We start from the raw sequence: 60,948 nt of genomic DNA, 5'->3' as shown, positions 1-60,948 counted from the left end.
GTTTCACTTTTTAAATGAGGGTCTGGAAGGGGCTCCGGTAAAGTCCCGTGTGTGGTCGGGCTTCTCTGAAACAGTATTCTCCCTCCTCATCCCCTGCCAGCACACCAGGGTCTGTCCCTTGTGCCTTCGCTTTCCTCCCTTCAGCCTCAGCAGCATCTTCAGATAGTTTTCATGTCTACGAGCTGGACCACAGGTGCTGCATCCCAAACAGGCAGCGTGTGCCTGGCTCACACCCCAGCTTTGCTCATCCTTCTCCCTGCTGCCACAGAACTGACCGGTGACATCCCAGCTGTACCAGCAGACCTTGGCCGAAGTCCTGTGTCTGCACCTCCGTAATACTCACCTTGTACCAGGTATACCTGCCAAACTGTGCTATTGTTCCAGATCAGCTGAAAAAAAACCCAAAATAAAATGTGAAATCTTTAAAAATCTTCTTAACCTCAGTCCAGGTGTCTCCAAGGCCTGAGGCCCCTGCTCCAAGAGAAAGCTGCTCTCTGTGTAAAATACACCCAGGAGATGTTTTTTGCCTCAGTCTTCATTGGCAACCTCTCTCCTCACCCCTCCCGAGTCGATGAATGGCATGAAGACCAGAAGGGTAAAATCCCTCCAGCTGTAAGTGAAGACCAGGTTCGGGACCTCCTGAAGAACCTAAATGTACACAAGTCCATGGGACCTGATGAGATGCATCCCAGAGTCCTGAGGGAACTGGCTGATGTAGTTGCCAAGCCACTCTCCATGATATTTGAAAAGTCGTGGCAGTCAGGGGAAGTCCTCAGTGACTGGAAAAAGGGAAACATTGTGCCCCTTTTCAAAAAGGGTAGAAAGGAAGACCCTGGGAACTACCGACCTGTCAGTCTCACCTCTGTGCCTGGGAAGATCATGGAACAGATCTTCCTAGAAGATATGCTAAGGCACATGGAGGCCAGGGAGGTGATTCGAGACACCCAGCATGGCTTCACCAAGGGCAAGTCCCACCTGACCAACCTAGTGGCTTTCTATGATGGTGTAACAACAAGAGTGGACGAGGGAAAACCAATGGACGTCATCTATCTGGATTTTTGTAAAGCCTTTGACACGGTCCCCCACAACATCCTTCTCTCTAAATTGGAGAGCTATGGATTTGATGGGTGGACCGTTCGGTGGATAGGAATTGGTTGGATGGTCGCAGCCAAAGGGTAGTGGTCAACGGCTCAGTGTCCAGATGGAGACCAGTGACGAGTGGAGTCCCTCAGGGGTCCGTACTGGGACCGGTGCTGTTCAATATATTTATCAATGACATGGACAGCGACATCGAGTGTACCCTCAGCAAGTTTGCAGATGACACCAAGCTGAGTGGTACGGTTGAGACACCAGAAGGACAGGATGCCACCCAGAGGGACCTGGACAAGCTGGAGAGGTGGGCCTGTGTGAACCTCATGAGGTTCAACAAGGCCAAGTGCAAGGTCCTGCACCTGGGTCGGGGTAATCCCCACTATCAATACAGGCTGGGGGATGAAAGGATCGAGAGCAGCCCTGCTGAGAGGGACTTGGGGGTACTGATAGATGAAAGGCTGGACATGAGCCGGCAATGTGCGCTGGCCGCCCAGAGGGCCAACCGTGTCCTGGGCTGCATCAGGAGAAGCGTGGCCAGCAGGTTGAGAGAGGTGATTCTGCCCCTCTACTCTGCTCTGGTGAGATCTCACCTGGAGTACTGCGTTCAGCTCTGGAGCCCTCAGCACAGGAAGGACATGGAACTGTTGGAGCGGGTCCAAAGGAGGGCTACAAAAATGATCCGAGGGCTGGAGCACCTCTCCTATGAGGACAGGCTGAGAGAGTTGGGCTTGTTCAGCCTGGAGAAGAGAAGGCTGCGGGGAGACCTGATTGCAGCCTTTCAGTACTTAAAGGGAGCCTACAGGAAAGATGGGGACAATCTTTTTAATAGAGACGGCAGTGACAGGACGAGGGGTAATGGTTTTAAACTAAAACAGGGTAGGTTTAGGCTGGATATAAGGAAGAAATTCTTTACAATGAGGGTGGTGAAACACTGGAATGGGTTGCCCAGAGAGGTAGTGGAGGCCCCATCCCTGGAAACATTCGAGACCAGGTTGGACAGGGCTCTGAACAACCTGATCTAGTTAGTGGTGTCCCTGCTCGCTGCGGGGCGGTGGACTAGATGACCTCTAGGGGTCCCTTCCAACCCAAAACTTTCTATGATTCTGTGATTCTATGTTAGCTGATGGATCTGTGCAGCATGGCACAGCAGGTAGGAGACAGAGGTCTGTGCTAATTCAACAGGAGGGAAATTCCTTCTCAGCCACAAATCCAAACACCAGGAAACTAGTAGTGAGGAACAAGGAGCAGCCCAGGCAGAACGTGAAAGATGAGACCATGGTTTCTACATTTTGTGAAATCCCCGTAGTTTTAATGGATCCTTGCAGGGGACTTCATCATGTGAAAGACTGGATTACATCAGCGAGAAGCAAGGGAAAGTACAGAGGCCATGTTCAGAAAGACCCTTCCTCTCTGATTAAATGTGTAACTGCTACAGGGACTTTGAGAAAACACTCACACTGAGTCACCATACCACCACCATCCCCACTGGCCAGCACATCAGCCAGCACTGACGGTATAAAATTCTTACACTCTTGGCCAGTAGCACGCTTGATTTTGCCTAATTTTCCCTCTGTTCCTGTTTTCTTCTAACTCTCATTTCCTTTCTGGTATTTCAGGTTAATGCCCTTTTCATCCACTTCTCACTTCTGCCATGCCTTGTGTCTGGTTTCCCTGTCCCTTGGAAGCCCTAAACCCTTTTGCTTTGTCACTCCCTCTCCCTCCTGTTTCAAATCCCTTTCCGGTCTTACTGATTGAACGCCTTCCTTTTTCATTTTATCAAACATCCCCTCTGCTCTTTTACTCCAGGGCTACTGCCCCGCAATCTGTGGGACACAAACGGGTGTGACCCTGAACAGCCCAGGAAATTTGCCCTGGGATACAGCTGTTATTTCACCCAGAGAGTCAAAGCCTTACCTCAACAAAGCAAAGATGTAACTTCTGTCTTCTGTACACGTGCCCAGACGAGGCTGGGTACCACCAGAGGTGTAGCTGTAGCAGCACGAAATTCAGCACGAACCAACTGCTTGAACGTCCACCGGTTGCTGGGATGACTTTTGAAGCCCGCTCTAAACCCCTTGCTACTGGCACCGCGCTGTTATTGGCACTGGGCCCACGTTAAAGTGAGCTCTGCTTTGCAGACTTGTACAGCTGTGACAGTAGGTCATCACCACCAGGGCGTATTTCCATGGAAATTATTTTGTGCTGTCAAAAGTTGACTTAGCGCGTGCTAAGTTTAAAATAGGGTGTAGCTGAACAAGACATAGTAAAAACAGGAGCACAGAACTCTGGATTTAACAAAAGTATCTTAACGCGCTTACAGAAAATACAAGTGTCACGGGGATCACTGACATCTAAACACTTGAGGCGGAACTTCCACATGAACACCGGTTGGATTTTGTGCACAACCCACTGCCTGGGAAGTCAAATCTCCCTTCCGAAGGTTCCTCTGTACCACATCTGCATGCAAGAAAGGGTCACTGCTGTTGTTCACCTCTCGAGGCCACACTGCATCAGGCAAACAGCTTTCATCCAAGAGATTTATCAGGCAAAAGGCCTGTGTTTGCACTGTGAGATTAAAGAACAGAAATCAAAAGAAAGGCTGCGTTCACACTTGATGCCCGGAAGAGCGTCCGATGTCGACTTTGTACCGGCGTCCAAGAGAACGGTGCTTCCGTATATCTTCTACAAGTCGTCTTATGGAACAATTTTACTTGAAATCACTGATGTCTGTGTGAACGGGAAACTAACCTCCAGGGCTTTAAAATCTATTCCTGCTCAGAAAATAGCAGCCCTAACAGCAACAGACACAAATGACCCATGTTCTGATTCTGTTTGCTCGGAAATTCCGCGATTTCTGTGTCGCCGTATTGAGATAAACTGCATGCAGGATCGCTTTGTCGGCAGTTTTCCAGTAGCGCTAAGAACCTGCTGGTATGGATTTGATTTCTGAGGGAAGCTGTGCTAAGGAAACTGATGAGGTATCAGGTTTTCTGTCCAATGTCATGGCCTCTTCTCAGAGAGGAAAAAAATTGTCCGTTCATCACCTCAACATAGCAATGTTACTCAACACTGTGTGTCCTTCTCCAAACTGGAGATGTAGCACTCCACTGAAATACCTACTACCAAATTTACAGACATTTATTTATTGGATGGCATTCTTTCCTCAACTAATGATCTTTGATCTTTTTCAGAGATCTCAGAAATACCATTTTACACTTTGAAAACCTTGAGTCACTGGGACATTTGAGGAAAAAATAGCTTGTACTATATTTGCATGTGGTGTGGGCCCCAGTGATGCATGACTGATATTCTGTGTAGCGTAAGTTCAGTTCTTGTCTCACTCTACAAGTGAGATGAAAATCAACAGCTAAAGATCTCACCTAGGACAACCTGAATTTTTGAGGTAGGGGAAAATGTAAGGTTTTGCTTAATAAAAGATTAAAGACAGATTGCTAAAGGAAACCCCAGGTGAAGTACCCTCCTCAATACAGACTCCGTTCCCATGAGATCCACTGGAGGGTTTTATTTTTTAGAACAAGCTTAACATTTAGTCCAGAGGAAAGAAACCTGATTAAAGAAAGTTTGGCAAGTGTTAAATTTGCCAGATAGGAATTCTTGTGGAGGAAAATGTGCAGAGGGACTTTTATGAAAGTGTAGCCATGTAATTGTGTGTTTCAGCTTAACACAGTGTTCAAGGGCCATAAATGGAGTCAATTGCTGTTCTCAGTGCGTTTCTTTCCCACATCCCCCACGATGCCTTCACTGCAATAGCCCAAGCTTCCCGCACATCCTTTGTACCCCCTGTAACACAGTATCCCCGATACCTCCAAATCCACACAACGCTTACAGACCCTCTGCGTATCCCGATTTGCTCCTAGCGTCTTCGCACATACCTTTGGCCACCTCTTCTCTCCCGTCCCCCATCCCACGAGACCACCACCACCGTAAGAGTTTCAGGTCTCACCGCTTACCTGTCTCTGTTGGTCTGTAGGATGAGTGAGAATGTGATTTGTTGTGTGTGCTGGGACTTTAGCTACACGGTGTTTAAATCTGCGGTATGTGTGTGGACTGAGAAGCTGGATAACGCGAATACACTCTCGGCTGGGTCAGACGAATGAGAGATACTAACAGAAACTTGCCATCTCTGAGACGGATGCTGCTTTGACAGATTTGATTACAGTCAGGAAGTAGCATCTGCATTTGACAATTACTCAACATTATAAAACCCAATTAAAACTATCAGTAGGTGTGACTGATACCATTAGAAAATGGGTCACACAAGTTTTTACTGGACAACTACTCATACATCTTTTAATTCTGGATTGTCAACATCCTTCACTATTTACAGATGGAAGGAATTTAATTCATTCTCCCTCAGATCCAATTTCTGACGGTCTGAGCGGAGGTTATTTTTTTCTTGCAAAAACATTTGCAACATTTCTCTTTGATTAATTTATTAGATTTTTAAACAGAAGACTTTCCCCTTTCTGGTTCTTTTAACAGAAGTAGCACCTCACCACAAAAGAAGATGCATTTTGCTTTTTTCTTGAAGAGCTTTTTCAGTGCTTGACAGCAGATTCCTCTTGGGCGCAACTTCATGAGGTCTGGGTGGAACGTTCCAGCTCCCGACGGGCACGTCAGCAGACTTCCCTGGGGGTACGCAGCAGGGCAGTGCCGCAAGCACCCCTTCTGCTTTTCTTGCCATTGTCAGTGAAATGGCTTTGATATTTTGATGAAATAATTTTAAATAATTGTTCCGGTTTTGCGGGTAGAGGCAGTTACGCTGGGAAGTTTTGCACGGAGAAACGACGTTAAATTATGGCAATATGAACTTTGGTTAATCCACGCGGTGATCTAATTTGTACTGCAGGTAAAAATACCTTTGATTTTGAGGATTTTTTCAAGTATTAAGAACACTTGCTAGTAACAGACGAGCACTTTCAGCCCTCTGCACGTGGGCATGCACCCTTGGAAGGGGTGCTGTTTGCACGGGTAGCGTTCGACACAAAAAGCCCTTCTGGGATCCGACTTGAGGAACACCTTTCTCCTTCCTGAGCTGCTGGGGCTTTGCAAGCAGGCACTTTAACGCCTGGTTTCTGAGATGGGGAGGACTCCCGCCGAGCCCCGCCGCAGGTACGCGCCAAACACGGCTCCTTCCGAGGGAGCCCAACTCCCAGCTCCCGCCGAGCGCCAGCAATGCGACCGCTGCGATGCCCGCGGCCCGCGAACCCCCCCGCAGCTCCCGGCCACCCGGCACCGGGCGCGCTCCCGCTAACGGCAGGGCCCGGCGGAGCCCCGGCACCCGGCCACCGGCACCCCGGGCGCGCTGAGCCGCCGGCACCGCCCGAGATCTCCTGATAAAGCCACCCCTCCCGAGTTTGCTCTGAAATCCCAACGCAAACACGCCGATAAGGCCTGCCGGCCCGCACGGCCCGCTACTCCCGGCCCCGCCGGGCAGCTGCCATGGCGGGGGGGGACGCAATGACCGCCGCCGCCGCGGGGTCGCTCTGCCCCTCCGGCGGGGGTCTCTGCGGCGGGAGGCGGCCGCTCTGCCCCCGCCCTCTATGGTCGGCGGCGGTGCCGGGGCCGGCAGGTAAAGGCCGCCCGCGGCCCATAACCCCTTTCCCCGTTCCCTCCGGGAGGGAGGAGGGAAGGCCCCGCCGCCGCCGCCGCCGCCGCCGCCGCCGCCGCCGCCTCTCCTCCCTCCCGCCCCTCGCCCCCGGCCGCCGCGGTGCCCCGCCCCCGTCCCGCGGCGCTGGGCGGTGAGGGGAGGGGGCGCGCGCGCGGCAGGGCGCGTGCGCGCGGGGGCGGCGGGAGCGGGCCGGGGTCCCCCCGCGGCGGCGGGAGAGGCGTCCGGGCCTTTCCGGGGTGTCGGGTAAGGAGCGGGGGGGCCGCCTGCCCGCCTGCCCGCCCCGAGGGCCAGCCTGCCCCCGGCCGCGGCGGCGGGGGCGGGAGCGGGGTGCGGGGGCTGGGTCCGGCGGTGGAGGGAGGGGTGGGGAGGTGGAAGCGGGCGGCGGGGGGAGGTTGGGGGGCCGGGGGGTGTCACCGGTTTCCGGACGGCGCCGGGGGTTTGAACCCTCCGCGCAGGAGCGCAGCGGGGGCGTCTCGTCGAGCCTCCCGCTGCTGAGCGTCCGGTGCGCGGAGGAGGCGGCTTCGGCGCGGCCGCCGCCGCTCGTCGCTTCCCGGCAGTGCCCGGTCCGTGGGGGTCCCCCCGCGGGGGTCCCTCACGGGTGTCAGGGGCAGGGCCTGGGGACGTGGGGTCCCGCCGGTGAGTCCGCCGGGACGGGGGCTCCTTCCGCCGCGGTGTTACTGATGCGCTGGGAACGGTTACAGACCGAAACGTTGCCTGCCGGGTGGGAGGGCGTACTGTGCCGGGCTCGGAGGCCCCGAGTCGGGAGGACAGATGCAGGGCGCTGGTGTTTTCATTTTAAATGAGGCTTTGGAACGGTTTGGTGCTGGAGTCAAGCCCGAGCTTGGTATTTTCTCCCTTTCACACATGGAGAAGCCGGAGCACAGGCATGCGATGCTCTTCACTAAGATTTTCGCACTGGCGAGACATAAACTTCACTCGTTGCTCAAGATGTTATTTTTGGAGGGATCAGAGGGCTTGAGAGGAGGCCTGCGGACGCTCGTGGGAGCCCTCGTTTGATGGAAATGCCCCAGGTGATGATGGAAACGTGTTTGCAGGTCTTGAGTGGAGCAGAAGTAGGGCTACTAGTGAGAGCATTTGGGAAGGTTTGGTTTCTGAGTCATAATACAAACATTTGTAAAGTAAAGCTCTGATATGATTAGAAACCTTGTAGACTTAAGATTTTCACAGCACTATGGTAGTAATAGTTGAAAAGGAGAACACATATATTCAATTTCATCCTGATACCTGCTTGTCTCAAAGAAGTTATCGATGAAGATCTCTTGTGCATTTAACATTCTTTCCACCCTTTCACTTAGCTGCTGAGGGAGCTCCCGAGGGACAGCCGAGTCAGTTTAGAAGAGCTCAGAGGGAGCTTAGAGAGGATTAGAGAAAGGGAGATAAAAGTTTGATGTCATTGAGATAGCTCACATTAAAAAAGCCCAAATAAATAAACTTTAGGATCAGTGCACATTCTTTAACGTTAAATATGTAGACTTTTTAACAGTAAGATTGGTAGTTATGAGAGATGCTCATTCTCTGAAAGATTTTTTTTCTCTGCAACTCAGTCATGATTCTGCGAGTCTTTGTTAGTTACAAATGCTCTGGATTAAATTTAGAATACTTAAAAACAGAGCTTCGGGGTTTCGTATTATTCTATGTCACTATTCAACTTAGATAATGTTTTGTGAACCTTTCTTGAATGCTGTGAATTACATCACCTTTCATCCAAGATACTGTTACAGTAAATGAGTTTTCTTGATAAACGCTTTCTTTAAGTATGATCGATCTTGGTTTTGATTTATGTAGGTATTACCTTGTCGTTTTTGTAACAGCTGTATTTCACTTTCACAAATACTTTTTAGTTAGAAGTACGAAATTTGTTACTTCAGTTTCAAAAGGCGTGGGTTTTTCTTTTTCTCTGTGGGTGGAGTTGCCACATTCTTCTCTCTTAAATAATACGTAGGAAAAAATAGAAGTTGAGGGGTGCTTGTTTTCTACCTTTTATTATATAGGCCTAAATCTAAGTAATATGTCTTACAGCTATGATTGCATCATCTTGGTATCCTTAAATATTTTTTTAGCATATATGTAGTGCTGCTGCTGAGAGCAACAACTGGGTCATATTTATTTGTCAGGCAGTGGATTGTGGGATAAAGTTATCATGCGTTATAATTCAGACAGTCCTTTAAAACTGATATCATGATGATTCTAAATGTATGTAATTAAAAAAGCATGATTTTGGGATCTGATGTTGCTGGGGCATCTGTAGCACTAATCTTGTGTCCCCCCTCAGTCTTCAGTCCTGTAGTTGACTTCTGAACTCTTGCAGCTGCCTTTATTCATCAGTGAGATGGGGAGGGGTAATCCCTGCGCAGAAATGAGAAGTGAAGGCTTGGAAAGGAGCCACTTTCCCCTACCCTGCTGCTGAGTTAAGGATCGCTCCCCTCGACCTTCTGTCTCGTTCCTGGAAAGAGCTGGAGCCTGGCTGCTGCTTGGGTGAGGAGGAGGGTTGTAGAGTGACAGGAGCTCTTTAACCCCAAGGGAGTAGGAGCCCACATCATATCTCACCTTTAGTTCTCCAGACTCCCCAGCAGGATCTGGTGAGATGGGGGGAAAAAAGATTAGTAACTGAGTGGGAGGAAGAGTGTCTCCCACTGCCTGAAATCTTACTGAGCTGCTTGTGCAGAAGGTTTAGTAGTATCCTGATTGTAGGGGGGGTGGTGTTTTTAGAATTACTTCCACAGGCATTTGATTAAAATTGCTTGTTGCTAGGTTGAACTAGAGTTGTTGGAACAGTTTTGAATTCTGTTAAATGCTGTTCTAGGCCATAATGCTTCCGAAGGATTTGAGTTGGAGCTCTTAAATTGTGTGTTTGAAACTTTTCTCCTGCATAAAAATCCATATGCAGATTGGTTGAAAATCTGCATAGATGTAAATTGTGTTCTAACATGGAAAAGGCCTTGTACAAATTGTGCTATCTACACAGTGTCTTGATAGCTGTCTTTGCAGTGGGCACTCACATTTTGTAATACTGAGACACGAGTGCAAAAATAAAAAATAATAGTAAAGTCTGTGCATGCCTAAGGAAGCTTCAACTGGAATGTCTTTGGTGTAGTTCTCATGCTGAAGTACCTCCATGAGAAATAATAGGATTCTGTTCTTAGTTATGTGTTCAAAATACATGTACAACTTTATTAGTTTTCATTTTTTTTACAACTTAGTTTTCAGTTTACAAGTATCTATAAACAAAAAATGCGTTAAGTAGCCATAGGTCTATACTCTTGCCTCAACTTCTGTCCTGTATTGCCTTAGCTATCTGTGGTTGACACTCTGGTTTAGAAAATTTATTGTGAAGTACTTAAAGCTAAAATAAGAATGTGCGCTCTTTTAATATAGTATTTTTATCAGATACTGGTTTTTTTGTGCAGGAGAGAGGCGAGTGAGGAATTTGGCTAGAAATGTGTTGAGGTTTTGTTTTTTTCTTTGGTTGGTTTTTTTTGTGAAGTGGCAAGTTCTCTGACATCTGGCATCCATTCCAGCAAGGCAGCAGCTGCCAGAAAAGGATAGGGTATTGCTGAGTTGAATCATGACCTTAGCTTTCCATTATACATGAGATTCCTGTGTTCACAGAAACCTGTTTTACCATGTACTTTTTCAGGATACTCCACTGACCTTGAGGGGGAAGATGTTAAATCGTGCAGTGTTTTGTTTTTTTTTTTTTTAAAGATACTTCTGTGGTAAGCAGTTAGGTAGTGACAGGGTGTGCCAGTGCTGCCTGCTGTATGCCTTGCCCCATCTCTTTGACTGCACTCAGTCTGACAGTGCTCTGTGCCTTTTACAGTGAGGTCAGTGACTCAGCTGTAGTTGTGTAACAAGAGAGGCCATTCATAAATGTGTTTCTTGGCCTGGAGATGTTAGATTGCATTTCCTAGCATAAAATGAGAGTTCATTACATCTTAGGAGAAGTGAAAACTGTACTGGAGCATTGGAGTAGCGTCCGCTCAGTTGGCCCGTGCTTGATAATGATGTTGAGTCACTTGCAGCAAAAGCTCTGTACTTGCTTAGTAAAGGAAGCATAAGCTTTAACTTTGGTAATCTCAGACACCTTAATGTGATGTTTTAGGTGCCAAGTGTTTGCCGAGAGTTGGGCTTCTGTTTCATAAGTGAAATGTGACTGCAGAAAAATGTCTGCTGTTTGCTCACCAAATTGTCTGGAAATGTTATAAGTAGCTGTATATCCGCTATCTAATGTTTGAGATAGATGTAAAGCACTGGAATGAGAATAATGCTAAAGCCAAATTTCCCCTAGGGCCCTGTATGAAGTGAAAACGTCAGCTGAAATTTCTTCTGCACTGGGGAAGTTGTTGCCTCAGGTTTGTGTACCTGAAGATTGATTTGCATAGCTGTGGCAGGATAGTTGTGCCATGTAGCAGTGACTGTCTAGATGAACGGTCAGAAGGTGTCGGTTGGTTAATCTGAGGCGGTACAAGTGAGTAGTTACTATTCTGGACATCAGTAGAGGACAATGCAGCTCACAGGTGTAGCTGACAGGTGCGTGCTGTGCCTGGAGGTACAGGGTGGAGAGGACTCTATCACCTGGGTGTACCAGTAGTCAGAAAATGGCATGTTCTGAGTAATAGGTATGAGTTATCATTAAGAAGCCCTACGTCTCAGGCAATGCTCTGGATCTTTTAAACCACTTTTAAGTCGGTATTTCACTTTGGCTAATGAAATGCTATATCGGGTGTAGGTGGCAAGGTGTTAGCAGCAGGGGTGGTGGTGCAGGGGTGGCCTCTTGTGCAAAGAGGCCGGGGCTGCACCTGTGCTGAACACAGCCTGTTCTAGCCAGTCCCAAAAAGCACCCACTGCTGGCCAAGGGTCAGCCCACCAGCTGAGCTGGTGGTGCCTTGGGGTTAATGGATTTGAAAAAGGGCAAAATGCTGTGCAGCAGCTCTCAGAGAGGAGTGAGGAGAGAGAGAGAGAAAAAAGAAGAAGAAAAGAAAAAAAAAAAAAAAGAAAGAAAAAAGTGAGAAACAGCTCTGTGAACAGCAAGGTCCAGAGAAGGAGGAGGATATATTCACCCTGTAGCCTGCAGAGAGGACCACGCTGGAGCAGACACCCACCCTGTGGCCGGTGAAGAACCCCATGCCAAAGCAGGTGGGCGTACCCTGGAGGAAGCTGTAGCCCGTGGAGAGCCTGTGCTGGAGCAGGCTCCTGGCAGGGACTGCAGCCCGTGGACAGGAGCAGGCTTTCTGGCAGGAGCTGTGGCCCATGGAAGGGACCCATGCAGTTTGTGAAGGATTGTACCCCGTGGGAAGGTCCCACACTGGAGCAGGGGAAAAATGTGAGGAGCAAGGAGTGGCAGGGAGGAGCTGTTATGGACTGACCTCTGTTCCCCATCTCCCTGCACTGTTGTGGGGTGAGGTTGGAGGAGGTGGGAATGAAAGAAAGAAGTTGAGCCTGGGAAGAGGGAACGGAGGGAAGGTGGTGTAGTTTTTGTCTCTTGCCATCCTATTCTATTTTTAATTGGCAATGAATTTTTCCCTGAGTCAAGTCTGTCTTGCCTGTGACAGTAATTGATAAGTGATCTCCCTGTTTTATCTCAGCCCATGAGCTTTTTCATCTTATTGTCTCCCCCTGCTGTCCTGTTGGGGAGGGGGGAAGTGAGAGAGTGGTGGGGTGGGCGTCTGGCAACCAGAAAATCAGTGACACATGTTCAAAGGGCAATGGCCTTCATGCGTACCAGCGCTCAGGGACGGCTTCTTTCGTCCAGTGCATTCACTGTGGAGCAAGTTGTTCAGCTCTTTGATCATAAACCAAAGCAGGGTGGAACACAGGAACAGCACTCCTCGTTTGGGGTAATGCTGGGTGGAAGAACAATAGCGTCCCTGTTAGGGATAGGCGAGATACTGAGAACCTTCTATTTTCTCTGTCCTGCACGTCAGAGTTGAAATATGGAGAGTCCTCTTTCAGTGCTTTTCTACTATGATGTTCCTTTTGTATAAAATAGATTTATTGTATTTGCCTGCCAGGCCTTTCCTCATTTACATCTGTTGCAATCTCTTCTTCCTTGATGCCCACACACATGGAGACAATAAGTTATGTAAGCTAGATATCTAAGTTATTTCCTGGTGTGTTGTGTATTCTTTATCTTTTTTTAGTTTGTAATTCAGGGAGTTGGAGCTGCCAGTACTTTTGGTCTTTTACATTGAGTATCAAGTAGTTATCAAGTAATAAATATCGAGAAAAAGAGCGTGGAGCCAGCACAGCTGTTTGTATTTTTGACACAACTGGAATGTTTTAGCTGGCAGTGGCTGTTATTCTAATCAGGCCCAGCAAATGCACCTTGGTCTATTTCTTTCTAACTCATACATTTCCTCTTTAAAATTTTCTTGTTCAAGGCAGTTTGTAGAATGTTAGCAGTTACTGCCTGGAAATGTATATCACCATCCTCCTAAAATAACCTTTCTTATTCATTGGAAGGCTGAGCTACTGTTTATCTGCTGGTAGTTGTACCAGGTCTTCTGACATTCTTCAGTGAGATGGGTTGACAGAGGATCACAGAAGGTTGCTAGAAACACTGCTTGCCTCCTGATCCAGCTAACCCCGTGTTTGCGTGAGAGCCGGTGCCGGTGGGCACTGGAGTGGAGAGGAAGGTGAGATGGTGACAGTCAAGACGCAGACTGGTCTGACTGTATATGGCTGACCAGTTGAAATGTACAGTAGTCCTCGTGGTTTTTTCTACACTACTAAGTGTCTGGAACAAGGAAGCTTTCCCCCAAAACTCTTGTGCAGCCCTGGTAATAAAAAAAGACCTTTGTGGCATAGAGGAGGCTTGCTGGGGAAGCTTTGGAATATCTACCTGCTTAGAATGTATGTATTGCACAAAAAGTTCAAGCAGGTTTGAGTTGCAGGAAATTTACACTTGTTGTGAGGCTGTACCTGTCCTTTCTCTCCCCACCTCTAATACAATCCATCTGAGCTGTGCACCCTGTGTGTACTCGGGTCTCATTCTTTCTGTGTGTTTTATCTGTATGTTTATCGGTATCTGTATGTCATTATCGGTATGTTGACTGAAAGCAGGAGATAATCCTGCCTCTTACCTGACATATGTGTGCTCATAAATTCCTCTAATGTAGGTGCAGCTCTGCCAAAGGAAGTGTATTTGACAGCTTAAAATGTAGCAGCTAGGAAGGAGGCTTAGGTAGGTTGGCAGCAAAACTCTTGCTGGCAGCTGTGTGCCGGACCGGAGCTCGGCCGGCATGGCTAGCGCTGCGGTGCTGCTGCCCTGGCAGCCTGGGGGAGCCCCTGGTGGGCAAGGTGGCAGAGACACCTCCGTTGTTTCCATCCTGCTGGTTCTGCAAGGTTGCTAGAGGAGTGCTATGGGGCAAAGCGGTGGAAAAGGCACCAGTGAGGGACAAGCTTGTAGTAAAAAGTTACCTTTTGTGAAAAGACTGATCAGTAAGCCAGGCTGGTTCAAATACCCTTGTGTAAAGTACACGCTTCTGTCCGTGGTGGCACCGTCCTCAGCAGATACGTCCAGGCGATAACGGAGAGGAGCGCAGTGGGAGCACCTGGACTTCGCCACAGCTCTGGACAAGAGGGTGGGCAGTTTGGTCTACGTGAGAAAAATGGCACCTCTAATGTTAAAAATCTCCAAATGAAGCAAACGCCAAAAAGGCTCCAGCAGAAATTGTGGTTTGCTTTTAGGAGCAAAGGCTTGAGCCTTTGTTTCTGACTGGGTGGTTTGTTATAATAATTATTTGTATGCAGTATTGCTTCTGGCACAGCGCTCTGCAGCGCTCTGTCAAGATACGCCTGAGTGCCCCCATGCTGGTTCTGCTGTGCTAGAGGAGAGGAGAGGGGCTGTCTGCCATCCCGGGCTGGGACCTGAGCCGAAGGAGGGGGGTGTGGGGCAGCACTGGGGAGCTGCTTAGGGCTGGGGAAAAGTGGGATGTGGTGGGTTTGGTGTTGTTTTTTTTTTTTCCAGTCATCCTGCGAGTTCTGAGCTGGCTCTTCCCTGCAGCACGTGAGAGGTAACAGAGATCTCTTTATGGTGTAGGGTTTCCTGGATGAAGAGTGCCTGCTGTTCGCGTGGTGCTCCCCATACTTCTCGGGGTGACTGCTCTACAGAAAGGAGGGATGTGGCAGCAGCAGTGAGTGGTTTAATGCGCTTGCTTCATTTGGCTTGAAATCCTGAGAAGTGGAGGGTGGGGTGGAAAGGGTGTTTGTCTGAGGATTGGGTTTCTTTTATTTGTTTCTTTGTTTTTTTTTTTTAGGTAGCCTGTGACTTCACCATTTCTCAGTGCAGTTGGTGTTTCTTTTTAATAGGAAGAGATAATAGGATTATAGAAGTGTTGTATAAAAGAGGTGTTAAAAACTATTGCCTTAATGCCCTATTACAAATCTAATCTGCTGAAAAGAAGGAAATGCCTGTGAAAGGAGCAGGTTTAGACTCTTGTAAAACTTGAGGACTTGAGCTGTCTTCCATAAAAAGCTGATGTTGTACCGTGACCTTGTGAATTGTAATGAATTTAATTCTTTCTTGGAGGGTTTAATGAAGAAGATTGCTGTACTGCTTCATGATAGTCCCAGAGCTAACCTATTGCTACTTTTCACTTTGACCTAGATAAAATACTGAGTAATAGTCTGCATAGTACAGAGCTGATAAATGCAGTCCCAAGGAACTCTTTCGTGCTTGATTTCCTGCTTGAACTTGTGAGGGTTTTTATAGTCAGATTGAAGTGAATCCTTTTTGCTGCTGAACCTGTTCTGCTGTCTGTGCACTTGTGCGTGAGCTTGAGGAGGTTGCAGGGGCTGCTGGAACATCCTGCGTGATGGGAAACTTATCTTTACTGGGCAGCGTGAAACAGGTAGAGTCAGAAAGTTAGTCTAAATTAAAAATTAACTTTTAATGAAATGAAACTATATCTCTGGAGCAGTTCTGCAGGTGTTCCACACAGGGTGAATTATTTTAAATCCGAACACATGAAAGATAAAATTTAGGCAGAAAGTATGTTCTTACTGATTATTTATAGTGTTAAATGTAACTTTTTTGATCAGTAATCATATGACTCTAGGCTTCAGCATAGTTATCGTGACAATTTTTATCTGAAAACTGACCAGGAAAACAATAAGTGTTTGGAAAATAGTGAGTTTTTATTGACTTCAGTGACATAACAAATTTTGTTTAGAAGATTACTCTCCTTCACCAATATGTAGATCAGGGCTACCAGTAATCGATCTTCCTTCTGATACTGTCTTTGTCTACCTAGGAGTTTTGCCTAGATGACAAAGAATGGCCTTTAGTCTAGAATTTCTGGGTATCTCTGAGCTTGTTATTGCTAGTGGCTTCAGTCAGGCTGCTGGGCAAATGCCCACTGCATGTGGGTAGATTGCCCCTGCAGCCCTTGCGTGGGGAACCAGCTTGTGTAGATGTTGCTCACGTTCTGTGTGCTTGCACAGCCTGGTGGACTCCAGTGCTTGTGTATTTCTGCTGGGGAAAACCCTGAATGAAAAGGGATAGCTCTGGTTGTTGTGGTTTGCTTAGGAAGAAGTCTTGTCCATGCTGGAACCTTGTTTACTCTTTTGGGCTGCCTGGGTGTAGAACAAGTTAGGGCTTCATGATCATGGCAAGAGGCTCAAGGTTCGGAACTGAACCTCCGTGTTTGTGGGTGAGTCGTACAGCGCTGCATTTCTGATCGGTTCCTACAGGTAGCCTGTTCTGAATAGTGCTAGGAACCTTAGAGCAAGCAAGTAGGGTTTGGCATGCATTTCAAAAGATGTAGCAGGCTGCAGGACTGGAGTTGGCAGACTAGCTGCAGAGCACAGGGGCAGTTGTCAGTACAGATATGATGTTGGGGAGCACAGGTCATGTGCCTCAATATGATGATGGATGTTTTGGAAGTGTGTTTGAAGTGTCTGTCTAGATACGAGTATGTCTACATGTAGGTGGGGACCTTTCTCATTTTTCATTGATTTTGGAATTCTGGTTGATGTCATATTTGGATAGCCATGTTTTTTTCTGTTTAATTTTTTTCATGGATTTTGAAATGGGTACTGTGGTGTTTTTGACCTTGTGGCCTGAAGTGCTGTGCCCTTGTAGTCAGCTGTAACTTTCTAAACTGCATTTGGTTATGCTTCACTGCGAATTTGTTTCACAAGAAGAGTTGCGCTTTATGTTCCTGTGAAAGTTTCTTGGTACCTTTGATGAAGGTCAGATCTAGCTAGAGATAGGTTTGAGAGCTATGAGAAGAGTTTAGTTGCAACACAAACCTTTTCCCACCCATATTTGAGGGGTAGTCACCCTGAGTTACAAAGTGTAGAAGTAAGAACCACATTTCCAGCATCTTAGGGATTATTGTTTATAGCAAGAATTGTTTAGTATTGAATTTTTGATTGGATTATTGTTTGTACATGTTTTAATGTCTGACTGGGTGGTCTTTTTTCACCCCCCAACCAGTATATTAGCCATGATATAGGGATATCGAAGGCTTAGGTACATAGGTAGCAAAAGGAAGGCAAGGGAAAATGCGGGCCTGTTGCTCAATATGATGGGGGACCTGGTTACACAGGACATGAAAAAGGCCGTCCCTTCCAACCTCAACCGTCCTGTGATTGTGATTTGCATGTCCTCAACCTGTTCTTTGTTGGTAAGAGTTTCATTTTATCTGATTGGAAGTTACAAAGTGCAAAGCATCTACTCCATTATTTCAAGGGAATTGCGGAATTACTGTTGGGTTTGTTAAAGTTGGAGGAGATTTTGCATGACTGTTCCAGTCAGTATTTTATTAAGGCTATTCCATTAATAATGATTTTATGGATGTGTTACAACTCTGGCTTGTATACTGCTTCTCCAAATGTGGCTTTTTAACAGCAGGCCCTAGGCCTAACTGTTTTGTTGGCTTTTTTTTTGTTGTTTTTTTTAGTTTAACAAGGCCCAAACTCTGGTGTTCTTAGAATCATAGAATCATAGGAAGTTTTGGGTCGGAAGGGACCCCTAGAGGTCATCTAGTCCAACCCCCCCGCAGCGAGCAGGGACACCACTAACTAGATCAGGTTGCTCAGAGCCCTGTCCAGCCTGGTCTTGAATGTTTCCAGGGATGGGGATTTGTGACTCTGGGTTAGCTGCCTGACCTAGCAACCCAGGTATTTTAGGCTTGTTGGTGAAAAATCACTTTGTCAGATTAAGAGTCCTTGGCATGAAATAGTAAAGCAGCATCCTCCAGGGGGACAATGATCAAGTTTTCCTTTCGTTTCTCTGACAGGCAAGTTTTTATTGCAGCTTAACCTGTTGCTTGGCCCTTTCCAGTTACTGTCCTTTCAAGTTCACGAGTTTTCCATATTTGGTGGGAATCCTGAAAGCTCCAGCTCTTCACTGTGTTTCTCAGTCACCTTCATTCATAAGGGCATAATTCTTTATCTTTTGTTAGCAGAATCAGACATGCCTTTCTGTGCACATGTGATTCTTGTGTCTCAGGGGGGAAAAAACCCATACATTTTAACCTACGAGGTAACAACGTAAGGTGAATTGGTGGCTGAATTGATTCATGTATGTTTTTCCATTTAAAATACTCAAAATATCTCCATGCTTTCCACATTTTGAAATCCATATTATATTCTCCATCGAAAACATCAAAATACCAAGCTGCAAGTTTATCAAACATGAATTATGCCCTTCTGTGTGTGTTGTGATGAGTTGAAAGTGACTAATTGTTGTGATCATGCATGCATATTTATACTGCTCTGTTGAAGTGCTCAAGTGTATTTTAAGCTAGAGCAACATTCTGTCGCTGCCATAAGAAGTTGGTGAAGATGTAGTTTTAGTTATGTGAAATAATTCACGCTGACAGTAGTACAGTCTGAATATTTGTCAGAGGCAAGTACTGTGAACTTTTAGTAACATCTGCTTGGAAAGGAATCTCACCAAGCTGGCAAAGGAAGTTGCTGTGCGTGTGATTTCAGCTAACTGAACAGGAGGAGAGGAGGGTAGAGATAAGGTTGGTGCAGTAAGTTCAGAGTTTATGTTCATAATGTAACATCCTTGTACCTTAGCAATTTTACACCTGTGTTCTCGTCTTGATATTTAAAAAAAAGAAAAGTAATTGGCAAGCTTGTTCTTCTGACTAATACTGCCAGTTGTTTCCTGGTGTTTCATCATGTCTTTTTCCATGGATAATTAATTTTCAATTTTTTAATATAATTTGTGGAAGAAAAAAATTTCTCGAGGGGACAGCTCATTTGCACTAGTCTGTGCATTAGAGATAAGCAAAGATCTTAACTTTATCAGAAGTGGACTGCATTCTTAAAAAAAAGTGGGAGGCTATGAATTTAATAAATTGATTTTTAGCAAGCACCTGTCGATAGTCATTCCCTGCACCTGAAGTTTAGTATCTTAACTTTGTTATCCTTTTCAGCCCAGGTTAATCTGTAACATGTTTGGGTTGGGTGGTAGAGAAGGAAATCCCCTCCTCATTCAGGCACTTTGTGTGGCGACCACCTTGATTTATTGTGGAGAGGTTACCCCCTTGGGGGAGGTGCTTCACCTGCTGAATGCTGTGCAGTAACTGAGAGGTTACGAAAGGCAGCAATTTGGATTATTCCATAGGAACTTGCAAGTAGAGTTCAGATGAGCAAATTATAGGGTCTTTGATTTAATAATTACAGGCTAATATTACCCATGGGGTCCACAGTGTTTACTGTTCGTTCATATAGCTTATCACTGATTTCCTGTATGCAACTATGTCAGAGTACAAACTGGCAGGGGGTGGTGGACATTTTCTCTTTTATTTGCATCCCTGTTGTTTCGGTGATGATACACAGTGGGATAACAGGGTAAAGCGCTCATTTCCTCAGTTGCTGCAGTTGTGAATCGGAGTCCTAAGCAACTGAGCTGAAATCTGAACAAAGCTGCGGTTCAGAATCATTCTGTCTTATAGAAGTCTCTCCCTGGTAGGACAGCGAACTAGGTGGTAATGCTGGGCTGAAAGGCACACACTGATGTTTCAGCTGGCAATAGTCAGAAACAAATGTGATCCTGTTTACTGCTCGTTAGTTGAGCTAAAAACTGGAACTATTTGACTCAAAGTGTATTAGTGTGGTATCTGTGCTGTCACCTCTTAGGGCATCATGTCTGCTAATTTACGTTATTACGGCATGTCTGCCAGCAAGACTTACCAAAATGTAAAATTCACTACTGAAGCAAAATATATTCATTAAAAATATCAGCATTTTTGTCTTCCCTTCTATTCGTGTAGTTTTCCCATTTAATTGCCTTCTACTTTCTTTTATTTTCCTGTTTAGTTAGGGGGCTTTTCCTCTACACCTATTGTTGGAGACTGAGTGAATTGAGACTTTAGAAACATGAGGAGATTTTAAACTGGCTTTAATCCATTTTCTGCTTGAGCCCTCTTCAAACTTTTTTATTAATTTCTCTTGAGTGTAAAACAGTGATCACTCATCTGTTTTCCTGGGCAAACTGGAGTGTCCCGTTTGCTGGAAAGGAAATCCCCCTGACCATGTGTTATTTCTCTGTCTCTCCTTAGTTGGTATTTTCCTCTTCCCTCTTTTCCTGTTGCTTTTTCACATCTTAGTTCCCTTGCCCGTATCTGCCTGCATTCCCAGTAGTGTGTGTTGCAATACTTCAGCTATAGCCTGCAGCTGTTACGAGGAAAAGCAGAATAAAGACTGTCAGAATAAATAGTATTGGTTACTGACAGCACCTACAGGAGTACTTTAAAAAAAAAAAAGTGGTTAAAACAAACTAGTATTTGGGGCTTACAGAGATTCTGATCTTGCAGGACCCTACAGATAATGATTGTTGGTAGGTGATCTTTCCATTAGTATGGAAAACAGTTTTGTGAGGGGTCCATTTCAACCTCTGCTTTTAAAATACGCAGGACCACCACGTTTTTAAAAAGGCGATGAAGCTTTTGTAGAACGGATCTGTCAGATCTCCCCCTTGAGGGTTGTAGAAGCTGGAGAATTCCCCTCCATTGCTGCCATCTCCCTCAACTTTCTGGATTAATGAATTCTGTTCTGAATACCACCGAGTCTGTGTTAGGATAGTTGTTCACAAAACCCAGAGGCAGTAGGAGCATTACAAGGTCAAAAGAAGGTTTGTGTGTTTAACATGGCTGTTTTGGAGGCGGAGGGAGGGGGGGGATAAGGGGGACAAATCCTTGCTATTCTTGCATTGATCTCCAGACTTTGGAATACATATGTGACTGTATTAATCACCATTAATGTCTCCATCTGGTTGCATTCCAGTTCAGATTTGTTTGTAATACTCAGGATAAAGTTGCTGAGAGCAGAAGGATCGGAGACGTGAGAACTGGTTTCGCAGTGGTAGTGGTACCCTCTCCAGCATTCAGCCAGCTTGTGTTGCACCCTGTGCTGTAAGCAACAAAGGTACCTGTGTGACAGGTACCAGAAAGAGAGTTAGGCTGCCAGGTGAGCTGGTGCAGATAGGCTTGTAGGCACGCTGCTCAGTTAGCATTATCTGGCGGATCATCAGAAAGCATGCCCCAAAATACTTGGGGTGGGCTTCCTTTGGGGCATGTGTGGTGGTTCTTAGACATTGCTATTTTGTATGTGTATTTTTAATATGAAACTGTATTGTGCCTGCCAGAGAGGTGGTTGTACGTACCATGATGTTGAGGCTGAGTGTTACTTGTCCCAGGGTCGTGGTGAAAGGGGTATTGAGTGTTTGCGGAAACATGGCTTGTTGGGGTAGCTGTCAGCAGTGAACACGGTGCTCTTCTAGGGGTATGCGAGACCTCTGACAGCTATTTCTGTAGTAAGAATTCATTGAACAACTCTGATGATGCAGAAGGAAAAAAAGTTTCTAGTTCACTCTTCTGTTGTCAGTGTTGACTTTACAGGAGAGAGATGTGGTAGTGTGGTTTTATCATGGCATGTAAGTAAATACGCCAAGGAGGCGTGCTAAGTGAGTGTGAAGATTTTTATGACTGAGGCCTGAGATGTGTTTGCATTTGGGTCTAAAGTCTGTATTTGTTATGTTGGATAGCGCAGAAGCCAGATAGTGTTCTGCTCCTCTTGGCATTATAAAACTAGTTATCTTCAGAAACAAGTAGTCGAGCTTACTGTATCTGTGAAATGTGCTACTGACTGCCCTGTGAAGTTGCTTTCCAGTTGTTTATTACAAGCTGACAATAGAAGGTAGCGTGCTGTTAGCATGTGGCTTAGATTTGCTGGTCCTCTTTATTTTTTTCTTTTTTCTTTTTTTTTTTTTTTTTTTTTTTTTAGATGTATATAGCTGTCCTGAACTGTGTAGATTTCCTTATTCTGTAGGTCAGTTGGATTTAGGTGTTGCTGTGTGGCTGGTGTGTTTTTTCCTGTTCTGACAACAGAGCTAATGGGCATCAACAGAAGGAAAATTAGTTGTGTTCATTCTCATATTCCCTTTGGAGAGTAGTAGAGACCTATGCTGTCAATACCTTGCAGGCTATTCTGATTATTTCCCATGTGGAAAATCAGGGGAAAGGATGTAAATGTGAGCACTGAGCTAATTTTTCTGTGTGTTTTAAAACAGTGAGACAGAGACCTCGGTGGTCTCCAGTGTAATTTACCTAGGAACAGAAAGAATTCATTGGAAAATGTGATCTTGAGGGTCAGGAGACAAGGAGGGGAGGACCAAGAGGAACTCAGGCTTCACTTCTTGTTTGTTTCGGTGGTTCTGTACTTGTGTTCTTGAAGACCAGAGGGGAAAAAAAACCACCCCTGAACACCACCCCTATGACCCCCCCTAAAAAAACACTGTGGTTATTAGCATGACTGCATGGCGCTCTTCATTTTCTTGAGAACCTCTCCCTCTCCTCTATTTTTTTGTCTTTTTCTCTGTTATCTCCTTTACTTGTAAGTAATATTCGCTTCCTCAGCTCAGCCTCTCTTCTTTTTTTTGCTCCCTTCTCTGTTTGTGGTTGAAGTGGGTGCGGAGATCTTTCACTGTTGTCGGTAAGGTCATTGCAAACTCTTCTGTCCTGCTCTCGCTTCCTCAGAGCGGCACTGTGCGGTGGTGTCGATGGAGAGAGCAGGTCAGCCGCTCCGCGTCGTGCCTGCGGGTAGGGACAGTGGCGGAGCGCTCCCAGCCAACCCCGAGAAGCTCGGGCAGCACACCGAGTAGTCCATCTTGTCAGTCCTAAGTCTGGCACCCACATACATCCCCGTGAATCAGCAAACTTTTCCAGAAGACACCTGCGCTAAACTAGTGGGAATGTAGAGTTACTGTATTCCTTCTGCCCGCGATATCTCTCCAGGGTCTCATGTAGATTGTGAAAGCTGGTATAAAATAACCTTCCATGTTTTTGTGTTTCTTCTCTGATCCAGCCTGCTTCGTGTGCATTGTCTTTAATCACTGCCTTCGCTTCACTTAGCCTCAGTCCTTGTTCTTCTCACAGGTAGCAGTTTTCTGGTGTGTTTTCCATATCAAAGCTCTCTTTTGTTAAAATTTAATTCTTTCTTTCTCTGCTATTTGATGATAATAACAGACATAAGTATTAACATGGTAACTTTATAGTATGGTGGCAGTGAAAGGCCGTATGAAAATGGAGCTCTTGAAAGAGGGCAGGAAACAGAACAAAGGATTAGATCCCCACAGACCTAACACGGAAATAGTGAACCTTTCCCCTGAAAAGCAGGACGGCTTGCCTCCCGCAGCCCCATGTGAGAGGGGAATGCTGGGCAAAGGCCCACGAGGTGGTACTGGCGGGCAGCACATACGGAGGAATGATTTCCAATGCCAGTCAAGTATTGCGGGGTTCACACTGCGTTGTGCAGAGAAGCATAGAATCAAGAATACTCTCTTTCAGAAGAAAACAGTTTAATTCTGCAGAGACTTGTGTGGGTTTCATTTTGGTGGGGGGAGTTGACTTCTCTTATCACCAGCAGAATTGCTTGACTTGCAGCTGTTGTTAATTCTGGTAGGAACAGAAGCTGCAAAGCCTATGTATTGCCAGGCACTGTACACAGACAGAACTTGGGGCAGTGGTTGCACTTTCTGATCTGGAAAAGAAAAGAAAAAAAAAAAAAGCCTGGAAGTGGAGAACAAAGCAGGAAAGTGATTTACCTAAAATCATGCAGCTGGGAGCAAAGGTCGGTGTCATTGTGTCTGACCAGTAGTTTGCACTTGCTATTTCTTTCATGTTTTGTCATAAATTCTTTTTATGGAAGTCTGTGAAGGTACAGCAGTGGAGGGTGGTAGAAACTAACTCTCCTTCCTTTTTTATTTGTCCAGGTTAAGTCGTATTTTCTGACGTTTGAAGAGCAAGCAGCACCATGGCTCTATGACTTGCAAAACCGCAGGAAGTGCAGCAGCCCTCCCTACCTCCAGCTTTCCTTCCTTACTGTGACTTTCTTCTCGGGACCTTTGGTTTCATCCCTGCTGGGTGCGCAGTGCCCTGCCTTGGCGTCAGAGCAGAGGAAGCAGCTTACGGATCAGGGAGAGCCATGGCCTTGAGCTTGAATGTCTTTCACCTCTTCTATAAGTTCAAAGTGTTGGTGCTTGTCACTTTGTGTTTGGTGATGCTGTGGGCCACATTCAGTTACTTTGTGGACTCCAGACAGGAAATTTCTAAAGCTAAGAGCATGGTGGAGGTTTTCAGAAAGGTAACTAGCTTGGAGGACAGTCAAAAGGAAGAGAAGATGGAATCAACTGCGAAAGTTCCCACCGTGAAGGCATTTCAGGGTCACTGCCCAGCTCTGTCTCCGTACCTGCGTAAGTGATAGTGCTTTCCTCTCTAACAAGTCACATCTGCTTTGGTACTGCTGACTTGGTTTTCTTCCTAGCCGTTTTACAGTTAGACACTTTTCCTGTGAAACAATTACAACACAGCCGTTGCAGTAAGCACTTCTGGGTGAGGAAGCAGCTTGTGGCACAGAGCGTCTGTGCTGGTCTGGCTGGGATAGCAGCCCGTATGGTGCTGTGCTTTGCATTAGTGGCTGGTCAGCTTTGGGAACGCACAAGTGACTTGGCTGCTGCTGAACAGTGTTCGCATGTTGTGAAGGCTTTGTCTGTCTCTTCCCTGGCACCCTAAAATCTGGTAGACTGGGCGTGGGCAAGAGGCTGGGAGTGGACGCAGCCAGGACAGCTGACCACAACTGACCAAGGGGATATTCTGTACTATATGACCATACCATTTATCATGATCAGCAATAAAAGCTTAGGGAAAGGAGGAAGGGGGGGTGTTTGTGGTTGTGATGTTTGCCTTCTGAATAACAGCTATACGTGCTGAAGCCCTGCTTCCCAGGACACGGCCGGACATCTGCCTGCCGATGAGAAGTAGTGAATGAGTTTCTCTTTTTGCTTTGCTTGCATGCACAGCTTTTTTTTTTTTTATTAAACTATCCTTATCGCAACCACAAGTCTTTTTTTCAGCTTTCCTCATTTTTTTGCCTTTTCATTATTAGATGTACTTTTGTCTGTCTTGATGACTGAAGGACTTCACAGCTGTGTTGGGGTTTGCACTACTTATGGTAAAGGTTCAAACAGGTGACCGTTTCCTTGGTTTGGCCATTTTTGTTAGGCCACTTTTTTGTCTTGGTATTGCTAGCAGAACCAGGCTTCTGCTTTGCAGTATCATGTCATTGCCTTCTTCCTCTTCCTTTTTGTGGACCTGATTAGGGATTTGTTTGGGAAGCGGGATTCTTGCCTCCTCCCCAGTGAAGTTCAAACAGCTGCTGTCTAGTTGCATACCCCCACCTTTACCCCCGGGAGCTATTTGCTTAAGTAAATGCACTGCAGCTGTAGCTGTCACGGTTGCCTGCCTTGTTCTCTTTCATGAGTTTGCTGAGTCCGGAGGGCCTGGAATGATAGCTCAGTGCAAGAGAAGTGATGGCAATTTAATTTGGCTACAGAGAGCCGTGGTACATTTTATCTTAACAAATTTTTAGCCTTAAGCCTGTGATGCTTTTGTTCATACTTTAAGCAGAGATGACTTCTCACAGCCACAGTCCTTTGTCTCTTTCTAGTTTGTTGTTCTCTGCTTTGCCCTTGCAGCCGTTTCTGGCCAATCCTCCTGCAGTAGGGTGGAACTTGTCTTGATTTTTTTTTTAATATATTTTTTATCATCATCACTCTATAATCAGTTTAAGCAACTGAACACTTGATACCCTCTATTGTCACTGCCCATGTGATGTCCTTGTAGTACTACTTTTCTCTTAGAAAGGCAGGGAAACCAATTGGGACTTGAACCTGTGTTACTTGTGCTGGTTACAGAGTGCCTCATTAGGTGACTGGGCTAGCCACAACCAGAAACGACTCAGGAAAGCTTCTTGCGCTTCTCCTACAGGAGGTGCCAGCAAACTCACCTTCAAAGCATCTCTCACACTAGAAGAAGTGCAAAAGGAGAACCCTCAGGTAGCCAAGGGCCGGTATCACCCTACGGAATGCTCAGCATTGCAGCGTGTGGCCATCCTCATCCCACACCGCAATCGAGAGAAGCATCTGCTGTACCTCCTGGAGCACCTCCACCCCTTCCTGCAGAGGCAGCAGCTGGACTATGGCATCTACGTTATTCACCAGGTGAGGCAACTGTGCAGAGGGGTGTTTGGGTGGGGATGATGCCAGTGCTCTGCAGTCCAGGGAGAGGCATGCTGCTGCCTCTGCTGTCTAGCATCAGTCCTCCAAGACTGCTTTGAATGCTTCTACTTGTTGAGGGATGCAATGGTGCATGTGGCCATTGCTGATAGCACTACAGGATCTCGGCTGCTGGTAGCAAAGCTGGGAAGTATTTACAAACAGTGTATTTAATTGGTGTCCATTTCTCAGTCTAAGTAGCTTGCTGTTTCTGAGTTAGCATTCAAGGTAAGCATCTTTTTGCCTTACTAGTGCAATTCTCTTGCAGTATACACATATGTAACTAGGCTGACATGTTTTCTGTCTTTAAATTTGGAATTGTTTGGATCGAAGGCCTCAGTTTGTATCTAGCTCTTCTCTCCCATCTGGTTCCTGGCTGTTGTGTAAGCTGTGTGTATCATGTGATTGTAGTTTCTTCTGCTGTCTCAAACTAAATGTGCCAGCTACTGCTTGTTGGTGGTTCACTTGTCCAGCAAGGGCTGTGGGAAGAAATAGTTGTGGCAAAGCATTTGGTTCTTGAAAAATTTAGTAATTTCTTTATTTGCATTCTTTCTAGCTCTGCTGAGTCAGTGGCTAAAATTTGAGCATACAGGCTTGTGCCATATTGTCTTTCAGCGAAGGTGTTTATATTCTGGTCACATGAGCTAAAAGCAGTATAGATTTCTGTTTAGTAATATGTTGTCTTTTTCTTGAGCTTTTGTAGTATTTACTTTCTTTTACTATCGTTTACTTATGTGTTCTGCTTTGACTCTGAACAGATTTTTCAGATGGGGGTGGGGAAAGGTGATAAATTAATAGAGTTTCTCTTCCCTGCTATTTAAAGAGGCTAGAGTCAAATCAGTAAGCAGCAGTGCGCTGTATGTGTAAGTTTACACTTTTGGTCAATAGCGCAACAAAAGTCATGGCAGGATATATACCTTAAGTTGGAATAGACTGTTCTTTCAATGTTTAGAGTCGTCAGGTGGCCCGTAGAGTGGAAAAAATGAGGCCTTTTTTCTGCATTAGTATGCATTGTAATTGTATGTATAATGGCTCACTTCAGCTAGCAAGCAATGGTTAGCAATAAATCATTGGAAGAATGGGCATATGTTCTTTATTGAAATATGTGGGGCGGAGAACGGCTGTTGTCATGTTAGCAAAAGTAATACGGGAGTCTGGAAGTTTTATCTGAGGTTAGCAGCAATGTCGAGTCTGGGCTTGTTCTGTCAGAGCTTTTACTTGGAAGGCTGGAAACTTTTGCTTAGCCTTTCTGAGTAGATAGACATACCGCAACACTCGAAAGTGGGTCTCACTAAAACTCTTTAATGGCACATCCATTTTCAGTCTTCATTTGTGATGTCATTAGTTGCTATAAGTATCTTTTGAGGAAAGAAATAGTTAAGAGCAGGATTTAACTATTAAAATACACAGTTTACTTTGGAGGAAGATTAAGAAATGGGCCTTTTATATTTTTCTCTGTAAGCCACTGAAGGGTGTACTTGAGATCACTTCTTTATGGACTGCTTGTAACATCTTGAAAATTGCGTTTCTCTGCACAAATGTGTGCATATCTGAGTGCAGTGCTGAAAAAATAGGAGTTTGTAATCCCTAAAGGGTGAATAATTTCTTTCCAAACATAAGTTTGTCTTGTGGTCAGTGTTCTGCTTCCATTTGTAAAGGAGGACAACTCTCTCCTCAGTGAAAGATGAGAGTAAACATTGCTGTTTGTACAGCATGTGGTCTAACATTGAAAACTGCCCTTCCTGGAAAGCAATTTTAGCTGTCATTTGGCTACCTGTTGTGCAGGAAGTGGGCTGTGGTGCCTGACTATACTGATGGTAGGTGGTAGGTGCTGCTGCTGAGCTAGGCTGGGTTTGATAACCGATACAAAAGAAGTTCTCTGCGTGTTCTTTACCAGTTGTCTGAATCGTTCTGTTCACTCAATAACCTATGTTTTCATCATCGGGAGAAGATTTTGACTGATATTTTCATATACAGGACACTTAAAAAACAAAACAAACCCCCCCCCCCCCACATGTACGCACCCCTCAGAAATTTGACATTGTAGATTTTGGGTGAATTGTATCTTAAATGTTTCTTAGAAAATTAATTCCCTGATGGAGAATGGATGTAACTGATTATCCCTGTCTTAATTTCTCAGAGTGGGCACTGGGTTGTATTTCCCTAACTGCAGGTAAGGAGCCATAAATCTTCTTTGTTCAGGAGCAGATGGCTGTTAGTGATAGTGAAAAAATTGCTGCTTCAGAGGCAATCATTACTTTTCAGAACAATAAAACATGCTTTGTGTACAACTGCGTTTCCCTACAGCTAACCTTGTCTCAGTCTGGGGAGGCCAGCTGCTTTCTCACCTTCCATGGAGCCTCTTTCAGTCCAAGCAGCTTCCAGCAAATGACCCCTTTCTCTTGAAAATTGCTCTTTTATTTTTTTCAAGTAGATCAGGTTCCTAGCTCTGGAAAACAACTGTCCTGACAGTTTCTGCGAGCACAGGGCCCTCTGACTCCCAGGGGGGAACTTCAGGCAACTCACCACCTTGTCCTCAGAGCAGAAAGCCTTCTATAGGCTTCCTACAGGCACGTGTGTACAGCCCAGTAAAAAACCGAATCGCAAGAGAAGTGCACCTGTTGCTCCAGAGTGAACAGTGTCATGGTAAGCTTACAAAACTGCTAGGATTGTGTGTGTACATATATATACACCTGAAAGGTGAAAAATGGTATTTTTGAAAAGCAAAGATGCACTGACTTACAGCAAAAACAAACAACGAAGAGTAGTAAAAGTCAAGTGAAGCTCTGTGCTAAGCAGGAGTCCCGGTACAGCAAAATAATTAGTTATAGATAGCAGTTAAAAATGAAGAGACCTGCTTTTTATTTCCCACTCTGCCACCTACTGTGTGACCTAAGGAAATACAGTGAACTGTTTAAGCATTACTGTCTTCTAAACTGAGTGAACAAGCATAAATCATCTGGCAGATGCTCTGACATCTATAAACCCATCAATGTGGGAGTAAGGTTTTGTTTCATGTGGTTGTTTTGTGGGTTTTTTTTTTAAAAAAAACTTCCATAAGCCTTACTGACACAGTTGTAGGGAATGTCAGTTTGTAAACTGTTTGCTGATACCTCTTTTGTTACTTAGCCTGGTGGAAACTCCAGGAGGGGAGCAGCAATAGCAGCGGAATGGCATCATGCCGCATGCATACTTCTGCTGCCCGGATAACCACAGGCTCTCCTGGCCCTGGCTGCGTTTGTTCAGGACAAGTAGAGACTGAAGTAACACTTTGCATCATTGGCCACTCTGCTGCTGCATTTAATGTGACGGGGCAGCTCCTGGTGTAGTTACCGCTGTGAAGGCTGTGACGCACGAGTGCGGTTGCGAACTACGCGATGAGAACATGCCTGGGAGCAGTTCTGGTTCAAAAGGGTTGACACCTGCTTCAGAGGTTTTTTCCATTCTCTTCCACAGGCTGGCAGCACCAAATTTAATCGAGCTAAACTGCTGAATGTAGGATACCTAGAGGCCCTAAAAGAAGCAAACTGGGACTGTTTCATTTTCCATGATGTGGATCTGGTGCCAGAAAATGACTTTAACATTTACATGTGTGACAGACAACCAAAGCACCTTGTAGTTGGCAGGAACAGTACTGGATACAGGTAGGACACCAGGAGTATGAAAAGAATACCAACTGGGAAATGGCAAGTTACTGATAATGATCCTCTTCTGGTGGAGCTGTATGCTGTTATCTACCCTTCCTTCTGACACCAGATTTCTGGTGGTAACGCTCCGTCTGTCTGGAGCGCCTTCTGACAAAAGACATCTGTATGGACTTGTTTGAAGTCAGCTCCATGGTCACCTGCACAAATGATCGTTGTCATCATTCTGGTTTCTGGGTTGAGTTAAAGGGTGTTTTGAGAGGAAAGCAACGTGGCAGAGGTGGTGTGAAGACCTTCTGTCAAAGCTAGAAATACATTTGCGTTCTTCTGGTCCTGTCATTTGATAGTGTGATCTTACTATTGTGCTAATAAAACTTGCCACTTAGCTTTTGCTGTTGAAGAGGTAACTTCTGATATTGAGAGCGCAGGTGTGAGAATTTGCCAAGGGATAGGGTTGTCCTTTAATTATTTGGCTGTATTAACATCTAATACAGGATCATTCTTATTTTTGAATGGGGTCCCCTAAGTGATAGTGTGATATAAATAATTTAAAGTGAAAAGTCAGGTTCAGTCCCTCTCGGAGAAAAAGGGTTCCTGTGCTTGGTGAATTTAATGACTAGAGTGGTTTCAGTGAATGTATTTCTTTCAAGAGTCACCTCTTATGTCACTCCAAATATTAATTAGAAGTGGGCTGATCTCGGAGTACTTTGAAGTAAAGCTCTGCTTCACTTCTGGGTTTCCTTTTTTGAATATATGAAAAAGAGGTGGGATGTGTGGATTCTTATACAGAATAATCTACACTTTCCAGTTATTCAGTGAAAATGGGATCAAGCACAAATGAACTAGGCTCATGATAAGTTTTTGGAGCACTGCGCCTTGCAGAGAGAATGCTGAGGGCTACAGGACGGTCATGCACCAAAGCAACAGAAACATTGCTTTGGTTAATTGACAGGCATGTCAAATCCAGGCTAATAATGTGGCACAAAGCTTGAGGTGCTTTACATGACCTCCTGTGCCTTAGTTAGCTTAGCTAAGCATGCAGATGCTTTTTTTTTTTTTCTTTTATTGAGGGGTGGTCTTACTATTAATTTCCTTAGGTTTCTACTGTTTGTGGAAAGGAGCTGTTAGTTATGGGTCAGCTTTAAAGAGTCTTACACTGACAAAATGTTTTTGTTGTGAATACCCTGCACCACTATTCGCTAGGATGCTGGTGGTTTGAATTATATTTGTACTTTCTTTGCTGTGTCACTGCCTTGGGTTACGCATCTGTGAAGTGGGGATAATAATGCTCTGCTTTCAAGGGAGTTCCTGGGTACCTCTGAAGGAATTCAGATCCTGAGCTCAAAAATGATACCTGCACTGAGTTGAGACTGCAGGTTGAAATCCCAGTTGGGTGACCTCAGTGTTTTGCTTAGGCTGAGGTGAGCATAGTAAGACATGTCGCTCAGGTGGGGTTGAGAACACTGAAGTCATACATGGTCTGCACTAACACAAAACATCCTGGGCAGGAATGTGGGGTTTCTGGGGGTTATTTGCTTGTTTTTGTTCCAGGGTGATATCTGCTATGCTAATCGTAGCTGATGTTCTCCTCTGGAAAGCAAGTACCCTGTGTCTGATTACATAAAGTACAACTTGGGTTTAGATTATTTAGGAGAAGGTTTATATATTCAAACTTTGAAGGTAAGGATGGGAAAAATTTCCCTAACGTAGCTAAGCTATTTCCTTGAGATCAGCACAGCGTCCTTTCCTAATGACCACTTCTGTGGTATGGTGTTTTCAGCCCAATTTTAAAAATCCCAATGGAGCTGATACTCTCTTGTCCTCCGGGAAGAGGTGGTTGAACACTGTTAGAGTTGCATTCTTGCAGATGATGTCACCTAGGAGCAAGATATGCCTGGGCCCTGCCAGTTTTGCTCTGCCTGCGGAGGGTTGAGTGGGCAGCACTGTCCTGTGTACAGCTCTGGCTCCTTCGGTGTCTGCCTCTCCAGCGGTGTAGGGGAATTACGGAGTGTGTAAGCGAGCAGTGGGTGCATATATGGGATTGTGGGTGACTGGCAAGTGCAGCCTGGAAGCATGGTGGGGAGGGCTCTTCCCTGCTGGTGCTGTTTATGGGACCTCCTTGCTGTCCGTTCCACCTGTTCACTGCATTTCTCTAGAGTACCAATAGCAGAAGTCTCAAGGTGGTGGTTCATAACTAAAACTTGATAGGGCCTCTGCTACCTTGTGGTTGGTCTCCTCTAGGAGAGGAGATAAAGGAGAGAGAGCAAGAAAGAGTGAAAATTCCCAGAGGTAGAAAAAAATACAGGTAAAGCACATGAGACTGCATCTGCCTAGAACAATCCTTTTTTATATGTTCATATAGATAACATCTAGATAAACAGTGTATTTGGGAAGTATATTACAGTCCCAGCCAATGACAGTTGAAGCTTTTTTCAAGCAACTGGAAGAAGTCTCGCGTGTACAGGCCCTTGTCCTCGTGGAAGACTTTAATCATCCTGGTGTCTGCTGGAAGGACAACGCAACAGGGCACAAGCGATCCAGGAGATTTCTGAAGTGAATTGATGATAACTTCCTGACACAGATGATCAGAGCTGATGAAGGGAGGTCTTCTGCTGAACTTATACTTACAAATAAGGAAGAACTGGTCAGGGATGTGAAGGTCAGAAACGAGGAGGGAATGAGGCAAACAGCAGGTTCGCAACCCTGGAACTCCTGTTCAGGGATCTGCTTGGAAGAATCACTTGGGAGATGACCCTGGAGACAAGAGGGGTTTAGGAAGCTGGTAGATCTTTGGGGGTTGCCTCCTCCACGCTCAAGGATGGCCCATTCCTACATGCAGGAAGGCAGGCAACGGTGGACGGAGGCCTGCATGGATGAACAAGGAGCTCCTGAGAAGACTTGAAACAGAAAAAGGAAGCATGAAAGAGGTGGAAGCAGAGTCAGGTGACTTGTAAGGATACACAAGATGCTGTCTAAGAATGCAGGGATTGGATTGAGAAAACCAAAGCCCCTCTGGAATTGAACCTTGCAAGCAATGTGAAGACTAATGTGAAGGACTTCTACAGGTACATCAGCTGCTGGGAAAAGTAGGGAAAATGTGTACTTCTCTGCCTTGGTCCTTACTGGCAAGATGTGCCTTCACGATTCCCAGGCTTCTGATACCAGTGGAAAAGTCTGGATGTACAGAGACTTACCCTTGGTGGAGGAGGATCTAGTTAAGGAATACTCGAACAAGCTGGACATACACCATAAAACCATGTGACCTGATGTGTTGTATCCTAAAGGAACCAGTTGCTGTCATTGTGAGGCCATTCTGTTATGTTTGAAAGGCCATGATGATTGGGGGAGGTTCATGAAGACCGGAAGAAAACAGACGTCACTTCTATCTTCAGGACAGGCAAGAAGGAGGATTAGAGGAACTACAGGCTGGTCAACCTCACCTTTTAACCCCTGGAAAGGTGATGAAGGAAACCTGTTCAGAAGTCATGCCTGACCAACCTTGATAGTCTTCTGGGATTCGACTAGCTTGGTGGACAAGGGAGGAGTTAGTGGATAATGTTTATCTTGACTTAAGAAGGCTTTCAACAGTGTCAATGGGGATGTGAATAGGGATGTCAGTGGGGATGTGAAAATGACAGGCCAGTCAGTCTCACCTCTGTGCCTATCCAGATCATGGAGCAGATCCTCCTGGAAACTGTGCTGAGGCATGTGGAAAATAACGAAGTAACTGGTGACAGCCAACGTGGCTTCACTAGAACAAATCGTGCCTGACAAATTTAGTGGCCTTCTGTGATAGGTTTGCTGCATTAGAGGATAAGGGAAGAGCAACTAATGTCATATACCTGGACTTGAGCAAAGCATTTGACGCTGTCCCACACAACATCCTTGCCTCTAAATTGGAGAGACATGGATTTGATGGGTGGACCACTCGGTGGATAAGGAATTGGCTGGATGGTCGCACTCAGAGAGTTGCAATCAATGGCTCAGTCTCCAAGTGGAGACCAGTGATGAGTGGTATTCTTCAGGGGTCAGTACGGGGACCAGCGCTGTTTAACGTCTTTGTCGGTGACATGGACAGCGGGACTGAGTGCACCCTCAACAAGTTTGCCAATGACACCAACCTGTGTGGTGCAGTCAACAAGCTGGAGGGAAGGAGTGCCGTCCGAAGGGATCTGGATGGGCTTGAGAGGTGGGCTTGTGCGAACCTCATGAAGTTCAGTAAAGCCAAGTGCAAGGTCCTGCACATGGGTCAGGGCAACCCCAAGCACAAATACAGGCTGGGCAGAGAATGGATTGAGACCAGACCTGAGGAGAAGGACTTGAGGATGCTGGTTGATGAGAAGCCCAACGTTGACCCAACAATGTGCACTTGCAGCACAGAAGGCCACAACTGCATCCTGGGCTGCATCAAAAGAAGCGTGTCCAGCAGGTCGAGGGAGGTGATCCTGCCTCTCTACTCCACTCTGGTGAGACCCCACCTGGAGTCCTGCGTCCAGCTCTTCAGCACAGGAAAGACATGGAGCTGTTGGAGTGGGTCCAGAGGAGGGCCATGAAGGTGATCCGAGGGCTGGAGCACCTCTCCTATGAGGAAAGGCTGAGAGAGCTGGGGCTGTTCAGCCTGGAGAAGAGAAGGCTGCGGGGAGACCTTACAGCAGCCTTCCAGTACCTGAAGGGGCCTACAGAAAAGCTGGAAAGGAACTTTTTACAAGGGCATGTAGTGATAGGAAAAGGGATAGTGGCTTTAAACTAAAAGAGGGCAGATTTAGATTAGATATAAGGAAGAAGTTCTTTACTATGAGGGTGGTGAGGCACTGGAACAGGTTGCCCAGAGAAGCTGTGGCTGCCCCCTCCCTGGCAGTGTTCAAGGCCAGGTTGGATGGGGCTTTGAGCAACCCAGTCTAATGGAAGGTGTCCCTGCCCATGGCAGGGGGATTGGAACAATATGGTCTATAAGGTCCCTTCCAACCCAGACCATTTTATGAGTCTATGTTACGGGAGACAAAGTGATGAAGTATGGACTAGAAAGTGGACAGTGAGATGGACTGAAAACTGGGACAACTGCTGGGCTTGAGTGTTCTGATCACTGGAGCAAAGTCTGGCTGGAGGCCAGTCACTAGTGGTTTACACCGGAGTTTGACACTGGGACTGGTACTGGTTAGTATCTTCTTTAGGAACCTGGGTGATAGGGCAGATTGCACCCTCAGCAAGTTTTCAGAAGATAGAAGTCTTGGAGGGGTGGTTGATGTATGAGGGACTTTCTGGCTGGAGAATGTGGCCAACATGAATCTAAAGAAATGCAACAAAGGGAAATGCGGAGTCCTACACCTGGAGAGGAGCAGCTCCATGCACCAGTAGGTACTGGAGGCCAGCTGTCTGGAAAGCAGCTTTACAGAAAAGGATCTGGGCCAGCAGTGTGCCCTCATGACAAAGACCTGCGGCATCGTGGGCTGCGTTAGGAGTGGTGTTGTCAGTTGTTGAGGGAGGTGATTCTTCCTGTCTACTCGGCACCATTGAGACGATAGCTGGAGTGCTGTGTCCAGTTCTGGGTTTCCCAGTACGATAAAAACGTGGACATGCTGGAGTGAGTCCAGAGAAGAGCCATGAGGATGGTTAAGGGATTGCAGCATCTGACGTGTCAAGAGAGGCTGAGAGTGCTGGGACTGTTCAGCCTGGAGCTGAGAAGGCAGAGAGGGATCTTGCCAATGTGGACACATACCTGATGGAAAGGAGTAAAGAAGGTAGAGCCAGGCCCTTCTCGGTGAAAGGCAAGGGGCAGTGGGCACAAACTGAAATACAGGAAATTCCATTTAAACATATGAGAAAGTGTTTGGTTGTTTTGTTTTGTTTTACTGTGAGGGTGGTCAAATACTGGAACAGGCTGCCCAGAGAGGTTGTGGAGTTTCCATCCTTGGGAGATGCTCAGCACCTGTATGGTAATGGTCCTCAGCGACTTGCTCTAGCAGACCTTGCTCTGAGCAGAGAGGTTGGACCAGCTGATCTCCAGAGGCCCCTTCCAACCTCCACAGTTCTCCTGTGGTGCTATGACAGAAGCAAAAATCAGCCAGGAAAAATAGTCTGAGGGAGATTGGGGGGGATTGGGGTTGTTTTTTTTTTTTCTTGGGGGGAGTGGTGGTGGGTGGTGGTGTGTGTGTTAAATTTGATTCATGGTAAACCAGAAATCATAATAAGCATTGCCCCTTTGCTTGCCTGGCATGTAAATTGCCATAACGGATACTTCCTGGCCCTGGCAGTTTGTTCGTCTCTTCAGCTTCACGTACATCTCGAAATGGAAATGCAGTCTGCAGCCACGTGCAGATCGCCTCTGAGGAGGGCAGTGGCTGTGGAGTAGAGGCTGTCTTGTAACGCTTACCTTAAAGGGCCAAGATGGAGGAAAGTATCACAAAAAGCCATTAGCAAAATGGTATGATAAGATAAATAAGCATGGTATGGAGGTAGCTTTTTAAAGTAGATGCAGTTTCCGGGTGAAGGAAGGTAGAAGTCAGAAACTAATCCCCCTCAGAGCTGAGCTCATTACATTGGGTTACTGAGTAACTTGCACTGTGCCTTGCCTTGGAATCGGTCCTGCAGTGTCCCAGAGCACTTTCCCCCTTGCTGTGATCTGATTTCCTTCCAAGTTTTTCAGATTCAGCTCGAAGACAGTGGATGGCTTGCTGCCATTATCGCAAAGCTTCCGCTGTATTGGTGTGTAGCTTTGTTCCTTTTCTGCTCATCAGAGTCCTGGAGGTGAAGGGCCTTTTTGGCTGGCAAGGGGAGTCATGTAAAGAGAGAGGGAAACCACTGAAGAAGGCTGCGTTCTCTCAGTTGGAGAGTCCCAGCCTAAAGCAAATCACCATCTTTTTTTGTGAAAAGAGGAAGAAAACAAGACCTTCCTCATTGAGTTGTGCACCCTTAATTCTGTGAAAGACAGGTCTAGATCTGGAGTTTCAGGGTGATGTTTTCATTGTTGGTAGAACTCGACTTTTAATTCTTCATTCTCTCTTCTTGTGTACTTCTAGGTTACGGTACCAGGGATATTTTGGAGGTGTAACTGCTCTAACAAGAGAGCAGTTTTCCAAGGTGAATGGATTCTCAAACAGCTACTGGGGTTGGGGTGGAGAAGATGATGACCTTCGCATCAGGTAATAAATAAATAACAGGTTAAAGGGAAATGGGTGTGAGGGGGGGAGGCACTGATTTAAAAAATAATTTAAACAAAACAGTGTGACTTCACACCTAGCCTCCAAATGTGGAACGCTACCGGAGCCTTCAGTTCAAAACAGTATTGCAGGGGGGATTTGGAGTGTGAGATGCAGGTCTGTGAACTGTTCCCTCTTTGAAAAGGTCAGGCAAGCCTGAGACCTGGTTCTTCTCCTGACAGCATTGTTGGCTGGGTCTGGGGTTTGGTGTGGGTGTGGGGGTTGGTTTGGCTTTTGGTTTTGTGGTGGTGGTGTTTTTTGTTTTTCTCAGCCACACAGTATTTGTGTTCTTGCTTGGAAACCAGTTATAACTGAAATAGTGAGATTGAAGTCTGGAGCGCAGTTTGCTAAAGAGACACAAAGGTACTGAGTTCCAGTACTTTGCAAGAGCGTGGGAGTGTTTTGGTGGGATTGGATTTTTTGCATTCATTGACTACCGTGTGTTTGTACGTGGGTGGTGGTGATGGTAGTTAAGATAGTGAACAACTTGAATTTTAGAAAAACTGCATGTATATGCATTCGCCCTTTGGTCTTGTTAAAAGTTTTGCAGACGTGCGTGTCAAAGTAGGAGAAGCTTGTTCGTTTGAGAGGTTTATAGTGAGACAGAGAAGTCAGCAAAACTTTTATGTAGATCTTTTGCCCTTTGCCTAGGAGGAAATCTCTAATCCTGCATTGCTGTTAGTGAAGGAAGGAGAGGAGGGAAAGGGGAAGAAAAAAAAAAAAAAAACACAAAACCCACCCAAACCCCTGCAGCCCCACAAGCTCTGGTGGCAGAGCCTGTCAGTTTGTAACCTGGCTGTACTCTGTCATTCCTAAGTGTTTATTCCTTTCAATTGCTTAAATATTGTCCTGGTTTCGGCTGGGATAGAGTTAATTTTCCTCCCAGTAGCTGCCGTGTTTTGGGTTTAGTATGATAAGAATGTTGATAACACTGATGTTTTCAGTTGCTGCTGAGAAATCAAGGACTTTTTCCAGTTTCTCATGTTCAGCTGATGAGCAGGTGTGCCGGAGCTGGGAGGGAGCACAGCCAGGCAGACAGCCCAGGCTGGCCAATGGAAATATTCCATGCTATAGACATCATGCTCAGGTTATAGGGGTTGGCTGGGTGGGCTCCCCAGTTCAAGAAAGATGAGGAGCTACTGGAGAGAGTCCAGCGGAGGGCTACGAGGATGAGGAGGGGACTGGAACATCTCTCCTACGAGGAGAGGCTGAGGGAGCTGGGCTTGTTCAGCCTGAAGAAGAGAAGGCTGCGAGGGGACCTAATAAATGCTTACAAATATCTCAAGGGGGGGTGTCAGGAGGATGGGGCCAGACTCTTCTCAGTGGTGCCCAGCAGCAGGACAAGGGGCAATGGGCACAAACTGAGGCACAGGAAGTTCCGTCTGAACATGAGGAAGAACTTCTTCCCTCTGAGGGTGACGGAGCACTGGAACAGGCTGCCCAGGGAGGCTGTGGAGTCTCCTTCTCTGGAGATATTCAAGACCCGCCTGGACAAGGTCCTGTGCAGCCTGCTGTAGGTGACCCTGCTTTGGCAGGGGGGTTGGACTAGATGACCCACAGAGGTCCCTTCCAACCCCTACTATTCTGTGATTCTGTGATTCTGTAATGGTTTGGGTTGGAAGGGACCTTAAAGATCATCTGGTTCCAACCCCCCTGCCATGAGCAGGGACATTTTCCACTAGACTCAGGCTCAGAGCTCCATCCAGCCTGGCCTTAAACACTTCCTCTCTTGTCTGGGAGTTTGAACTTTTCCGGGAGTTTGGTCTTTTTTGGGAGTTTGGTGAAATTTGCCATTTTTCGGGTTCCGCGATCACTCCTCAGGCACTGGCTGCAAATTGGTTGTCAGGTGGTGAGAAAAATTGTATTATATATAGTTTGTTTTGCATTATCATTAGCATCTTCCTTTGTTTTCCTAGTAAACAGTCTTTATCTCAACCCTTGAGTTTTACCTGTTGTCCGTTTGTCCTCCCCATCCCACTGGGGGGTGGGGGGAAGAGGAGGGGTGAGCGAGTGGCTGTCCAATGCTTAGTTGACAGCTGCTGGGTTAAACCATGACAAATATGCAAGCGAATATTTGGGGAACATAAAATTCATATCCCTGGTGATATTAAATAATTACACTGGTGAAATCAAGTGTGTTGAAGTTAGGAAGTTCCAAATGTAAGTTTTTCTCTGGGTTGGTTCAGCAGATCAGTCAGGTGTATCTCAAGAAATCTGAAAGGTCTACTGGTGACATGGATTTCTGTCCCTTCGTAATCACACCAGCTTCTTCCCTGTGACCTCTTGGGGGGCTGGCTTTTATAGTGGTAGGGGATGGCTTGGCACCATCTGATTCCCCATCTCCCTGAGAAGTGTCACCGTTAATGAACGAACAAAAACGTGATGGTGGTGGTGGTTCAGATGTTCCTGTGAGCAGCAGAGAACCAGCTCTGCAGGAGATCATTAAGATCTGCTGAGGGTCCCCACAATGTTTGCAAGCAGCTGGAATCAAAAGTGATGCTCGCTTGTGCATGGCACCTTGGCAGCTCTTGCGGTCATGGTGTGGAAACCAAATCGTATGACCCAGAGTGCACACTGCGACTGGACTTGGCTCGTGCCTTTCCTCTTGCGTAGACCTTGGGCTGGGCTGGTTACAGAGCCTGCAGCGGGCAGGTAATGGGCAGCTTGCTGTCTCGGTGGGTGGCTGTATGGAGATCCTTGCAGCTTTCCTCTGCGAAGGCAGCAGATGGCAGCATCCCCTTCAGTATCTTCAAGAGCGTGGGGCCAGAGTGCTCTAGGTCCTGGCTTGTGCCTCTGTGCTAGATCTGATGGTCTCTTTTGGGCCCCTTCCTAAGGTGTGCTCCACAAAGAGATTTTCAGATCCTTTGTTTGATAATTCACTGCTACCAACAGTCACTGGAAAGCTGTAGGGGCTCAATTTCTTCAATTCTTTGTTTCCTATTGCTATTTCAGTTGCTCATCTGACTAGCAAAGACCTGGGCTATTCCTGAATTCCTTTGTCATGAAGTTAACCCTTTCTGCTGACAGAGCAGAACTGTTGTGCTCCACAGATACACCTAAGGCCAAAAGCTCCCATCGATCAAGTGCCTGACGCCAGACACTTACACCCACCCATGGGGCTCGGTGGTTCTGGCGCTGTTCTCAGAAAGCAATTTATCTTCATGCCAACAAATAAAAACAACTTGGCAGCTGTCTGCCAACTACTAAAAAAGAAAACAAGCTTTTTTTTTGAAGTGGAGAATGCTCCTGCCTTATTGCAGGAGTTGAGATGCACTGTTGCAAAATATGTGGAATCTTGCTGCAGACCTCCTAGGTTTAATACAGGGCAGTACAAACTAGGCCAGACAATACTAATTTAAATGTACTCTGTTGTATAATGTGTGCTTAAAGCTCTACGTGATTTCTACTCTAGTAGCTACCTGCCCCTGTTCAAAAGAAAGGGGTATAGGTCACCCTCCTGGACCTGTTCTCCAGAAACACAACTCTGAGCCCCATTTCTCTGGCAAAATGGGTTGTGGAAGAGATGAAGATGAGTTTCGCACAGTCCTCTGTGCTTGCTTTGATGGCATCTACAAGAGATGAAGTCTCCACATGTTGTATTTTTCCTTGAGAGCTTGTTCATAGGTGACGTCTTGCTCATGGCACTATTGTTTTCTTCCAGGGTTGAGATGCAGAAGATGAGAGTGGTGAGGCCATCTGCTGATGTAGCCAGGTACACAATGATCTTCCACAAACGAGACAATGGTAATGAGGAGAATAGAGAGAGGTGAGTCGAGAATAGTGTTCCACCTTGCATTGTCTTGGCATGTGGCTAGGAGCCAGGCAGCTGGGGGCCAAGTTCTTTGCTCTAGGCCAGACAGGCATTTTGGGGTACACAGAGGCTCTGGCGGACACCCCTCTTCGCAGCTGGCAGCTATTCTGTACATGAGATCTGCCTAGAATCGACTGGGTGATGTTCCTTAGAAACTTCCGCAGTTACAGTTAGATGGGTATGATTTGAGCGTGTGATTTCAGAGATTAAACCGAAGTTCTTTTTTCCCCATGCCTGGTTGTCCATGCTGAGGACAGGAGGAGCAGGGCTTTTACATTCCCAGTAGATACGGAATGGCAGTAGCTCTGCCTCCAAGTTTACTAGTAGTGACAGAGAATTCAGAACTTCTCTCCTATGCACGTCAGTAAAGATTTTTCTCCTCTTTGTCCTCAGGATGAAGCTTCTACATCAGGTGTCTAGAACGTGGAAAACAGATGGGCTGAACTCTTGTTCATATAAACTGCTCTCAGTGGAACATAACCCTTTATACATCAACGTCACGGTGGATTTCAGCGTGCAGCCCAAGGTCTCATAAGGATGAGCACCACACAGGTCACAGGAAATGGCAACAGGTCGTGTTTGTAGTCGCTGTTACAGCAGATGACTCCTGGCGCTCTGCTTGAAGAGTACTTCAGTAGCACAGAAGAAAGTTTTTCTTCACAGCATCTAACTGATTGGTTGAGAATTTCCTTTTCTGAGGAGCAGAGATGTGGACTGACCTGAGGGAACAGGTCCTCATGTTCTTCTGTGCACCTTCCGCTGGGACACCTGCCAAAGTGTCCTTGTCTGGGCTGGTCAGGTGGAAGGACTTGAACTAAGAATTCTTCACCAACTACAAACTTGCTGAGAAAAGCTAATTTTTTCCAGCCTGAGGGAAAACTGCTTATGGGTGAGGGAAGGGCAATAATGGTAATGGGTGAGGAGATGTTAAAAATCTCTCAATAAATACACTCCATTGAATTCAGAAGGCCTCTCTTGTCTTTCATGAGCTCAGCTCACCCTGCTGTGGGACTACTGAAGGGTCCTGTGGCAAAATGAAAGTCTCGGTTCTGCAGTGGGCTGCAGGCTGTGTGCTACTCCGGGAAGATCTGGAAGGAAAGGCAGTGGCCAACTATGTCAGATGGAAAGAAATTCCTGTCCCCATTTTTTAATGCTTTGGGCCACACTGTTAGCAGAGTGCATGTTCATATGCCATACCCAGGCCATTATTATTTGTGATTCGTGTTTTGGAAGACTGGTGAAAGTCTGTGGACAACTCACTGTTCTACTGTGCTACAGATTCCTGCAAAAATCTTGATGAGAGCAGTGTTGTTACAGCCGGTTGTCGGATGTGCATCCCTTGCAGGTAGATGTGAAGCGAGGCTTGGGTGAGTTTTGTTTAGGACACAATATATATGAAGAATTACATGACAAAAAACAACTGCTGCTTACTATAATATTGAATGATTCTCTAGCCAGTTGACACATTATTTCAACTGTAGAGAAGACTGAAGTTTTAAATAAGTTCTTGGGTATTAAGTGGGATAGATGCAGCTTGTCAGTGAACAGGGAATTTTAGTATCTACAAGGAACAATAAAAAAAATACCCTGTGACATGCTTGCAAAACAATTGGACCTGGTGTAGGCAGGGCTACTGCCTGACTTTAATCTTTCTTTCTCTATACAGAAGGGGCAAGGTCTTGGGCAGACTCTATCAGTCTCACAGTCAAGTAAGTACAAATGCGTTCCTGCCAGGGTCACAGCTCCACTGTTGACAAGTTTGACTTAGTTTTTCCACTAGTATTTCATTTCTCAGAAGTATTTTATGTTGAAGACAGATCAACCTTGAAAGATAATTGTTTGAGCAACAGCTGAAATAGTGGATTGATTTCCCTAGTCTGAGCAGGAGGTTAGGCTGGGTGACAGCCTCAGGTTCCATTCAGCCTGAATTATTTACAGCTACAATAAAAACATTTTGAACACTGATGGATCAGGCCATAAAAAAACAAGGACTTAAGCTCTGGTTGTGTCTGGTTTCTCCTTTATTACACTCTTATTAAATATGCTAGAAAATCTTAACCCAAACACATAAACTTATTTTACTCAAATTCACAACCGATATTTACAAAACTGGAACGGGCTTCAACACTTTTGCAAAATACAGCATGTCAGAGGCCTGTCTGACAGAAGAGCTTGCATCCCAATTAATACTTTGGCACAAAGCAGGACAGAGCTACCCAGCTGTGGAACACAGGTTCCAGAAAACTTGGGTCAGCTTTCTGTCAAGGAGACCTTGATGACCCGAGGGCTGGGAGGCAGGTCTGGCTCAGTTTTACAGTGCCTTGACAATTTTTCCAGTAGGCCACAGCCTGCGTATTAGCTATCATACCTTATTCCTGAAGCCTTTTCTTCTAAATCTTAAACAGGTAGAAGAAAAGTGAAATGCATGAAAGACAAAAGGATTAGTCTCGGGTGACGCCGACCCCACACTGCAACAGGAGGTGGAGGTTGAATGCCCATATGCATACTGCCATGCTGAGCCCAAACTCTGCTTTTGTTTTCTTAAGAAAATGGAGGAACATATCCAATGTCCACAGTGATGTTGGTATAAAGAGGATGCTTGGTCCTGGAAAGGAGCTTGAACTCTAATGAATTCATTCCATCATCTTTCCATGTTTTTCTGGTGTTGTGTCGGGACGTAGGCCTGAAGAAGGAAGAATACCTGCAGTTAGATAGAAGAACAGAGGTGATGTTTGCAGCTGAAGCTGCAGAAGAAATAGTCTTCCAGAGGGGGTAAGGACTCAGCAGATGAAAGCTGCTCGCAGAAACACGCCAAGAAAATTCTCATCACGTAACACAGACTAGAGAGAGAAGGCATTTTAGAGTGAGTTCACACCGAGTATTCTACAGGAGGACAGTTTGGACTGGAACTGAATCAGACAGGGAGACCAGTGAGGTGGCAACTACAGTCTGCAAAAACCCAAGACACTGGCAGCACCTGGGAGTGCGACACAGAGGCTTGCAGCAAGGGTGTACATAGGCTGCTGCAGGTAGGTTTTAAGGCAGGGTTGTTACGGAAACCTGAGTTTTGAGATGACAGAGGGAAGCCTGCAGTGTTGGTATCAGAAGTTTCCACCATGCTTGACCCAACACCCTCCTCCAGCTCTTTTATATAAAAACTGAGTCTTTGCTAAGGTCTCTCATAGCACCTTCCTCATGTCTTCAAACTGGAGTACTGCTTTCCACTATTTTAATGGCACATTGTAAATCCACACAGATGGAGGAGCAAGGTTTTATTATAGGGAGGTTGTATCAAAAGTGCCTCTTCAAACTGAACTCTCCCTACTTACAACAGGCAGTATTTTTTTTAAAGTTTTATTCCTTGAATAATTTGATGCTTACATCTGTGTTAGCTTCCTAGTTCCCACGTGTCCTTAACAGTAGGAAACTAGGAGAAACCCTTCAAATGAAGAGACAGGTGCAGAATCATTCAGTTGAAACTGACTGGGAGCCTTCTTCAAATAGCCACATTAAAGCAAAAAAACAAGCAGTGGCATACTTTCTGCCTGTTCCGAGGAAGATGACGGTAACAATCAACCTGCCACAAGGCAAAGAGCACCCTCCTAACTGCTCCCCCCCACAGTTACCTTCTCCAAGGCTCTTGTGTCTCTGTGCCTTCATTGTAGTCCATCACTTTGTAGCGTCCAAGGTGAGGTGACGTCCGAACTATCTTCATTCCTGCTAACTGAATCCTTTAAAACAACAAACAAAATGTTTGCTTAGACATAAAGATGTCATTTCTAGGCTTAGTTACAGGGAAATTCAAAGTCAGAGATTATTTTCAGTGTTAATGCAATCAAAGCAAAATGCAGAAGCTGAAGGGAACGAGTTTTACCACCACAGTGCCGCATTGTCTGCTCTAGCAGGTTCTAACCCGGCTGGGGATAGAAAGCTCCCAGCTGCAGTGTGCTTTGGCAGGGTGCAAAGAGGATTAGAGCAAGCAGGGAATGAACAACAGCATACAGAGCATTCAGGAGCAATTTCCATGAATCTGGCAATTCAGCATTATTTTCACTTCCTTGTAAGACCAGAGCTCTTACTGCCTAGAGGTCTAGTACCTAAACTTAAGAGGGAAAAAAAATAAAAGGGCAAAACCTCCAACCCGGCAGTTTCTGAAAGGAAGCCAGTCACGCGTTTCAGACTGAGATTAGGCTTCTCCCTGTTCTTTGAGAAGTGCCCTTCATTCAGATGCCCTGATTAGAGGACTGGCTTCATAAAAGATTAGTGATTAACGCAGGCACCAGACAGATGTGAGCTGCTCAGCTGCAGGACAGTTAGACAGGAAAAAAGTGAACCGAAGGCTCAGAATTCCAGAAGAGAGCTCCTAAAAATCACCATTCTGGGTGACTTTCAAGCAACTGATTGCTGATGTCATCTCTGTTAGTTTACCAATGAAAAGTGCCTGTAATAGTGCTGGGGCTAGCAAACCTCTGTTACCACAGAGAAAATTCCTGTGAACATAAGAACGAATGTTTGCTCAGTGGAGGTTATCTAACTGGCATGTTTGCAGCATTTGATTGCCTTCCACTGAGATCTGGTGCAGCAGCAAGCTGCACTGAAACTGGAACGTTAGAAAGCTGGAAGAGGCTACAGAACTGAAAATATTTGTTAGTCTAGAGCCATCAAATGATTACAACGCTTCATTGACAGGAAGACATGCTAGTATTTCAGATTGAGTTTTAGACAAGGTTTCTTGTTTTCTGAACACAAGCTTATTGCACATTCAATCAAGAAGACAGGAAAAAGCAAGAACACTAAACTAGCTTTGCTGTTACAGTTTTTGCATTTCAAGATTCAATGAAGATCGTAATATTGAACTGTTAAGAAGAACCCAACAGACTTCCCTGTAGTTGATAATGTTAACATGCAAGTGGTTCCAGTTAGAGTAGTGTTTTCTTTTAATAAAAGGTAGATCCTGGTGTTTGCTAGGACTCATAGTACAGAGTACTACAGTCTGTCAGCTGTAAGTAGCAGCCTTTTCTTTTTTCCCCCCACTAACTCTGCTTTAATAAGCAGTATCCCAGCATAAAATCTTTACGTGGGACTTTTTTTTTTTCCATTTCAGTGTCCAGTTTCAAATACTAATTAATTTTGTTGTTATGTGGTAAGAAGTGCTTTAGCACCTCCTAAAAATCCAAATCCCAGTAAGTGCATCGAGCTGCCCATTCAAAAACAGCCAGCTCATTCCCAACTTCCGCAGGTTGAGACTCCAGTATGTGAAGAAATCATTAACAGGCACTGTCCACGGCCTCCATGTACCCGCCGGCCAGGACATTGCTAATCGTTAGTATAAATTTTCAGAGAAACAACACACGATTTACTTCCCTTCAAGAAAGGGCCATTTTGGGATGTACGTAACCCACTTGCCTGAAGAGATTTCTGTACAACCGACATGACTCTACCACTGATACTGAAAACCACATTAGATGCCCAAGCTGTACTAAGAACAGCTGAATAGACCCAGCATTGTAGTGTTTGATTTAAAGACCTATTTTCCTGGCACTCCATTCCTTTAGTAAATGCTGAATCTCTAAACAATCATGTACCCTTTTAGTTAGCTTTCTCTGAAAGGAAAAGGAGGAATTCTGTGTTAGAAAATCTGATTTGCAGTTCCCAGAAGAATACTGCTTTGTAAAAACTCCTACAGTCCTCGAACAGAACATTCCACCGAAACCGTGTAACTTGTCACACTGTGCAAGACCAAAAAACACACAAGGCCTTTATTGTCAGTACGGTTTTATAAACTCCCCATGAGCTTGCCTCAGTGCAGAATGATGAAGGTGCACAGTGCACCTAAAAAGCTGAGTAAAGAAGCTACAGCCATGATTTTTTACTTGAAGAATTCGCATTAGGCAGAGTACCTGGAACTAAAACTCATTGTATTCACTTCTATAGCTTGCTGCTGCCATGGCAACAAAAGTACAAGAAAAAACAGCAGATCTTGCCATCACTGACTCACAATAGTATGCAGGCTCCTCCATCACCCAGCACTGAAGAAAGAAGTTAAAATTCCTTGTGTTCCTTAATTCCAAGTCTTGGTGATTAGATAATACTTGGAGCAACCTAGATGCCCAACATAACTTAAATTCCCAACTGTCCCGAGAATTTAATAAGTACCTTCTCAGTTTTCTTATTCGTCAAGCTTGCAGATGCCTTCCTTCCCTCGGGGTGTGCATATCACTGGAGTCATTTGGCAACTACCGGTGGTTATAACTCCTTGGACATGCTCCAGAGCGACTGAAGGCACAAGGATAAGGAGTAACATTCTGCCCTCCAGAGTCTGAGGAAAGCTTTGTCCTCCCAGCACACAGTGATTGGATTCATAGATTCTGAGCATCTTGTGACATTAACCACCCCCAACACCAAAAGCATTTTAGATTGTAGTGATACTGCAAGCATGTTAAGGAACCCCATCTTAGTTCCTTTCCTGGGGTAATGCTGTATGTTTCACTAGCCAGCTTGGTTCCATTTTAAGCCTGTCCCGTGCATTCGTACCTTGTAGCAATGTCATCATTTTCACCACCACTGCCCCAGTATGTGTTCGGAAACCCATTCATCTTCATGTACTGTTCTGGAGTCAGAGCAGATACACCCCCAAAAAAGGACTTATATGGCAGACTAAAAGAGAGAGGAAAAAGAAAAGCATCAATATTGAAGGCTTATACCAGTCCTCCACAAACTTAGTGTGATCCAAGTCATGTATCTATTTATTGCATACCTTACAGACAGTCATGACAGTGACAAACTCCAAAAGAGCACAAACACTGTAGTTTCTATCGTGTGCTGTCCCCCCTCGTCATTCTCCCGGCCCCCAGACCAAAGTAAAACTGGTTTTGAAATTCACATCTTGAGCTAGTTCAAAATACCCTCATACTATCACACATCTTCCACGTAATCCAGTCATTCCCACTCTATACTTTTATTCTGGAAGGAAAAGCAAACAGAAATCTGCCAGTCATTTGCTGAGCTAAGAGTGGAACAGCAAACTGCTGGCAAGGAACTGTTCAAGATTGCTTACTTTGGTCAAGAATAGCCTTTTCTAGGGAAGTCACTACTGCAAAACAAACAAACAAAAAACCCTCTTAAAGGTTGTATCTTTCACTGTCCCCATTCATACTTTCTATGCAGAACATAAACCAACTAGGATACACAGATCCAAAGCTAATGGAGGCACTTACATGTACTGAAACTTATCCATGGCACTAGCCATATGCTTGGGATAGTATTCATCGCAAACATAGAGATTATAATCGTTCTCAGGTACTAGGTCCACATCGTGCAGGAGAAGGCAGTCCCAGTCTTCATCCTTCAGGGCTTCCCGGACACCAACATTAAGCAGCTTTGCTCGGTTAAACGTACCGTTCCCCACCTGGAAAAGAAAACCTACATTTCTTCACCAAAGCAACAAAAGGGGTAAGTCAATTAAAACTGATGTTAGTAAAAAAGCCTTATTCAATTGAATGGCACTGGGATGAATCAACACTGGCTGCAAACGTCATGCCCCAGACTATGAAAATTTTACCCATTCTCTTCATGATATTCTCAGCAATTCTAAGCTTTGCTGTGTCAGGGGCTATACCGTGGGCACCTGCAGGCGGCTGACTTTTAAGAGACCAGTAAGTCAATGCTCAGGTGTACATCTGCACATCAACACTTTCCCCCGACTACTGCTTATTACAGCTTAGAAATGAGAAAACAGATCTTGGTCACAAATACTAAAGCTTCTCCCTCCCAATCATCTGTCAGTTTTAATTAATGAATCCCAAACTTGCTCTCTCACCACTGATTTTTTGCAATACCAGCTCAGGTCAGTTAAAAATGGCTGTTTGACCTGCAAAGGTTGGCCCACAGCAGGGTCAAGCCAGATGGTTTTATTTGATGGAGACTAAAAATATCCGCTTCAACATTTAGTCTCAAGAGTTTTGGTCAGCAGCCACACTGACAAGGTATCGACAAACCACATTCAACTCCTGAACAGATGGAAATACAAGTTACCACTTAATGACAACTTTATTCCTCTAGAAGAAGAAAAAAAAAAAAGAAAAAGCAGAACAAATCAATAGCAGAACGATGATCTTGACAAGTGATATGATATTTCAACCATTAGCAGCCAAGGAGATGGGACAGCATATAACTGACCTGCTCTAAACTCACGCAAAAAATGCTATTTCCACATTAGAAGATTCACGTTTCTTGTTCAGAAGCTAACCCTCAGCCGGGCAGCTCGGTTACACCACCAGGCACATCCAATTCAGAGTTACCTGCTGAATCAAGTAGATGCTGTAACTGAGCTGCTGGCGCTGCAAGAAAGGATGAATATAGTAGAGCAGATGGTGAAGGTGCTTCTCCTGGTTCCTGTAGGCTACAAGGATGGCCGATTTGTAGCGGGCCACGCAGTGAGGTGGTCTGTAGCGGCCACCAGACTGAACAAAAGGATTTTTTTTGATGATTGTTCTTTCACTATGGAGCACCCTGAAGGTGATGGTTAATGGACCAACTGTAAGGAGAGACAGAAAACAAAGTAAGATCAATGATGTTTGTCAGCCTCCACTCAAGCCTATCAGATTAGCTAGATTACTTTTTACTACTAAAGACACCAGCTCTACCATAGCACAGAACAGTTCACACCATGACACAGATGCGCCCACATGATGAGTTCCACCGCTGCCTGCTGGTCACCTCCTCACGGCTCCCCAGCAGGCGATCACCCAGCGAGCATCCCGAGTGCCAGCGCAGCCAGCAAGCCTCACGCGGCTCCTGCGCAGCCTGCTTTGTCCTGGTACTGGGTCCCTACTACACAAGGAAACCTTCTGTCTGGTGCTGCTTAGATGGGATCCTTGAATAAATGTATTCACTGCAAGAATAGCTCTGAAAATGAATCGCGATAAACAGACATGTCTGCTTTTGCTACCCACATGGAAAAAGTCTCCAAGCCTCTTTCAGAGGAGGTTCAAAGACAACCATGTCCAAAAGGATACTCAGCGAGCTGGGGGAGAAACAGTCTAAAGCGGAGATGAATATGAACTTGAGGAAATGTTAGGTTTCAAGTTCAATTTGATCTTAAAATCACATGCCAAAAGGGCTGTATTTGCTCTACTATTTAATGATATACACTGTGCTAAGCAGGCAGTACTTCAAAATTTTGGGAGAAGCAGATGACAGAACTGAGAACGAAGAACAGAGATGTCACATATTTTCAGGAACAGGCACAGGGTAGCAAAAGAAACTACATAAGATAGTTCCACTACTCAGCACCTTGATTTTAAATGCAAAACATATCCAGCATGTTTAACAGTTTTTACCTAATTAAAAAAATTAATTCTGCATTTTTATCTGAATTCTTCCATTCTTCAGATGTAAAAAGCTTTTTACAAGTCACAAGTAAGAACGAATCAATGTAAAGTGTCAATCACCATTTTAACACAAGTCTCGCATTGTAACAATATGAACAAACAAATCCCATAGTTCTTTAAATGCCTGTCCTTCTGGGCAGCGAGACAAGGTTCCAGAACTAGCAGAAGAGTTGTATTTATACACAAAGCAGTGTGTCTTAGTGGTTTCCAACCACTATCAGCTTCTAAGGAAACAAAGCACAAATGCAGAACAAGATTAAAATCTATTACCTGAATGAAGTAGGAAGAAACCTTTACCTAAGTGACAGTTAAAAACTGACAATTTCAAATGACAGCTTTAAGTAGGACCAACAATTCCCTGCAGGCCATGCTATCCAAAGACAAAATATTTTTTTGCACCAGAAGCCTGTGAGGCAAGTTGATGCGTTTTGTTTTGTTTTGGTTTTAAATAACCATAAATAAGTTTTTATTTTCCTTCCAAGCTCATAGTTAATCCTATAGCTGTCTTAAACCAAGTTTTCAGCATCTTGTAAGTCAGACTCCCTCTTAAACGATTGAAATAAATTATTCTCTCAAAAAACTTCCAATAGTGAAGCCTGGGAAAGCAAACGTTTAGGCTTGGTGTTTAGTAGCTTGAATTTGAGCAGGGAAAGGTGCGGGTGTGTCTTAAGTCTAATTAAGTACTTGAGCAGGTGAGTCCAGAAGATACTTCTTCCAGCCCATCCTACATTCAAGTCTCTGCTACAATTCTAACGAAAAAAAAATGAGCCTGTGTTCACCCACATCCTGTTTAACTGACACAGAAGGAAGCAACACCCCTCCATTGTTCTGTTGCGGTTTTTTTTTTTTACGAGCGCTAAGAAGGCTTAGGGACCGAATTTAGTATAAGATTCAAGTTGTCCATTCAGAACTGGGAAACATTTTGCTGGTATGTGGAAGTTGGTACACCTCACATTTCTGATGGGCAAACCTATAACTGATAAGTGTCTCCTCCTCAAGAAACACACATAATGGCACTTCCTGAAGGTCAGTCTGAACAGCCACTGATCCCACTCCTCACACTGTCAAAAAAACTCTGGCCCCTGGGAATCCCACTTCATGGTTTTTGTTGGTTGGTTGTTTTTTTGTTTGTTTTTAAAAGGAAAACCTGAATTTTGCTTCTCAGCAATATCTTGCAAAAGCTGACTCTTAAGTATCACGTCTCAATCCTTCCCTAAGCATCTAAAATGCAGGAGGAATTTGATTTTGACTGTTACCCTCAGCAGGAAACTGGAGTACATTGCCATACCTTCAAACCTGAAACAGAAGAGTAGTTCTTCAGAGAATCATGCTGTGGGCCCCTGAATCTAGGTCACATTTATCATTAAGATTTTATGATGTTATTACCTACTTCTACGCAGTTTCCTGTTCTGCCTTTAAGACCACCACATTTCAGTCCAACATTGTTTTTAACTTGTAATTTATGTTGCTCTTTAGATTTATGAACTCGCTGATTATCAGATCTTTTAACTAAAGCACCATTAGCCACTGATGTGACAAGTGGACCTTGCTAAAGAAGTGTTATTTCCAGATTGGATTTCAACTACAGATCATTGCTCCAAGGAAAATATAAGAAAGGGAATTAATCCCTTTTGTTCTCCCACAAAGGCAAGGTCTTGTTTTCTATAACACATCTGGGGCTCTTGTACTGCAGACTAAGATTGTGTAGCGATAAACCTTAAATTAAAAAAAAAAAAATCTAAATTTTAATATAAGGGTAGGAGTAACACAACACGCAAGTTTTACTCCTGTTGTCTCCTTCCATACCCAAGCATATGATCCATGAGAGCAATATCTGCTTTTTTTCAGGTTTTTCAAGATGTCGTGTTCTTCTGAGCTGCCTGGCTCCATACTACAAACAACTTGGCTCACAAACTCAATGCAGTATATGCCAAGGAAACAGAAAAAAGTTAGTCTGTGACTTACATCCCCAAAACCTCTGGCTACCCTACGCTCCTTGGCCACAAGCTAAATTCTGGCTCTCGGGTCTCCTTGCTGCCCAACTCACAAAAGGCTAACGCACTGTAATCCAGTTAAATCCCAGATGTGAACAGAACAGTTGCAGGCTGGACCAAATAAGGCAAAATAAAACTGCTAAAGCACAGTTTTGGGAAAGGAGGAAAACCCCGTCTTAGACATGCTACAAAGCACAGCATCCCAATACAGAGAAGGTGCAGAATCAACATCCTGAAGTCTCCCAGCAGTTTCTGCGTAGCCTGGTTCCTAAACTCCTTCTGTGCCTGTACCATCACACGGAGGGCATTTAATTAGTATGAAACTTCAGCGTGTAGAGTTAAAACAATTCCCTGTCTGTATTGTTAGCTGGTGCCAGTGACAGCATATTGCCTGCTTGCTTTACTTCCTAGGCAAGACATTTGACTATGAGGAGGATCTATTGATTTTGACCAGATCTATCACATCTTAAGAAAGAAACTACATGACTTCTAAACTCCTCGCTACACATTTAGAGTTAGCAGCTATAATTACTGAGTTCAACCAGAATAAGTAGAACTTACACAAGCTAAACAAACGGGACCAGTAGCATGGACGAATACCTCACCGAGGAAGCGCAGCACCACACACTACATGAACAGAGTCATATTTGTAGAGCTTACCACTGTTTGAATGAAAGAAAAAAAAGGCAGACCAACAGCCTTCATTTAAGCAGCAGTTTCTAGTGACAGAACACAAGGCTGCCTCAAATGCAGCTGAAAATAAACCTCAGCATTACCACCTTTTTACTTCTCTTTCAATCCGAAACTGTAGTAGGAGCGCATCCATTAGGAAATGCAGCAGGAGCTACTCATTACCACAACAGATGGTCACACTCATGAAAAGGTTATGACAGATGGGAGTGAAAGAGACTAATTACTACAAGAAGGGCTTGGAAAAAAAATTCTTCCATAGCATCAGCATAGTTAAAACAGCAGAGTTACAGATAGAACTTTCAACTATTAAAGTCCTCAAGGGCCAAACCAACTCGTTCAGCACAAGACATGCACGAAGTAAAGTACTTCTTACAAAAAAAGCCCCAAACCACAAACCCTGAGTCTTCTAGCATCAAGCTTCTTCCTGGTAAGAGGAAAAGATGAACCGAAACAACCAACACATCTTGCATGCAATGTGAGAAAGTCTGATTTTGAATTTACATGCTACTTTGTTAAGTTTGAGTAAACACAACTGGGGCATATAAACACTTCGCTTTTTCCAAAAACAAGGAGGAAACAGGCAATTGGTTATTTGCGTAGAAGCCTTAACCTTTGACCAAACTTGTGTAATGTATTCACAATATTAATGAAGACCCTGAGTATCTATTACAAGGCTTTTCAAGGTGTCGGTCACAAAAGGTTCAATGGACACCACTAAGTTAGGCACTAAAAAAGTAACATTAGTCAGCAAAAGCCTAATTCTTCCAAGGCAGAGATGATTACCAATTATGCTTTAATTCTTACTCCACAGCCCTGGAAGAACCAAGACGCTGTGGATTCAGGAGGCAGGAAAGAGACAGATGAGCTGCAAGTTGATCTTACATTCAACCAGTTATTGGAATTATCCACTATACACATAAGTGGAAAAAGCACTGCGCTTCATAAAAGCCCTGATGCAGAAATCATTTAAGCCATTTGGCATTCTTCCAGTTACTTTAACACAGTTTGGAGTGGACACAGTGACTTATTACCAGCTCTGAATTGGAGACTGGAGCCCTCAAGAATTGATTTGAAATCTCATTTAATGGAGTTTATGAAATTTATATTAAAAGGCATCGTACTCTCTGATATAATACTTCCAAGAAAGATCAGTCCCTTGAGAGAAGATAATAACAACCAAAGACATTTATAAAGTATTTATCTATCTATTCATATATGCCCATCAAATAAAAAACAAAGGGCAACTACCTTGCAGAGTAGCACGTATTTCTCAGGTTAAAAAAAAAAAAAAAGAAAAAAAAACCCCACAAAAACAAGCCACCGAGAAGAGGCTGGCATATAGTAATGCCAAAAGGAATAATTTATTTCCCTTTAAATATGAGAAGCATCACCGAGTAAACGTTAAGTTGTAGCAGAGCTCTTTTTTTATTAAGCGGAATCTGTATCAATGCTCCAAATGATTTGTCTCACAGCAACAGTGCTTCATAAGCTCAACTCTAATTGTGGAAGTTTTGGTGCATAAAAAATTACTTTGCCTCGTATTTTTTTTTTCCCAGTCAACTCACTGTTTGTTTCTGTCTATAACATTTTATTTTCAGTTTAGTTCTGAAATACCACATGCAGGCCAATCCCCTCTGTTCTCAGCGCTCCCAGGCATGGGCAGAAGAGAAGGTCTTACAAAGATTTCACAGCACCAAGAGCACTGATTAGTGTAATTTTACTCTGTGTCTGCCTCCTCCATACAAAACTAGTCTTGCTTATCTGATGGTTTGCAGGCAAGCTGCACAGAATTGCACCTAGGATTGTTTGGGGTTTGGGGTTCTTTTTTTGGGGGTGGGGTGGGGAGAGTGAGGGTTTCTTAAGACCAAAGCTTTCTCATTTGACTCTCTTTCAGGACAGCGGATTCTTACTAGCCGTGGAGACAATCAGGGTACAGGCAGATCTCTGCTGTGCTTTTTCAAGTAAAACAATTAAGTCTGAAACATAGAGTTGTAACTTCCCAGAAGAACTGATGGCCTGTAGCTAGTGATGAACAGAGACTGCACTAAGACTGTTACAGCTGGCACCTGTGCAAACAGCTCTGTACTCACAGTATTTCAGTATTTAGTAGAGCTGCCTTCTAGGGAAAAACTGAAGCATATACCCCAAAGTTATCATACAATTTCATGGTGCATACTGCATGTATTTCATTCCACTTCAGCAACAGAGGAAGGAAACTTCCCAAAAGAACAAGCATCATTACCAAGACCGCAGTCTAAAAAGGCTCATCCAAGGCGTCCCAGCAGAGTTCTCTAACCTCAGTAAGCAACTTCACACAAGAGTAACCACAGTGCTAGCTTTCCACAGTACTTCCACCTGCGAACCAAAGTCAGCCGTTTGCTCTCACTGTGCTCCACGCATGGTGATCAGCTTTCCTAGAACAGCAGGGCAACTATGAAGTAGTACTCCCAGATTAGTTACGTGCAAGACTTAGATATGCAGAAACCTGTGCAGTATGGAGAAACAGACAAGGGTGACTTACTACACAGTACTCTAAGAACTAGGCATCCCCACACCCACTGCAAGTGGATGCCTACAGAACTCAGCCGTTCTTGGCTGTGTGAGTGGAACTGGTTCACTATTACCAGAGAGGCACCGCTTCGCTACCAACAAACTTGCTTTATGGCGTTGATTTTGTATTTACTTAAAAGTTCCTCAACTGTTTTAGTAGCGTAGGAGCTGGACTCATGCTGCCTTTAGGAACAGATCTGATTTGGTCCTGGTGTAAACACGAATTAACCCGTAACCAGACTTTTAAGTCTAAAGGAGAAGTTTCTACATCTAAAGGACACATAATAACAGGCCAAAAAGATCAACGTGAAGAGCAAGGTGCCAAGCTACATTCTCATACAAACGATATTTAAAGTTAATGTAATCAATTTATATTGAACTGCAGGCTTGATACAAGGTTGAGACAAAAGAACCCAGGAGTTGCAGTGAGTCAGAGGGCAAAATTCTGCAGTTATCAAAGTACAACTGTTGGCACATTTCATATCGGACTGCTAAGGAAAAAAAAAAGTTACTAACTTGGTATTAACACCATGCACTGTCTTCACTCTTGTTGTACAATCTCTACGTAACCAAATCCTCAATATTGGAAGGTTGCAGATCAGCAAAATACCTTTCCTCGTACAACCAATAAAGATGAGTCAGTTAACACACAGTTCTGTCAGCGTGTTACCCCAGGACACCACTTTTAAAGTGGAAAAGTTGAAAGATCCACAACTTCCAAAGTGCCCGGCGTCCTCGCGTACCAACGCCGTGCTGCGGACGCTGTGCATCGATACCTACCGAATATCGGCGACTGCGCCGAGCAGTACGGCATCGTTTCTTCGTTGGGAGCTCGGGCGAACAAGCTGAGGTTGGTATACACATCGTGAGTTCTCGAGTAATCCAGAGCCTGACGGGACTCTAAAAACCCACGAAACACGTTCGAAGGCCCACCGCGGTAGAGGATCAGGATAAATATCGCCTGGCAGACGAACAGAAGCAGCAGGAAGCAGGGATTTTCGACCCGAGAGAGGGACATCGCTTTCAGCCCATGCTCTGGAGTCAGGCCGGCGAGGAGCTGAGCTGCCCTTCCACGGCCAGGGCTACACCGCCCTGCAGGGAAGACCTCCACCTCCTCCTCTTGAAACTTTCCGAGGCGGCAGCGCGCCCTCCCAGCTCCCCTCTCGGAGCCAAACCGCCCCTGCCCGCTGCCAGCGCCGCACGCCGGACTGAAGGGCAGAACAAGCTCTCCTCGCCCGCCCACAGCGGGACGGCCGCGGGGTAGCGGCCCCGAGCCCGGCAGGCGGCGGCCGCGCCTCACACCGCTAGGCCTGCCCCCGGGGGCGGGGCAGCCGGCCGGCCCGGCGGGAGGGCCGGAGCGCGGAGGGGCGGGCGGCGGGCCCGGAACCCCACCGCCTCACGGAGCCCCAGCCCCGGGCTGAGGAGGGAAGAGCGCGCCCTCCCTCCGCGCGGTGCCCAACCGCCACGCAGCCGCCCGCTGCGCCTCGTCCCCGGCGAGACTACAGCTCCCAGCGTGCAAAGCGGCAGGGCGGAGCCGGGGGGGGGTGTCGAGCCGCCGCGCGGCATGCTGGGAGATGTAGTCCCTGGGCTCCCTCAGCGGCCCCGCCGCCGTGGCGGCCCTCCGGCCGCCGGGTAACGGGGCTGTGGGGCTGAGCTGTACCGCGGCTCGCCAGCCCACAGAGCCCACAGAGCTGAGCAGGGAGAGGCGGGCTGGAACGGACGCACCGCGTTCTGCCTGCAGCAGTGCAGCCTCCACGGTGCGGGGCTTCCCGCCACAGCCTTGCTGCCCGCAAAAATGTCGGCTTTTGTGCCCATCCCTTTAGCAGCTGATTTCTTTAACCAGATCGTCCTGGTGGATGACAAGTTGACCATGAGCCAGCAGTGTGCCCTGGCTGCCAAGAAAGCCAATGGGATCCTGGGATGCATTAGGAGGAGTGTGGCCAGCAGGTCGAGGGAGGTTCTCCTTCCCCTCTGCTCTGCCCTAGTGAGGCCCCATCTGGAGTACTCTGTCCAGTTCTGGGCTCCCCACTTCAAGAAAGATGAGGAGCTACTGGAGAGAGTCCAGCGGAGGGCTACGAGGATGAGGAGGGGACTGGAGCATCTTTCCTAGGAGGAGAGGCTGAGGGAGCTGGGCTTGTTCAGCCTGAAGGAGAGAAGGCTGCGAGGGGACCTAATAAATGCTTGTAAATATCTCAAGGGTGGGTGTCAGGAGGATGGGGCCAAGCTCTTTTCAGTGGTGCTCAGCGACAGGACAAGGGGCAATGGGCAGAAACTGAAGCATAGGAAGTTCCATCTGAAAGTGAGGAAGAACTTCTTCCCTCTGAGGGTGACGGAGCACTGGAACAGGCTGCCCAGGGAAGTTGTGGAGTCTCCTTCTCTGGAGATATTCAAGACCCGCCTGGACAAGGTCCTGTGCAGCCTGCTGTAGGTGACCCTGCTTCGGCAGGAGGGTTGGACTAGATGACCCACAGAGGTCCCTTCCAACCCCTACCATTCTGTGATTCCGTGATTCTGTGGGCTTGCGAGATCGTGCCGCCAGTCCGTCTGCCTGCTGCCACTACCGATTCTTAATGCATTGCCTGTTTTCACCTAAACCTGGCAGAGTTACTGAATTCCTGCAAGTCTTCAGAGAGGAGCCAGCGGCTGGGTTGGCGCAGAGGTGAGCAGCAAAAGGGGCACCTGGCAGGGACTCCCCAGCTCAGCCCTGCGCCCCACTCCCCTGGGCTGGCCCAGCAGCCAGCGCGCCTGGCCCCAAATCGGGCCGAGCACGTGCTGCTGTCTGCCCTCCAAACTGGGGCACGGGGGAAAGAGATGGGGGTAGAGGGCCATAGCATTTACATGGGGAGCCGGGAGCACTCCTGCTTCCAAGCTGGGCTGCGGTGTAGGGAACGCATCTATAGGAGGTTTGACCTCACTCATTCTGCTGTGCAGAACAACCCATTATTCAAATTGAGTGGATTGCTTACAGCCTGGATATAAGCTGTTGTCATTTCACATTTAATTTTAAATTAATTGGTTTTTAAAATAATAAATAAAACTATACTACATTGCTTTTGCCTGGGCATAGTCTTGCTGTAATGAAACCCTGCTGCTGCAAAGATTGCTTTTCTTGCGCACTGCTGTGAGTCTCTACTGTTTATGTTCCCCCTGTGCCATCCCCCCACGACCACAGCAAACCCACCCTGCCTGTCTTCCCCTCCATCAAACAAAGCAACGCTCACTGTTCTGCTGAAGGCTCCAGCGAGTGCAATGCCACGGACAGGAGAGAATTAATCTCTGCCTCAACCACGAGACAAGCAGAGGAACCAAGATTTCACTGGTATGACCTGGGGTTGCAGACAGCGATTGTTTCAGACCCTGGTTCTACTTTGTGCTTTATGCTTTACTTGCGATCCTCCCTTGGGTCACTGCAGGAAATTGCAATGTCGGAGTAACTTGGGCAAGGTGTGCCTGCCCCCACCTGTCTTGGAGGCAGGGAGAAGCCGGACCTGCTGGAACTTCCCTGCGCCAGCAGCTCTGCTAACCCCCTCACGGTCAGGTTTTAGCTCTACAAATTGTCACCCTGTGCCAGTTCCCAGGCAGAAGCAGCAGGTCAGCTGGGAAGGCAACAGCCTACCTCAATCTGTGTTTTTATCCGTGTGTACATACACTCTCAAGGCTGGAAAATTAACGTACGACTAGCCAGATCAACTGTCTGCAGAGGAGCCGAGCAGCACGTATTTCTGTGTGCGCTGGGAGATCTGAATCTCCAGAACGTCTCCCTCAGGAGCCTTCCAAAACCAAACACTGTCCCCTCTCCTTCCCCTCCAGCCATCATCACTGAAACGGGTGGGTCAGAAGCCGCCACGAGCCTGTTTCTCACGAGACAGCAAGCAAGCAGGGACTGGAGAGCAGTGTACAGACCAGAACTTCATGGTGCCGGCAGGTCCCAGCCTTTTCAAGGTCACGGTGCTCCTGTTTTAAACAGAGCTGTCGAAAGCTGGGGGCTGTTTTGAGTTTAAAATGAATAGGATTGCTTAAATGCGGAAAAAAAAAAAAAATTAACTGCCTCCACCGAAGCGTGGAAGAGAGGTGGTGGGCATTTTAGCAACCCCTGTGCACAGATTTATTGAGGGCGGTGATGGACGAAAACAATGTGAGACTGGATCTGTAAGATGCAGGCACCGGGCTGGGCTGTCTTCACAGCCAAAGGTCTGCCTTTCTCATTTTGATGCGTCTGCCTGAGAAATTAAATTGAATGCATAGGGGGGGGAAAAAAGACAAACACCATCTTCAACAGAGCTTGAAATTAAATTTGTGCCAGAGCCTCTGGATCGTCCCAGGGGAGGGGACTTTCCCTCCCTCCAAGTGCAATTTCACCTCCAGTCAGCCCCGAATGTGATGAGGGACGGAGAAGCACCTCGCTCCATTTAATAAGATTCATTCATGCTTGCCCTTTCTCTGTCCCCTTCTGCTCCATGCCTTGTCTCCTGGGGCCTGTGCTAGATCCCTGTTGAAAATGCAGGAGAGCAGCAGGGAAGCTTGGCCTTGAAAAGGCAGGGCCCAGGGAGGGGAGGAACGATGTGCTGGTGTAACAGCGTGGTACCAAACGGGGTGCTCAGGCAGGGCTGGTCACTGCGCCTTACCCAGTGCCCTCCCAGCCCCTGGGGCTTCTATCTCGGGAAGAGGAAGGTAGCACTCGTCCTTGTACAGGCGTTGCAGAAGCTTTCAGCCACTGCCGCCAAGCAGAGCTGTCCCTCCTTCTCGGGGAGTGACTGTGTTTTCTAGTGGGGGGGACATTTCGGGTACCTTTGGCCACGGCAGTTCTTTCTCAGCATTTCACAGGATTTTGGATTGTAGACTTCACGTTGCACATTAAGCAACACCTTTATGAATGTGACTTTTTATTACACAGGTGTGGATTTGGCTTGTACCCTAGTATGCTGAATTTTTAGCAATGCTTCCTCGAAAGAGTTTTAAAAGTGCTTCTGTGTTTCTGGGAGGTGGGTCCCTTGTTGCTGTTAGAAAAACCAGATAGCTGGTGTCACGTACCGTGGCCAAGTGACAGAGTAAATCATTGAGAGCATTAGAAACAGGACCGGGTCTACCAGCTTCTCCCAGGCTTGTGGATTAGCCAGCAGCAGGCTCCTGTCAAACAGGCCCATCCATTCCCCTCCAGTCTCGAGAGAGAAGGAAGACCCAAGAGCCTAGGGTTTCTTCCCTACCTGATCCCACCAGACTGATGTCTAGTGCCCCAGTTCATACGTTTTTCCCAGTGGGTTGCAGCTTACAGGCACTGGCAGGGGCTGGAACAGCATGCAGTTGGCTAGGAGGACTAGACCTTGTAATGCCTCAGCCTGCGCTTCCTTAT

At 45.9% G+C, this 60,948-nt stretch overlaps 2 protein-coding genes across 6 annotated transcripts; one reads left to right on the top strand and one right to left on the bottom strand.

Annotated features, from left to right (window-relative positions):
* Positions 1-6,549: 6,549 nt before the first annotated feature.
* B4GALT4 (beta-1,4-galactosyltransferase 4) lies at positions 6,550-41,898 on the top strand. Of its 5 annotated transcripts, XM_075437044.1 has the most exons (8): positions 6,883-6,967; positions 14,787-14,880; positions 23,979-24,458; positions 26,032-26,264; positions 29,775-29,962; positions 36,979-37,101; positions 40,820-40,924; positions 41,363-41,898. In XM_075437044.1, the coding sequence occupies exons 3-8, from the start codon at positions 24,191-24,193 to the stop codon at positions 41,502-41,504; spliced, it is 1,059 nt and encodes a 352-aa protein (XP_075293159.1). In that variant the 5' UTR covers positions 6,883-6,967; positions 14,787-14,880; positions 23,979-24,190; the 3' UTR covers positions 41,505-41,898. The 5 variants fall into 5 exon arrangements, with proteins under 5 accessions (XP_075293176.1, XP_075293150.1, XP_075293159.1 ...); XM_075437061.1 differs by lacking the exons at positions 6,883-6,967; positions 14,787-14,880 and adding an exon at positions 6,550-6,685; XM_075437035.1 differs by lacking the exon at positions 14,787-14,880 and having other exon boundaries at positions 6,882-6,967.
* Positions 41,899-42,981: 1,083 nt separating this feature from the next.
* On the bottom strand, positions 42,982-56,897 carry LOC104328250 (beta-1,4-galactosyltransferase 3). Its single transcript, XM_009933241.2, has 6 exons — positions 56,379-56,897; positions 49,270-49,505; positions 48,187-48,377; positions 47,504-47,626; positions 44,596-44,700; positions 42,982-43,652 (listed from the first exon to the last, which is right to left on the bottom strand). The coding sequence occupies exons 1-6, from the start codon at positions 56,614-56,616 to the stop codon at positions 43,511-43,513; spliced, it is 1,035 nt and encodes a 344-aa protein (XP_009931543.1). The 5' UTR covers positions 56,617-56,897; the 3' UTR covers positions 42,982-43,510.
* Positions 56,898-60,948: the final 4,051 nt, after the last annotated feature.

This window comes from Opisthocomus hoazin, chromosome 1 (genome assembly GCF_030867145.1).
Source record: "Opisthocomus hoazin isolate bOpiHoa1 chromosome 1, bOpiHoa1.hap1, whole genome shotgun sequence".
Taxonomy (NCBI): Eukaryota; Metazoa; Chordata; class Aves; order Opisthocomiformes; family Opisthocomidae; genus Opisthocomus; species Opisthocomus hoazin.
Note: the sequence above shows the minus strand (reverse complement) of the source record. Positions and strands in the feature narration are given on the sequence as shown.

Coding starts and splice junctions, on each gene's coding strand:
- B4GALT4 (XM_075437061.1), top strand. CDS start 24,191: ATGGCCTTGAGCTTGAATGTCTTTCACCTCTTCTATAAGTTCAAAGTG. Junction 24,459..26,031: donor AGCTCTGTCTCCGTACCTGC/GTAAGTGATAGT, acceptor CTTCTCCTACAG/GAGGTGCCAGCAAACTCACC. Junction 40,925..41,362: donor AATGAGGAGAATAGAGAGAG/GTGAGTCGAGAA, acceptor CTTTGTCCTCAG/GATGAAGCTTCTACATCAGG.
- LOC104328250 (XM_009933241.2), bottom strand. CDS start 56,616: ATGTCCCTCTCTCGGGTCGAAAATCCCTGCTTCCTGCTGCTTCTGTTC. Junction 49,506..56,378: donor GGCGCAGTCGCCGATATTCG/GTAGGTATCGAT, acceptor CTCTCCTTACAG/TTGGTCCATTAACCATCACC. Junction 48,378..49,269: donor GCATCTACTTGATTCAGCAG/GTAACTCTGAAT, acceptor TTTCTTTTCCAG/GTGGGGAACGGTACGTTTAA.